The 70253-nt window shown below is 40.0% G+C and overlaps 6 protein-coding genes, 2 long non-coding RNA genes and 1 other non-coding gene across 13 annotated transcripts in view; 5 read left to right on the forward strand and 4 right to left on the reverse strand.

Moving 5' to 3' along the window:
* Positions 1-6697: 6697 nt before the first annotated feature.
* Positions 6698-11460, forward strand: LOC115751471 (low affinity sulfate transporter 3-like). 3 transcript variants are annotated; one of them, XM_030689394.2, is made up of 13 exons: positions 6698-6823; positions 7119-7452; positions 7547-7595; positions 7694-7901; positions 7978-8152; positions 8326-8391; positions 8481-8711; positions 8815-8941; positions 9257-9543; positions 10048-10241; positions 10353-10435; positions 10545-10621; positions 10727-10963. In XM_030689394.2, the coding sequence occupies exons 2-13, from the start codon at positions 7150-7152 to the stop codon at positions 10880-10882; spliced, it is 1956 nt and encodes a 651-aa protein (XP_030545254.1). In that variant the 5' UTR covers positions 6698-6823; positions 7119-7149; the 3' UTR covers positions 10883-10963. The 3 variants fall into 3 exon arrangements, with proteins under 3 accessions (XP_030545254.1, XP_030545253.1, XP_030545252.1); XM_030689393.2 differs by lacking the exon at positions 6698-6823 and adding an exon at positions 11354-11460 and having other exon boundaries at positions 6992-7452; positions 10727-10844; XM_030689392.2 differs by lacking the exon at positions 6698-6823 and having other exon boundaries at positions 6993-7452.
* Positions 11461-19180: 7720 nt separating this feature from the next.
* On the reverse strand, positions 19181-33811 carry LOC115751463. Its single transcript, XR_004016631.1, has 3 exons — positions 33652-33811; positions 33459-33503; positions 19181-19492 (listed from the first exon to the last, which is right to left on the reverse strand). It is a non-coding gene; the product is annotated as an uncharacterized LOC115751463 (long non-coding RNA).
* Positions 24418-25220, reverse strand: LOC125313861. Its single transcript, XR_007197541.1, has 3 exons — positions 25088-25220; positions 24581-24625; positions 24418-24474 (listed from the first exon to the last, which is right to left on the reverse strand). It is a non-coding gene; the product is annotated as an uncharacterized LOC125313861 (long non-coding RNA).
* Positions 33812-43780: 9969 nt separating the features above from the next.
* Positions 43781-45873, forward strand: LOC115751424 (probable glycerol-3-phosphate acyltransferase 2). The gene is made up of 2 exons (XM_030689333.2): positions 43781-44452; positions 44958-45873. The coding sequence occupies exons 1-2, from the start codon at positions 43790-43792 to the stop codon at positions 45843-45845; spliced, it is 1551 nt and encodes a 516-aa protein (XP_030545193.1). The 5' UTR covers positions 43781-43789; the 3' UTR covers positions 45846-45873.
* Positions 45874-48388: 2515 nt separating this feature from the next.
* LOC115751472 lies at positions 48389-53651 on the reverse strand. Of its 2 annotated transcripts, XM_048275377.1 has the most exons (8): positions 53324-53651; positions 52050-52299; positions 50551-51794; positions 50385-50440; positions 50056-50289; positions 49674-49965; positions 48846-49042; positions 48389-48543 (listed from the first exon to the last, which is right to left on the reverse strand). In XM_048275377.1, the coding sequence occupies exons 2-8, from the start codon at positions 52231-52233 to the stop codon at positions 48390-48392; spliced, it is 2361 nt and encodes a 786-aa protein (XP_048131334.1). In that variant the 5' UTR covers positions 52234-52299; positions 53324-53651; the 3' UTR covers position 48389. The 2 variants fall into 2 exon arrangements, with proteins under 2 accessions (XP_048131334.1, XP_030545255.1); XM_030689395.2 differs by having other exon boundaries at positions 50551-52299; positions 53324-53650.
* Positions 53652-56948: 3297 nt separating this feature from the next.
* On the forward strand, positions 56949-60441 carry LOC115751456 (RHOMBOID-like protein 8). The gene is made up of 6 exons (XM_030689372.2): positions 56949-57387; positions 58469-58629; positions 58737-58900; positions 59011-59276; positions 59370-59496; positions 59886-60441. Exons 1-6 carry the CDS (start codon positions 57071-57073, stop codon positions 60015-60017), a joined length of 1167 nt encoding a protein of 388 aa, XP_030545232.1. The 5' UTR covers positions 56949-57070; the 3' UTR covers positions 60018-60441.
* A 207-nt stretch (positions 60442-60648) lies between these two features.
* On the forward strand, positions 60649-60721 carry TRNAR-UCU. Its single transcript has one exon. It is a non-coding gene; the product is annotated as a tRNA-Arg (tRNA).
* Positions 60722-65959: 5238 nt separating this feature from the next.
* LOC115751410 lies at positions 65960-67761 on the forward strand. Its single transcript, XM_030689319.2, has 2 exons — positions 65960-66754; positions 66889-67761. The coding sequence occupies exons 1-2, from the start codon at positions 66395-66397 to the stop codon at positions 67513-67515; spliced, it is 987 nt and encodes a 328-aa protein (XP_030545179.1). The 5' UTR covers positions 65960-66394; the 3' UTR covers positions 67516-67761.
* A 2362-nt stretch (positions 67762-70123) lies between these two features.
* LOC115751411 (protein GrpE) overlaps positions 70124-70253 on the reverse strand; it is a 5322-nt gene continuing 5192 nt past the window's right edge. For both annotated transcript variants that reach the window (XM_048275379.1, XM_030689321.2), the window contains one exon: positions 70124-70253. This exon is cut by the window's right edge and continues 505 nt beyond it. The gene's annotated coding sequence lies outside the window, so the exon portion shown is untranslated.

Below are 70253 nucleotides of genomic sequence, written 5' to 3' on the forward strand. Positions count from 1 at the left end.
TCGAAAATGGGACAAATAATGTTTGGAACGTGAGAGTTGTGTTAAAAAAGTTTCACATCAAAAACTTTGTGTGGTTTGCGGTAGTTAATATATCCTAGTTGATCAATAACTTATTAATTTAAGTTTTTGAGTAAATGTGGATCTAACTAGATATGTCAACCGGTTCAGATTTTGGGTTCCCTTTTGATGATCTTTTCGGGAGAATGTATTAAACCTTTATTACACGATCCCAATAAAAGTTATCGGAGTTGGTGGTAGATTGGTGGGCTCCCAATTTGTTCTAGTGTTCGGTGAATATCTCAATGAAGTTTTTGGGCGGTGGCGTTGTGGTGTTTGGTGAATATCACAATAAAGCTTTCGGACGGTGGGCATTATGCTGTAGCAATATGGGTCCGATGACACACTTTATGATTGGGTCTGGAGAAAGAGACCAAGGATGATTAGTATGGTCTCAACAAACAGTTGGGCTCATCACATTATGGATATTGTAATTCAACCAAACCCTGCGGGGGAGCAATGTAAGGCATTTTGATCCGACGAAACTGATCGAGAATTCAGCCATTAACATGACTGCAAGAAGGCGGCCGACTCAAAAAGAGAACGGACCACCTAACTTGATCGACTCACAACGCAGGAACTCTAGACATTTACACATGGAAACTTGACAGTGTACTCATCATGAGTTGCTCAAAGCCTACTCGACACGAGGACTGTCACTGAAAACCGACTTATGAGGATAGTACCAATTTTTTTGTCGAAATGCCTTGGCCTTCATTTCATTCAAGTAAAAGTGGCCGAGTACAGCCCACTAACATCAGAACACGGAATGTTCCAAAGTCGTAGAGGAGGATAGGAAGCCCAAACACAAGGAAGAGAATTCGTCCGTTGGGCCCGGTTCACTGAATATTTTGAGCCATTCCCCTTCCACAATGATCCCTCTATGATCTTCGAACAACACCGAGAAAAGATCCATCCATGTTGATTCTCAGAGCACCAATGGAAGGAGGAACATCCCATGCAGAATCTATTTGCTTCTCTCCTTTCATCTTCAAGCTGAGAAGATTTCTTGGAAGGAGAAAGCTGCATCAACAAGCCCCTTCCGATCAGCTTTGTGACCTCGAAATACCTGGGTTATTTTTCGATCGGCCACTCCTCGATCCTACTATGATGGATTTAGCAGGACAGGAGCTTCGAATTCTAGGGGAATTGAGTAGTTAAGGTTCATATCGAAGATAACATCGTGCATATCTCTCTGCGACTGCACTCAGCACCCGTGCCGGTTAATTCATCAATTCGTGTTAAGCATGCTTTCACTCGAAGCATGTGAACACCAGATTGATTCTCTGGGTCGAAGGGCCATGGTGATGCGGCAAGCGTTGATTCCGAGGGGAATGGATGAGGGCCTCTGCTTTTTTCTGACTTTGTCGCTGACTTCTCATTTGTCCTGTTCATTTCCCTCGTTCAAAGTGCGCCATATCTTGGAGCTTTAGGATCTTAGCACTCGATTGCGACCCGGTTCATGAGGGCATCAATTCAAGTCCCACTTCTCCATATATGTGACCTCTTTTTCAACAATACAACTATGTCCGAGCCACGATTTTTAATCAGTCCTCAAGATGCATGCAAGTCACCATGTCCAAATTCATCGAGCAGGGCGATTCTAGCCTCGAAGTGGCCAGCAGACCAAAGAACTAGTTCGAGTTAAAAACATTGTGAATCGAGAGACGTAACGAATAGAAGAGAATGTTATTGTGGCGCAAATGCGGGAAAAGCGAATGTTTTTGTTGTCATGGCGCAAAACACACACGGTCCTCCGCCCATTAACAGTGGACTTGAGCAACGGGTAGATCGAGTCTAGTTAAACAAACTAATATACTTGTCTCGGTGAATCGTGTCTAAGAAGAGAATTGCTTGCTCGAATGCATGGACCATACGAGAAATTCAAACCAAAAATACCCTTGGGATTGTGCTATTACCAGTTAGAACTTAGCACCTGAATGATCAACAATGGTGCCCGACTCATATCTTCAAGTGATACTCAAGAGGGCTCCCACGGCACTTGTGGTGAGCACAAAAGAAGGGCCAGATTGCAAAAGCAAACAACTAGTCTCTGTGACCTTTTGACGTGGGGACATTCGGTTGAAAAAATTGACAGGCTTCTGAAAACAACCTGACAAGATAGGGAAGAATTGCTGGGGTCCTGTGCGCATCTTCTCCTTTGGATACAAGCTTCAGCCTCTGTGTTTTCCTTTCCTGTGATCTTATCCTAGACTCCTCTGGTCAAGACCCCCTCTCCACTGGCCTAAGCGAACGATGCTTCTGGTGATCTTTGTGTACCCCAATCCACTACGGAAGTTCCAGATGGATTCATATTTTGGAATGGGTCTGCACTTCGTGAAAGCTTCACGATTTCTCCAGTGGCATCTTGGTAATGGCTATCTGGTTTTCGAGAAGAGATTTTCCCAGGAGTCTGATCAACGAGCGGGACTGCACAAGCACATACAAGACAAGGGTCACGCTCAAAAAGAGAATTCTACCTTGTGATGATATCGTTACTTCTTGAGCTTTTATTTTATTAAAAGTGCGACGCTATCATTCGTTAACTTTCTATTGGTCCAGTTGAATCCTCAAATTTTCGTGTGATGTACAAAATTCCCCATGCGGTGAAGCCGGTCGTTAGGTCTCTAAATACTATAGTGTCATTTATCGTTGCATAAAAGAAAAGCCTCCAAAAGGAAACATTCAGTTGCTCAATATGAACAATGTCATCCTCTTTCAGTCTTTCTTAAGCTTTCAATCGTGATCATGATTAATAAATAATGAAGGGGTTAAGAATAGCAAGAGTGCCATAACTTTCATACGAGACTCATTTAAGTGCCATAATTTTTTTCGCTCACTTAAGTGCCATATCGTAGCAAAACCGATCATTTGAGTGCTATTTTCGGCAAATTGTCTTACCCGATTTTTTCACTTAATTTTCCATTCCAACATGGAATTTAAAGAAAAAACAAGCATAAAATAAAAAATCACAAAAATCACCCACGTCGGTGTCGGCAGTGTCACATTGGATAATCCAACGTCGGATTTTTCGGAGAGGCAAATCGCCGATGACACTTAAGTGGGCAAAAAAAAAAAAAAAAGAAGTTAAGCGGAGGTATTGGTTTATGATTTTTTGCTATCTAAAAATTAGCTTTAGGTAAATGTGGTACTGGTACACCTATTTGGGATAAAGCATTAGTATATTAGTTCGGGAGTTTTTGTGACCCCAAAATTTATTGGGGGTAAATGTGACATGTTAACAGCCATTGACTAGCTCAAAATTTAAAAATTTTGTCCATGTCAACACTGGTGGTGTTATATAGGACGATTGGCATCCACATTGGATTTTCCGGCAAGACAAATTGTCGACGACACTTAAATGATTGGTTTTTCAAATTTGTGGCACTTAAGTGAGTGGAAAAAAATATTATGGCACTTAATTAAGCGTCATATGAAAGTTATGGCATTTATGTTGTTCTTATTCCAATAATGAAGAGATGAAACTAAGTTCTCCGCACCTATACTAGAAAAGATTTGAATGCTGCTTTCCTTGTTCTTGTATTTGTACAACTTTATGTGGGATAAGTATATCTAAAGTTGCTATAGAAGAAGGTGCACATGTAAATTAGTAGCGCTTATTATTTTTGCATTTTCAAGGGAAAATTCATATGTATGAAATCCACGTGTAAGATGCTCTCCATCGTACTTTAATTTTTACGAATCGTTACCAATGTTCGTGAGTTTCACTAATGCTAATTGATAAGATAATGTCATTAAAATATCTTCAAATAATTCAGGGATCTCATCAAACCATAATAAATTTAGGGAAGACATTGCACAATGAATAGAAAATAGGAAACCGGGTTAAACCAATTGAAACTTCAAAACTTCGGATATGACATTACACAATGGACAAAAGCTCAACGACCACTTATGTCATTTTCCTATAAAAAGTCTTGTCTAGAACAAAACATTAAGTTCGTCATGTAAATCTAACTAGATCTATGCGGGCATAACTGGCCAGGCTAGACCCAATAAAGAAGCCGCCCATTTTGCCTTTTGGGCCAACCGGGTCCACTAGACGGGCCCAAGTGGGCTGGCAAGCCATGGTCACTTGTATCGAATACTTAGGGAGAGACAAACGATCTCTAAACTTTGGTCTAATATGCAATGACATCCATATATTTTTAATTTGTTTGATATGGTTCCTAAACTATAGGTAAATGTTCAATCTAGTCCTTCAATTTGCTCAATCGATAAATCAAACATTATTTGATGATATTGATTATTATATTTTGAGTTGGTTTTTTTAAAAATGATGAGTTAACATATCTATCATGTCTCCATCTACTTTACAAAAAGGGAAAAAAAAAAAATTATGGAAGTCAAATATCCCATGTGGAAAATTATTTTCCTAATTTGAGATGAATATCTCACGTGGACGATTCGCGTGTAACTTTTTTTTAATCCAATATTCAAACTTAATGGATTGAAAGTCACATCAGCAAATTCCATTTACTTTGCATTAAAAAAAAAAAGACAGCATTGAACATTTTTATACAGTTTAAGAACTCGATTGAACAATTACCAATAATTGAGCGGCCATATTGAGCAAATTGAAAATTTTGAGATAATACTACACGTTAGACAAAAGTTCGGGGACCATCCGCATCAATTTTTCGAATAATTAAGAATCTTAGCCGAAAGTAGGGCGATGGGAATTGGAGGGAAGAAGTGGGCTGACCTTAAAAACGTGGGGTCGATGGAGATAGGGATGGTAGTGGCAATACTCATGAGAAGCTTCATAGTGGAGAAATTTGATGGAACCCTTTGGGGACCAGAACCCCATTTCCTGTACCCACGCCAAACTTGTGCCACTGGTTTATGATCTGTCAAGTCGTGCTAGTGGACATCAATGCCACTGTGACCCGCCCTTCCTCGGCTTCTCATCAGAATTAGAAGTTCCATCTCCTTGAAAGTTGGGATCCATGTTCCTCAGCCACAAGAGGAATCAAACATGATTGTCTTGGATAAACGGGAGCTTCCTCATACGTGGGTGGGAATGATCTGATCTTAACAGTGAGTCCTCACGGTCACAAAGGAGCCGTGTAAGTTACAAGAGAACGTTCGAGAGAGTTTCGTGAATGTCGATGGTTGGACAGCCATTGACCAGCTCGAACGAGATCTCTCTAGGGAATGGAGTCGATGCAACATGGCAATCTAAGTTCAGGGCAGTAAATGGTTTCGTTAGAAAGTGCTGAGCGAAGCCTCAGGTTTCTGAATTGCTGCAAACGTGATTCTAGAGCTGATCCAAGGCCAAACGACAAAATGAAAGGCAACTTTCCTAGCAGTCATGTTCACGTTATCTTATGAAACCAGATAAAGCACAAGCGCATGGAACGGAAACTAAGAGTCTGTTTGGTAACGTTTCTGTTCCAAAAAAGTGATTCTGATTAGAATCAATTTTTTTGATTCTATTCCCGGATGGGTTTTAGAGAATCAGATTCTATTCCCGGATGGGTTTTAGAGAATCAGAACGCGTTTGGTAATCGCATAAAATTTCTATTCCCGAAACAAAAATGCGTTACTACACTTTTCTTGAAAATAATTTCTCTTCCCAATTTGTTATTTAAATCAAATACTTACATAATCACATTTGATGACTTTCTTCGGACCCCACAGTTGTGATCCTCTTGCACCATGACATCTTTTTGGCCAAAATAGAAAGGCTTCAAGTTTATTCCTTGAAAGGATAATATGCTAAAATTGTTATTTTCTCATGCTTCTCTTGAGGCTATGCATATGCCAAGGATGAAAGAGGTGACCCTAATTATCTTTCATTTCTCAAAAAGAATAAATTCCATCTCTGTCATATAGGTGGCTCAGGTTTACCATTGGATACCATACGGATGGTCACTAATGTAGCATGGTACTCCAGCAACAAATTAGATAGGGCTTAGGAAAAATCGAAAGGCAAATTCACCAAAAACAGGATTGGCTAGTTGAATGTACCCATTTCTTACTTTTTTGGGAATTTTCGAGATTTTTCTAAACGAATTGCCCATGAGGGGCAAAATCGTCATTTGGGAGAAATCGGAAGGAAAAATCATCAAAAATAAGATTGGCCAGTTAAAATGACACATCTCCTAATTTTTGAGATTTTTTTTTTGAAATTTTTGGAATTTTTTTTCTTATTTTTTCCTTTTTTTAGAATTCTTATGAATTTTCCATTTTTCTATTTTTTAATCATTTTTTTAATTTTTTTATTAATTTCTTAAATTTTTATTAAAAAAATTATCCAGATTAGGTTGGGTTGACCAGGACCACACCTCACGGGCGCTCGATAAAAGTGAGAAAGACTATCGTTGTCTTTTTGATTCTCAAAAGTGTTTTTTTTTTTTAGAAAAGACTTTTTTTTGCTTCTTATTTTTTGTCAGAATCATTTGCATTACCAAACATGTTTCTGATTCTTTTTTATTTTCGGAGAACAGAATCAGAGGAACAGCAAGTTATTAAACAGGCCCTAAGTCAGCCAAACCGTAACATTACTCGTTGTGGTTGGATTACCTATTTGTTGGACCGAGTCATGCCATTGCAGTATCTGTTCACGGCGAGATCATGCAAACTGTGCCGTCTTATGTACCCTGAACACTGTTATGTCCCCAGAAGAAATGGGCATTGATAGGCCAAGATGTTTGTTTTCTGCGACATATTCTGCTCCGATTTGGTACGACGTCTTAGAATGAGCCAACCAAAGACTAGCCCAAAGAGATGCTTCATGGAGGTTCCACTTGTTTTGGCCTCGCTGTATTTATTCTGTCAAACCCAGATCAAGATTTGATCAATGGGGGAGTTGCAATCTACTTATCTCATAAGCGAGTATTGCCGAATGCTAGGCCGGAAATAATCTTCCCTCGCGGTGAACAAAAATAACAACCCTTTTCGACTTACAGCGTAAATACTCAAGCGCCCGCGCTAAGCCAGATTGGTATAAAAGCTATTGTAGACGCACAAATAGCTATCCAAGTTTGTCCCAAAAATCTTCACACAACCATGGCTTCACTGCCCGATACAGAGAGCTTGAAATCTGAAGCAGAGCCGCCTCCGGAAATGAGCATTGAGAACGCTAGTCATCATCAGGCTGAGAGAGCTGAATGGGTGCTCGGTTCACCTGACCCTCCTAGCCTCTGGCATGATCTGCTTGTCTCAATAAGAGAGACACTACTTCCTAACAACAGCAATGATGATACGAAAAGATCTCCAATGGCACAAAAGCAAGCTCTATGCAGGGGAGCTGCTTCACTCTTTCAAGGTCTCTTCCCAACCCTCTGCTGGGGCAAAAGTTACTGTGTCTCGAAGTTCAAAAGCGACCTGATGGCCGGTTTGACGCTCGCGAGCCTCTGCATTCCTCAGGTAAAAAGAAGTACTGAACCAGACAACAGTGTTTTGTGAATGTGACAGTGGGTAGTCTCTTCAGTTCTAAGAGCATGGTTTCGGTTTCTCGCAGAGCATTGGGTATGCTAACTTGGCGAAACTGGATCCACAGTATGGCCTATGTAAGTTTTCGAATTATGATTTACTCGCAGTTTCCTTAATTCTTGGCTTTCGAGCATAATTTGAACATAAAAGTACATGTTTTGAGCGATGGATTCAGACACAAGCGTAGTCCCGCCTCTTGTCTATGCCTTGATGGGGAGTTCCAGGGAGATTGCCATTGGACCTGTAGCTGTCGTATCACTCTTGCTTTCCTCCATGATTCAAAATGTACAGGATCCTTTGACCGAACCTGGTGCTTACAGAAGGCTCGTTTTCACGGCAACTTTCTTTGCTGGAACATTCCAGGCTTTATTCGGATTGCTCAGGTACTTTTTTCCTTGGAAATACTTCTTCAACCTGTTACTATGTTCTACGAGTTATGAAGACATTTGAGTCTTATAGGTTGGGATTTCTGGTCGATTTTCTTTCGCATGCTGCGATCGTTGGGTTCATGGCAGGCGCGGCCATCATTATCGGTCTTCAACAACTCAAAGGGCTACTTGGGATTAGCCACTTCACAACAAAAACAGACGCGGTGTCCGTTCTAGAATCGGCATTTAGATCGATTCACCATCAAGTATGTCCTCTTTCAGTGTTTTCTTTAGTATCTCTAAGAAAGATATGTGGATCAGAGTTGATCAAATCATACCGGGCAATGTTCTCTAGTTTTGCCATTTAAGATGGCCTCAGATGATGTTTTAACTTCTGCTGTAAGGCTGACAATTGTTTTTTAATGTGCACATGTGACAGTGGTACCCTCTCAATTTTGTCCTTGGATGCTCATTCCTGATTTTCCTCCTCATCGCGAGGTTCATCGTAAGGAAATTTTACGTCCCCTGCATTTCCTATTTATCTCACGAAAATTTCCTACATTACCAAACAACAAAAACTGCTCGTGTTCTCAGGGACGAAGAAAAAAGAAACTCTTCTGGTTCCCAGCTATCGCTCCTCTAGTGTCGGTAGTCCTGTCCACCTTAATAGTCTTTCTGACGAATGCTGATAAGCATGGTGTGAAGGTAGTGAAGCACATCAAAGGAGGATTAAATCCAAGTTCAGCACATGAGTTGCAGTTCGGAGGTCCACATGTAGGACAGTCTGCTAAAATTGGTCTAATCTGCGCTGTTGTGGCTCTCGCCGTATGCCTCCATGCCCAAAATCTTTTGATCTGTTCAAAATTTTTCTTTTTTCTTTTTCCCCATGAAGTTTCTCTTAATTGGTTTTCGAAACTTCTGTCTTCAGGAAGCGATAGCTGTTGGCCGGTCTTTTGCTTCGATCAAAGGCTACCAGATTGATGGGAACAAGGAAATGGTAGCAATGGGATTCATGAACATTGCTGGATCTCTCACCTCATGCTATGTAGCAACTGGTAAAGCTCCCCCGAAAGTTGGAGGAAACTTACGGTGCACCCTCAGTATTAATTACAAACTTTTCGCCAAATCAAAAGATAAAACCTCTCCGTCACTCAATTTCTCCAAAGCGATTCAGTCGGCAAATTGTAATCAACGGAGCTATTGAGTAAGATTAATTGTGGCAGTACATTCAAGATTGAAGTTCACATTATCCTATAACCCAAATGGTTTTATCCACTGTATTATATTGGTCGACGCTGTGTTTTCCCTGTCTGTTAACTTGTCCGAATTCTTGGAATCCTAATATAGCTTCTTCTTCATGCAAAAAACAGGTTCTTTTTCAAGGACTGCGGTGAATTTTAGTGCAGGATGCCAGACCGTCGTGTCGAACATAGTGATGGCCATGGCGGTGCTACTATCACTGCTGCTCTTCACCAAGCTCTTGTACTACACTCCCATCGCGATCCTTGCTTCGATCATCTTGTCGGCTCTTCCCGGTCTGATCGACGTGAATGAGGCTCTCCGGATCTGGAGAGTCGACAAGCTTGACTTCCTAGCGTGCATCGGCGCCTTCTTGGGGGTCCTGTTCGGGACGGTGGAGATCGGCCTTCTAGCCGCGGTAGTTTTCATTCCCAACTTCTCTAACATGACAAAAGAATTGAATTTCTGAAAGAAATTTTATATTATCATGTCTGCCAATCTTTCTAACATTATCATGCATGAACCTTGAAGAGCCTAACAATTACCAGTCCCGTGACTTGTGGGTCCCATATCATAATTGAGTTCCATCATTCAGCCACAAACTCCTTGGCTGGTGCTGGAGCTTATCCTGAATATCCATTCAAGTGAGAGCTCATTCAGGTCTACCATTTTGGCACGTATCGGCCAAAGAAATCATACACTGTTACAAGCCATCTGCGCCAAACGCACATTAATTTATTTCTAGACGGGATAAATTTTCGTGAATTAGTGTCTTAATGATTGTCAACAGCAGATCAGAAATTCTGTGCTATAGTAAAGATATTTCGACGGTCATGTGTCTCTTGATATGAAAGTTCAGTCTTAACGTCATCACCCTAGACAAAGAAGGTAAAGATTTTTGAATTTTGTGAACCAATTGCAGGTTGCTATCTCGTTTGGAAAGATTATATTTCTATCCATTCGACCTGGCACAGAACTGCTAGGAAGGCTTCCGAGGACGGATATATTTGGCGACATCAGACAGTACCCAATGGCCATCGAAACTCCCGGTGTCTTCTTGATCCGCATCAATTCCGGCTTGATGTGCTTTGCCAATGCCAATTACATCAGAGAAAGGTGGCCATCTATTAGTCAATCTCATCGAATCAAGGCATATGGTGCTAAAGGACATATAGATATATTCGGCACTTGGTTGGATATTACATCTTTGGTCCTGTTCTGTTTTAGGATAATGAGGTCAGTCACCGAAGAGGATGACGCTAAACGAACCGAGAGGAGAAAGATCCAAGTGGTGGTCCTTGACATGTCCAGTAAGTCCTGATTAACTCAAATCAATACCGGATTAGAGTGCTAAAATGGCTTCACTAATCAGCAATGTCCTTGTTTATTTCTATTTTCCCCTCTGTCGTCTCGTGGCAGATGTGATGAACATCGACACATCGGGGATCACCGCCCTTGAAGAACTGCACAAGAAGCTGGTTTCAATCGGCTTAGAAGTGAGTAGTACCCAACAAACCGCATGGATTTCAATCTCTCGCGATCCTTTGTCATCGAACCTCTTGCGGAAATTAACAGTTCATGAGCCTCTTTTTTTTTCGCAGGTGGGTATAGCCAACATCAGATGGCCAGTGATCCACAAGCTGAAGTTGGCCAACTTCCTGGACAGGATTGGGAGAGAGAGGGTCTTCCTTAGTGTTGGGGAGGCTGTGGAATATTCATGCCTCTCTTCTAAGTTCACTGGTCTTGATAGCTGTTGATCAAACGTGGGTTGCTAGGAACATCACTGAGGTAATTGGCAATAATATTTCATCCCGTGAGCCGGAGAAAGTGGTTACGAGTCAAATAGGACATTTATGTTTGTGAGAACATAAATCTCCACGGCTCTAACCTCGTTCTCATTGTAAGCAAAATCGAGAAAAAGTGATTACGTAATACTTGAGCATGTGCCATCTCCTTTCTTACAGGAGATGACGGAAAAGAAATAATTTATGAGAAGAGATATAACAAAAGGTCATGTTAACGAGTGCTTCTACATATATATTTTTTTTAAATTAACCACTCTAAATTCTTATTTACCGCATACTTTTATTTTCAAATTATTTATTTCTTGCCGTACGAGAAAAAGATAAGGCATCGAATTTTTTAGTTTTCTTACTTACCTAACTAGTGGTCAAGCATATTAATTTGCCAAATTACATATGATAAGCGAAGGTGGGACAGATTTATAGGGGGCCTCAGCCACTCCTCACTAGAATCAAATTAACATTTGGGGGGAAAAGCCCATTTCACGGCCAGAATAGTCGTCTGATTTTATAATCAAAGTCTAGGCGCGCCTTAATGATTTTATATCCCAAACAAGGAATAGTCCATTCACGTTCACTGCTGTTGAGCTTAGTTTGAGTCCTTCGGCCAGTGGCAAATCCTTCTCAGATGCAAATTGCAATTACACTGTGCCCGGAGTGATTGTCGTCTAAAAATGATATGGTGCCGCTGTTCATCTTACCCGAATTTCGTCGAGGGCCAGCAATATCCGATGGATCTCAAGAAATGTCCCATCCGTTCCGTGCCTCCACGTTCATAGTCAATTGTAGATCTCTCTTTAAATCATTAAAGTTGTGTCAATCGCAACTATAACCGATCTATCGGTAAAGTCTAAAGTTGGACTTTATATACATGCTTTGGATGTTAAAAAAAAAAAAAAAAGGACTGGCTCTTTGGACTAGTTTACAAGATACAGTTAAAACCTTTTCCTTAACATAGTACTGCTAATAAAAAAATGACAGCATATGCAATATCTCAAGTAAGACTAGATTTCTGATTAGATTCTGGCATTCTAGACCGCTAGTGTAATAAACAGTAAATGGAAGCAACTTCACTCAGCAATAAAGTAATAGATGTGACTGCATGGTTCTGTGAATGCATAGGCGGGTGGGTAAAGACTACCTTCAATTTTAGTCAAGGGCGATGTTTCAAGGAGACTGATTGACAGATCCACAGCACTATATGCACAGCTTCAGAAACAGCACGGGCAGACACCGAACCTACAGGTTGGCCTCTCATCGCTTCTCCCGATTTTTGCATGCTCGCAGGAGAGACAATCTTGGCGGCTGCAGGGAGTAGTAGATGATTGCTTCTCAATGCCATGAGAGAAAATATGAGTTGCTTGCCCCAAGTACTTCTAGCTGTGCCATCATAGAAGACATAAATCCCGCATGAAAAAACATAATCTTCCGGAGCAAAGTTCCCGGGACTACAGCATTCTCACTGAAGGAACTAGCTCGATTTGTCACAGAATGCACAAAACACTGTAGTCAGATGCAAGATGCAAATCGCATAATGGAACGCTAAAGCCCCTCATGGACAGCCACTCGCAAAGAACTTCTTGAGCAGTGCGCAGGACGTTGAGAAAACCTACTCCGTCTAAAAAGTGATAAGCCACTGAAAGAGATTGTCATCAGCATCTCGAAGCCAAGCAGATCCTTCTGAAAGGACAATTCCGACGAGACGAAAACCAATCAAATCCCGAAGGCAAGAGCATGTGGTCTAATTGCGGCTCCCTTGATATTGAAGGATAGTGTTTGCTTAACCGCTTCAATACCCAACAACTTAAAATGTTGTGTTCTAATGAGTCGCTTCCTCCGGCAATTGTGAAGGTACCTTTAGTCTGAAGATGGAATCTGGACTGGGAAGCAATTATTCCAGATGCTCTTGCCTTTAAGATTTGACTAGCTTTCGTCTTCAAATGACGTAGGAATCAGCAATGGTGGAATCTGTCTTTTTAGAAGGATCTTGGCTTCGAGATGATGATAATTGCGGCTCCTTGATGTTGTGTTCTTTCCAAACTCTCGTTGGTTGACCCACCTTGAGTTTGGGGGATGTTAGATATATTGTATATATTATGCTAGAGTTTTTCCTTTAGTATATGTTTTTACATTTATACCCTTCTTTATATGTATACTTATATCGGGCTTGTGCCTAATTGTAAATCAAACATTCCATTATTCACTTCTCTAAATTTATCACCGCGCAATATTCACGATGCTTTCACTTCCATTGTTGTATATGGTTAAGGTCTTATTAGTTGTCATTTTTTTTTTTTGTGGCACAAAACAAACTGTTATTCTTACATCCACCCAAAACTATTACATAATCAATTCTTCTTTCACATTTACACCGGAAACTAAGCTATTATATTGGTAGTGTGAAAATTGAGAATCTCTGATAGCTCGGGGTTGTTCGCTCGAAGGAAATTGAGAATGCTAGATTATCTTTCAATACCATTGTCCTTGATGAGATTGGTCGAGCATACGGGTGCTCTCTTCTTTCTCCCCTTTTTTTTTTTTTTCGGGGGCCAAACCATTGTCGGAATATATCACAGTTACCAGATACTAAGCTGCTGATATTTCAGATTAGATGTGCTTCCAATACTCAGCGGCTTGATCGATATCATGCATCCCCAAGATGATAAACTTCATTGCAGTGCAAAAATGATGTTAGGTTGGAAACTTCATGATCTGCGTTAAAAATTGCGCAAGACCCTCCGGTTGATGCGTTTTCACTTCTCAAGGAGTTGGTCTCAAGTCTCCTGGTTAATGAAAACTCATCACATCCTTCATATATCAAAGACATACGATGACACCCTCTTGGAGATGCACCTAAATTTTGCCAGTTTTGTCATATCCAAATGCCATCAATCTTAGGAAATAATTAGTCTTTTTAAGTTTAGGACGTTGTCCTTCCTCTAGTTCGGACGGGTCTAAGTAATTATTCTGAATATGCTATTGTTGAATATAACCTGAAACGCTGCTGGTTCAGAATACATATGGCAGGATGGCTAGGTTTCCTCTCTCTTTTTTCATTATTATCGGTTGTCATGAGAGGCTGAGAGCAACCATTCTTCAGATTCACATCCTGTCCATGTCTTTACATTCATAATCAATTGCGAATCTCTCTCCAAATCCTAGGAACCATGTCCATCGATAGTTTTACCGATCTATCGATTCAGTCTAATGCTGTGATGAACAAGAGCTTAGAAGACCGATAATAGGGAAAGATCTCTGAATCGGGAACAAGAGTTGCTTGAATCATGGAAACGTTGGACCTCTTATTTTAGCTGCAATCCTTGCTGTTCTAATGGACCGTAATAAGATCATTACACATCGATGATCCATCAAATTAATCGTGCAGTACTTTTAACCTAAAAATATAAAAGCTTACAACGAATTAATCACACTTCCACTTATCTTCTGTGGCAAGATGCGTGGAGTCGACCCCATTTTATTATGTGAGTAAGTGCCTCCTGCAACACCGATGAAGAGTTTGTATCAGTAGCGATTTTTCCTCAGAATATGTCAATATAAGCAAGAAGGGTACTGCCGTTTGACTTCGGATTCCGCTAAAATCTCATATGATAGGGTGTGTAAACTGAAATGCAAGCACACATACATACGCATCCAGGGGAAGGCTTCGGGATGCTAGGATCTGATCCACCACCTGCATGCGAAGCGCAAACCCTGAAAAACCAAAGCAAGAATGGAACGTCCGCTAGTGTAAAACACAGAAAATGCATGAGAAACAATGACTGCTATGAAAAATTAAAGAGATTATTCAAAAGCGGATCGTCACCCGGGCATTTGGGGCGTGCCGAGACGATCATGAGCTGAAGGACCAGAACCATGAACATGCACAAACGTTGTGCGATCGAAGGAGACGGAGCAATAGCCTTGGGTGCCATTTCTTCCCTCTTCTTTCTCTACTTTTTCACGCAGCCTCTTCTTCTTTTTCTTAAGATGTGCAGGAAGCTTGGTTTCTCAAGAGCTCGATTGCTGGTTACATAAGGAAATGATATGGGATTGATTGGTCCGTGGACCTTTGCTTGATTAACGTGTAAGAGCAGGACGTAGAAATTAGATGTTTATGCCCAGTTTTTTGGGGTTTTGGGTTTTTCCTTCTGACAATGATATGCTGCCGTGTGTGACTACAATTCATGAATTCACCAGAAGTTGCTGTCCGACGCGTATGGCATTGGCATCTTACAATTAATTTTACTCGCAGGTTACTATCAACTTAGATGTTTACTCTAAATTTGACCGGCATCCCATCCTGGCGACCCAACAATAATAATTTACTAGGTTAATTGTCCAAAAAGTATTAAACATGTTATACTGCGGCTAATTCAGTCATAAACTATCAATTTGATCTTAAGTCTTTCGACGATTTGCCAATTTAGTCGTAAACTTTTTCATTGTGCCAATTCAATCCTAAACGTTTTGAAATTTTGCCAATTTAGTCCAAAACTTATTATCTGGATAATTGGCGTAAAGGACGACACCGACAAATTGTCAAAAGGTTTAGGAATAAATTGGCAAAACTTTAAAAGGTTTAGAACTGAATTTGTCACTGTATAATACGTTTAGGACTGTTTGGACAATTTTCCCCATTGTTACTTTACAAATTCTTTCTGATTTTCCTCATCAATGGATATAACAAGGCTATGTGAAAATTATTCACAAAAGATTTGGACACGTGACCTTATATTTCGATATCATTAGAGATTTTGCGAAACTATTATCAAATGTTCTAAAAACTTAAATAAACGATATTTAGACATTCCGACATGTAAAGCAATAATTTGGGGAAGCAAGGGAAAAATTACCTACAATGTCCTAAGCCTATTGCAATAGTGTGAATTCAGTGCTAAACCTATGTCTATGCCAATTCAGTCATAAACCTTTTACATTTGTACCAATTCGGTCCTTTCAACCAACTTTGGCTGGTCGACGCTAATATTTTGATATATTTTTTTTCAATTTTTTTTCCGTTTTTTCCTTCTCCTTCCTCCTTTAACCAGTCACCGAGTGACCGGCTAGAGCCTCGGCCTCACTGTCGCCGGGCGAGGTCGCCCTTGCTTCCGGCCAATCGCCAATTCAGCAATCGGGTGAAGGAAGGAGGAGAAGAAAAAATAAACAAATAAATTGATAAGTTATTAAAGTATCATTAGAAGTAATCATGTCAGCGCCACCTAGCCAAAGTTAGCCTTATATGAATCTATTCATAGATAAAAAAAATCAAGATCCTCGAGCCAATAATGACTGAGAAGATTGACTCAAGAACAAATTTCATGAGGGGCTCCATTGTAGAATTCAAACCTAACCATTAATTGTGGAGCGACGGGAATAGATGGAACCTATGAATATGTAAGATTCTATTAAAAAATGAATCCTAATAATTCGTTAGGTGGGATGGAGGAACGAACTAGGGACTATTTCATTTATTCCGAGAATTCATGAGCTAACCCTACAACTAAAATAGATATTCAAAGAGTAAATACTCATCCGCGAAAGTTTACATTAGATTACTCAATCTTCTTTTACATTATTCAATCTTAGATGGATAGACTTAATTGGCATAAATACAAAATGTTTAGGATTGAATGGGCACAATCGCAATAGGTTTAAGATTTTTTTGGTAATTTCCTTGGGAATCAAGAGATACGGGCAATCGCACGCATTTGGAAACCTTCATTACAGAACCTCGTCCATGATCGATTCGAAAGCACGGCCGTTCCTACGCTCTCCAGCTGCCATACGGGACCATATCCCGTGCTCGACGGGACCTCGACGTATAATCCCGATCCTTCTTGTAGCCTCCATTTTCGCCTCCGTCTCGAGGTGAGATTTTTAGGTTTTCGAGTTGTTTTCTTCCGTATGGCTGCCCAATGTGAACATGCTAACGATCTGTTGACATTTTGTCGGAGGGCTTGAACGTCAAAATGTCTGCTGAATCCTAACGAGATCGTGGAAAAGATAACGTCGTCCAACCAACCTTTGTCTCCGATTGGTTGACTTCAATTTACTTATGGGAAATGATTATCCTATCTTTGTGTATTTCCTTCGAATCTACTATTCATCGTGTGACTTTTAGGCGGCGGCGGCGGCGGCCATCATCCAGTCGGATTAAAGCTCAAGATGTTCGAATGGGGCTGTTCGATCCCTGTGCTTTCATGGGAGGACATGAACTAATCCGCTTTGGGAGCACTAGCTTGTGCTTTCTCCTTTATTTTTTACTTTGCCGCACTGGAAAATTATTTTTCTGCAAGTCTCGGACAACCAAATGCTAGTACAATCTAAGCACACAATGGGAAGGTCCGACATTGAAATCATCCCCTCTCCGAACAGCGTTCTGTCCGGATGGTAGGGCAAACTAGATTAAAAGTGTGAATGATAATCATTATGTTTCCAAAAGTTATTTCTGGTGAGAAACATATTTTTCTATTTCAATCCCGTTGATGAGTTTTTGAGCAAAGAAACGCTTTTGATAACGACACAAAATATCTATTTCAAGAACAAAAATTCATTTGATAACAGCAAAAAATTTCTACGGTTGTCGGTCGCCGGGCCTTGAACAGCGAACGGCGAAAGGTGGCCATCGAACAGCAAACGGCGGACGGCGGACCATGTCCGTGGATCTATGGATGGTGGTCGGGACTAGCAGTTGGCGATAGGAACGCGAGAGAGAGGAAGACTACATGCGAGAGAGAGGGAATGAACGATGAGAAGAGTTCTTGTTTCTGTTTTTTTTTTTTTTTTTTTTTTGGTAAGTTGAGTTCTTGTTTCTGTTTCTGTTCAAAAAATACAAAAGTAGAAATTTTTCATTTTTCATTTCAGTTCCAAACTTATTTCTGAATTAAAAATAAAAAATTACGTTACCAAATAAATTTATGTCCCAAACCTGTTCTCGAGAACAGAAAAATGGAAAAATAGATAAACAAAATGGTTACATACACGCCCAACGAGCCTTGATTACGTAGAGAGTAAGATGGAAAAGCTTGTGTGTCGATTGCATGTTTGAGTGCATGTTGGTCTGATCACTTTTGGAGCCCAAAAACATCCACGTCTTTTTCTTTTCCAGTAAAAGTGAATTAGTCTCGACCAGGATTTACCTCGCCACTAAGCGCACTAGACTCCTATGTTGTAATACAACACGTAGAAACTAAACAGAATCTTACAAATTAAATCAATACGAAAAACTAAAAAAAAAAAAGATGAATGATAAAGAACACTAAAGAATATGTGATTCGATCTGAATATCGATATATTCATCCATAGAGAGAATCAATAAGAACAATACACTATAATCGAAAAATAGGAGTAACAATCGGTAAATACGCTCGTATTTTCCGCACCTAGATTATATCCAAATTCTTAAGTATTTACAAATAAACAACTCTTAATTGGATATAAAAAAACACTGAACTCACGGAGAACAAATCGTGTATTGGGAATCCTCTAGTACGGCCAAAAAAGAACATCGTAGTTCGTCCTTTTTCTTTCCTTCGCGGCGCGATACCATGTGCCGAAAACAACCCACGATTTCTCCACCATGCGCGGCTCGTCTTCCTTTTTCTTCGTCTTCTTTGTGCGATGAGAAGCGCGAAGAAACCACTGGCGGGTACAGTGCACTCTTAGAAACCCCTTGCCTTATTGGGTCGACGACTGTTCTTCTTGTTTTTGACCTGGGCCCACCACGAGAACTAATGTATATCTATTAAATCATGAGAGGCTGTTCTTTTGTCTTTTAGTGCCAAGGAAATCTGCGGCAGTTTTCCGTGCACGCTTAGGTCCCAATTCTTGATCCGTTAAAGATTTTCTTTTCTCAAATCAATTTAACAAACCAATATACATCCATAAACGACTTAAACTCGAGATATAAATTTGACAACCTTTGTGGTTCAGAACCCGCCGTCTTCTTAGCCTAAGTTTTGAAAAAATCAAAACTGCTGAGATGCAGAAAAGTTTGAAAGCTTGACATCAATCTTGCTCATTCACAGTTTTTAGTTGAATGATATTCATATCTGACACAGCGGTGCATGTCTGTGAAGCAAAGATACAAGAATTTGACCACTTCACAAGAACCCAGATCGTCATCCCGATGGGGGTATAAAATGAGTATTGAAGCTCACGAGGGCAAGTCGCCCGTGATTTCACCAGATTCATGAGTTCATTTGGATCCATTTCGATGCTTCGCAGCCCTAGAAGAGTAGGCGGCAATGTAAATTTTTCACGAGTCCTTTCATATGGACGACTTTGCATTCATGATCAATCGCAAATCACTCTCCAAATCACAAAAGCCGTGTCGATTGAAAACATAACCGATTTGCCGATCGAATTTATCGCCGTAGTCATTGCAAGCTTCATAGACCAATAATGAAGAAAGATATGCCGACTTGTTCTTTTGGCACTGAAAATCTTATTTCGACCTACCAACCGAACCTGGACCAAGAGTTGCTTGAATCTACTTTAACACATTTTTGTCATCCCTTCCCACGAGAAGTATAGAGTTCCAATCTTTTTTAATGTAAGTACCTCCTGCAACACCAACGAAGAGTTCATATTAGCACGGATTTTTACTGAGAACATGTCAATATAAGCAAGATGGATATAGCCGTTCGAATAAGAATTCCGTTAGAGTCTCCCATTATTGGGTGTATGAACTGAAACGTGAGTACATACATTTACATCCAGGGGAATGCTTCGGGTGGCTTGGATCAGATTGACCTGCATGCAAAGGGCAAACCATGAAGAGCTGAAAGATTTTTTCATTCTTTTTCCCTCGATGTTAAACAGTGGCGAACGGAACGTCCGCCAGTTTAAGTCGCAAAAAATGAATCAGAAGAAAATAAAGAAATGAAAACGCCGTCACCCACCTGGGCATTCGGCTGCCGAGACGATTATGACCAGAAGGACCAGAACCATGAACGTGCACAAAAGTCGCGCGATCGAAGGAGAGGAAGCGATAGCCTTGGGTGCCATTTCTTTCCCCTTCTTCTTCTTCTTCTTCTCCTTTTTTTCCTCTTATCTTCCCTTCTTTTTCTCTTGAGATGTGGAACGAACGTGGTTTCTCCAGAGCCCCATCGCCACTACTTATATAAAGCAAATGATACGTGCTTGGTGCATGCACTTTGCTTGATTGACGAGTGAAAGTTGGGCGTGGAAAGTAGGGGTTTATGCCAATAAGTCCTTTGCCTATTGAATATGCTCTTTGAATTTCCAGAGTTTCTCAGCTGCCGTCCGTGTCTGCAAATTCAAGAGTTCGTGGGAAGTTGCTGTCCGACGTCTAGTCTTTCCGAGAGTTTTCATGGACTCAAACTTGGAACTCATTGTGTGGCCTCTATCCGATCACGGGCATTTTCGTCCTTAAACTTGGGTATACGCATAGATTCTTGTACATCTATTTGTAATATATATATTTTTTTGGTCAAAATCTATTTGTAATATTTCTTTACCACATAATATGATGTGTACAGTAGAGTCAAATCAATTCATATCTATGACTATTAATATTTTGTAATTATCAAAGAATGTATTATATATTATGTTGGAAAATATGATTGAATGAGATGAACAAAGAATCAGACTTTAAGACGTGATTGTATGAACCAAAAGGGATGAGGAAGTTTGGAGGATTTAATATGAGAGAGACTTGAGTAAGCAAATATGAGAGTAGTATTCAAAATGCCTTCGCTAAGGCTTTACGCAAATTAAACACAAGCTTAATTATAAGCTTTTTACTACAAACTTACAACTCTATCTCTCTCATATGCTAGGGCTTCTATAGCTTACTCTAAAAAAAAAAAAAAATACTACCATGCCACACATATTTATAGACATTTCAAGTTCCTACATCCACCACCCAGTTTCAATATGTAAGAAGCAAATTTGAACTTTTGTTCTTAACCGACTTTAACTAGTAAAAAAGAAACCATGTTCAGCCTACAAGTTTCGGTCAAGGAAGCAACTAATAATCAAGTCCAACTTGTCTTTCTCCTTTGACCACTTCATGCTCTGCACTTCACCGCCTCCTCAACTCAAGCATTGGCACCTTCAGCGTGAAAAAGGGCAGCTGCCGCAATTGTTTTTCACCCCAAAGTCCAAGTTCATTTGAACTTTGCTTTCTTTTTCACTTTTCTTCCAAAATAAATTTTATTATTTCCAACAGTAATAATACTCTCTTTAAGAAAGTACTTGCCCCACGACGTTGCTAATGGTTTCAGCAAATATCCTCTAGGATATAACAAAGTCTCAATGAGAATAACATATAACAATTTTGATATTTTTCCAGAATCTCTCAAGGAAAACAATTGGAAATAATAGTTGTGTATCTTTTGAGAAAAACGAAAATTAAAAGTTAAGATTCTAAAAATGAACAGAGTCACTCAATATGTAATACTTGAAAGAAGACAACTTTTCACATCTCAAAAGGGCCATTCAATCACAATTATTCGTGGCCAAAGAGCAGTTAATTTCGGACACACTACTTCGTGTCAGAAGAGCAGTTAATTTGGACACAGCTTTTCGTTGTCCGAAAAATAATTTATTCAGACACAACTCTTCATTGTCCGAAAAAATACCTTGTCCGAAAGATTGCAACTCTTGGACATAAATAGTTAATTATAATTCAAAAAATAAATTTAATAAAATAACTGCATCTCCTACGTGTATAGTGGCACTGTTTCGTTGGGAGTTAACCATTTATTTTAATTATAATTTTGAAAAATAAAAAATAGATTGATCATTGATTAGTGCCAATGATTATTGGCGCCAAGTGCTAAGAGCACCAAAATCGCGCAGTCACACGCAGGTATAGCCTAGCCTACTCACCCATTTCTCTTTTTTTAGAATACCATAATCGCATTCTAATTTATAAATTGACTTGCACTATCCCATCTCTCCTATATGGGACACAACAAAGGCACTTATGTTTGTTTTTTCAAACAAACTTCAGCTTATTAGACTCACACGGAATTTATATTAGAGATTTATCAAGTATTGGACGACATTAGATGTAAGGTCTACAATCGAGGTCATACAATGGCTCACTCGTTAGGCTGGCAACAACTTTAGCTGCTTCGACTGAAGTCGGTTCTGTTTTGAGAGAGAGAGAGAGAGAGAGAGAGAGAGAGAGAGAGAGAGAGAGAGAGAGTGTTTATGTTTAAAGTTGGGTAATCTAAGTGTATCATATTTGGAAGGTTCAGTAAAGATAAATTTTATTTACTGGAAATGCAGAAAAATATAGTTTAAACAATCCAATTTATGGTTAAAGTCGAGTTTGTTTCACGGAAAACTCAAAATTTGAAAAATATCTTCCGAACAATAATAGCTTATATCGCTTGAAAATGAATTAATGCAAAAATATTTTCATCACCTATAAAAATGCTTCTTCATAAATTGTTATCCATAATGAAAACATTTTCTGTTGACTACTTGTAAAAAAGATATAACAAATCACTTTTCAAAAAATATTTTCCAAATCTTAAATTTTCCGTGAAACAAAACGACCCTAATTGTAACTCCTAAACCCCATCCACCCTCTCCTTTGTCCTTTCTCTACGTCAGACAGTGATCCTGGAGTCAGGGTCTTCATTGAGAAGGTGGCCATGGAGTCATCTTTGGACTAATTTTTTCCTTCCAACCACAGATCTTGGAGGTGGTATCCACGTCAGACTGATGCAACCAATCTCCGAGGTTATTACATTAGTTGCTTGTTACCTTTGGTTCAAAGGACACTTTCTAACTAATCCATCAAAGCAGACTTTGCATTTGACAATGCGTTGTTTGTTGTCAAGTTATACATGTCTTGAATCACTTGGACGTTGAATTATTCTAAAAATTGAATTTAATACACTTAACAACCGTGTTGGACACTCATCAAGATAGCCCTTTTACATTAGAAACCATTTTGTGTTGACTCTCAAGACATGCGTCTTCCAAGGCAGTTAAAGTATATATTAAATTAAAGAAGTGTATGGGGGACTAACCCTAGAAGTGTTGAAGATGGGTCCACGAAATGGTATAGTAAATCAAGGGAAAAATTATCAAAAAAATATTAAACCTGTTACAATTGTGTCAGTTTAGTCTTAAATTTTTTTTTAACAATTGAGTTTTAAACATTTTACAATTATGTCAATTCAGTTCATTTGGTTGATCGGCATTGACGTGGCAAATTTGTAATAATATTTTAATATTTTTTGAAATTTATTAATTATTTTTTTTATTTTTTAATAATTTTTTGTGTCTTTTTTGGCCTTTTCTTTTTTTAGGGTTTGGGCCGATAGCCCTACCGGCCACCGACGACCTCCGCCGACCCCTAGGCAAGGGCTTGCGAGTCTTCATTAGCTGCTGGCGAGGGCTTGCAAAAGAAAAAAAAAAGATAGAAAAAAGCTATTAAACAAAATTAAAAAGTTTGAAAAATACTAAAATATTATTAAAAATTAGCCTCATGAACACCGGTTGATCTCCCTCCATGTGGAAAGGAAGCACATGGTCGTTTTCTGAGGACACAGCCATCGAATGTCGAGGAGATTTACGGATGCTACGGTTGAGTTTCCTTTCTTCACAAGAGGCGTTGAATTGTCTAGAGAGATTCGACACTACCTCCATCTGCGATTGTTTCGATTGCTCTTAATTTATCCACAATCCACGCAGGCAATTGAATTAATGGAGCGATTCAATACTACCTCCATCGGCTGCATCCAACATCGTTTTTTTTTTTTTTTAATCATAGGATAGCTGTTAAGTTTTAATTTAATAGCTTAAGCCTATATCGAGAATGAGAGAGGTTGGGGGCGAGTAGGGGTGGCGAGATAAGGGCAAAATGGGAAATAGACAAATGAGGCAAAAAAAGGAGAAAGAAAAAATGGGGGGGGGCGGAAGGCTCAATCGATCGGGGCCGTCCATTTAGTCATCGATCGATGAATCCAAATCTTAGGAGGTCAACCCAAAAAAAAAAAATGCGGAGGATCTCTATTCACCAATCATATTTTATATATTTTAATACGTCCCCTCAATGAAGCCTTGTTTGATAACTTTTTAGTTTACTTCGCGTAATGATGGAAGATCAATGAGTGGGTTAAATTGGCGATGTACGGAATCGAACTCGAGGCCTTCGACTCTAAAGCCGGTCTAAAATGTCCGCGCGCGAGCGCAACTATTTATTCCCAAAATTAAGACCGATTCGGACTCTTCACGAAAGGCAATAACTAAAGTTGATAAGGGATCGATCGACTTCTTCCATCGGGCGAGGAAATAGACCCATTTCTCCTGATCAACAAAATCCAACAACAGGAAGAAAACGTATCGACTTTCGTAATTGCGGGCGGATTACCATTTTACTTAATGGTTTCTTTTATTTTCGATACAAAATATTGAGTAGGACAACGTTCATAAAAGGAAAGAAAAACACGTCAGTCTTCGATCAATCATGACCGAAGCAACCAGCTACTAATTATACTGATCCAAGAACGACTTAACACCTGACGCCGATCCCTCCATTGTTTGAGTACAAGTACCTCCTGCAGTGACAGTAAACAGCTTACTAATTATACTGAACAGTCATTTTGAATCAGAGGCATGTCAATATCTCATCCGGAATATGGAGGATATGTTAGTAAAACATACATGTACATCCAGGGGACGGGTTTGGGTGGTCTGGATCTGCTCCACCTGCAAACCATTGCAAACAAAGGATCAAATCGTTGGATCGGTGTGCCTCGTCAAAACGGCAAGGCAAACGCTTGCGGATTCCCAGCGAAAGTTGCTCACACATGACCTGTCCGGGGGTGCAAGCAAAGTAGAGAATTATAGTACAGATCGAGTGGGATTTGGGACATTCGGGGAAATGATTTTGGTATTTGTCTGAATCTAACACATCTTCGGAATCCATGGAACGTGCTGAGGGATAAGACGACGACTACATCGATCGTTTCGAATTTCCATTTTTGCTCGATACTTGGTAGCATACCCGACGATGTGAAATTTTCGTAGAGAAATTGGTACAAGAAGATGGTTTCGCTCGTGTCGGCGGAGCAGAATGTGAGATGTGTTGGCGAAAAATTGCACGAGCCACGTAGTTGAGATTAATCCATATGATAATACACGGAGAAGTAAAGAGAATGAGAAGCTCACCTGCGCCACAATGGCCTGTTGCAGAGACGATGATCGAATGAAGGATGACCACCATGAGAAAGCACAGAAACTTCACACTCCAATCAGATGAACTCAAATCCTTGGACGCCATTTCTTCACCTTCTTCTCCTTCCTGATTTTTTATGGTGGTGAGATGGCTTGAGCTCGTGAAGAGCTCCACGGCTACTTATATAAGCAGTCGAGACAGCAATCTTCTTTGTTCGTCGATACGACCCGATCAAACGTGTACGCAAATCAGTCGACCCGATGCCGTCGCCTACAGACTGTTCGTTCATTGGATAATACCCATTGCAAGTCAAACTTGCTGAATTTTGTTGAGCAATTGACAATGACGTTTCTTTTTTCCTAGAAAGTTTTGCCAATGACGGGGATAGGCACAGCAATGCTATGTGTTGTTCCAGCTTACTGGGCCATGGAAGCAGGTTTAGAATTAGGATGCCAAGTCCTGTGTATTTTAGAGATTTGTAAGGATTGAGGATGCGTGAAGCGTGGAATGTAATTAAGTATTTAAATATTAAATCACACATTGATCTAATAGGTTGAATTTTTAGAACAGTTTGACAGTGATCTCATAAAATTTCGCATAGTATCATAGAACAAAATATATTAAGTTCAAATCTCATTTGCCTCTATGATTAAATATTTTCGATATTAAAATACTAAAGTGCCAATCTTGTGAAGGGTCTGGTGGATGGGAATGACCGCAACCAGGAAAATCAAAGGGAGCTGAAGAACGTACTCAGAGAAGATACCCCCATTAAAAATTTTGAGTTGAATCTGCCGTCCTTAGACGACTGTGGATGACATGATCGGTTCACCATTCACGTTGTCAAGTCAAGAAGTAGACGTCGGGATATATCTCTATGCCTTTTATATCTAATATGCTTAATACTTTTATTTTTATAGAAATAGAATTCGTGGCAAAGATAGACTGATACGAGAATCATGACGAAATATATTTTGATCTTTAATTTATCCTCATTGTTTAATCAATCTTATTCTCTCACTTAGTTTAGAATATTTAATTTCCCCACTAACGATTAATTATCTGGTTAAGATTACGTAGTTAAATTGATTGACTAATCAACCTCAAAGATATTCTTGAGACTTTCCATACAAGGAGTCATGATTGATCGGCAATCACCCCTTAGACAATTATCTTGTTGGATACTTAGTTTAAAAATTCTAGAATTTAATTGTATGGGCAAAAAGATCCTCTCAAAATTCTGATCGTTCTCACCTCAATGGCTTGTGATTTTTATTCATGAATCAACCAACGGGTAGTTTTTAGAGATGGATCCTCGGAGTGGTTCTATCCAGTGGAAAGCGTGGAAAACGAGGAGTATAAAGAGCACCAAGTTCGACTAGTGAGATAGATCAAGGGTTCATCATCCTCATTTCAAGAGAGCTTTATTTGATAAAATTGTCTGCTTGAGCGTTTACTTGAAATCTTGTGAGAGGTGTAATACAGAGTCAAGTGTATAGAGTGAGATAGCCTTGATAGAGGCACAACTCGCTTCTGTTGAAAGTGTTTGTGGTCAAGCAATCACATCTTTTTGTAATATTTTATTTAATTACTTAGAGGAATCCAGCCACTAAGTTGTTAGTGTGGGAGAGTAGATCTAGGCTTATCAAAAATCGAACCACTATAATCTATCATGCATTGTCTTCTACTCTTTACTTGCCTCTATTTACTATTTAATAGAAGCATTGCATGATTCTGCTGATTACCTTTGCTCTCATTAAACTTGATTATTTTAATTCTACATTATTTATATGAGTTAAGTTAAAAACACGTATTCCCTCCCTCTAAGTGTTAGGCTTAGCCAAAACAACACGAAGTAGTTGCAAGTATCTAGCAAACGAATACAAGCCCCGTTCCAATAACTAAGAATATAATTTAGTATTAACTAAGAATATGGACACAGAGGACACGGCAAACACTAGTAAACTTGTGAACGTAGATTCAATATGCACACGTAGAAAGTGTAAAGAGAGAAATCTCTCGATTCTTCGGATTTTGAGATTGGAAATAGTTGCAAAAGCTACGAGTGTTCTATCGTCAGCGACGAGAATTCTTGCCCCAGAGCCCACTCATTGAAATTTTTCTTGTCCGAACAGTCCAAAAAGTCTTCAACAATTGCTTCCACGTCAATTCGCTTCACTTGATTGAAATTACGAAAGTTACCTATTCGATCTTAAAGTTATTATATGGATGTCAATTCTAATCCTAAACTTTTTAATTTTATCAATTTAGCCATAAATATTAATGCGAAATTTCAATGTAACCATTCCGATAAAAATTTCGCCAGAAAATGCTAACGGTTCAGTCATTGTCAATAGTCCTACATGGTGCACCGCAATACCAGCAATTTTATAGCGACCATTATGCCGACCCAAACAAACTGGTTCTCGTTCACGTCTATTGTCCATGAACGGGACGACGGACATAATTTTCTGTCGCGGTATTTCTTATGCATTATAAATTTCTCACGTCATGCTGACGTGGTCTTCCACTTTGATCGAGGGAACGTAACCTTATCGGACCAACCAGCTTCGCAATTTTATGGACGTCAATACGATCTCCAGCGAATTTTTTTGGTTGATTGGCACTACATATTGGACGACAAGAATGCCTTTACTCGTGCGGCGGCTTGTAAAACAATGGCCAGCCAAACATCCCCCTCCAACCGGGCCTAAAAACCTTAATTGATGACCCAGAAGAATAAGAAGAGTCACCACCCCATACTTGCATTATCCATGCGTGCAATATATCTTTCACCACTATCCTTGACCATAATAACGCCATCATCATCATCATCATCATCTTCTTCTTCTTCTTCTTCTTCTTCTTCCTCATCTTTGAAAACCCTTCTGTCGGTGCCTAATTCTGCACCGCACTCGGAGCGGTCCTTACTTATTAGGGATGACTTCATAGGAGCCGAAGGCGGCGTACTTTACTTGGTAATGAATGGGTTCGAGCTGACGAAGGAAAGTGAATTTGGCGGGATGACAAAGAATACGAGACTTATCACAAGAAGGGTCCAATGGTGATAGTGGTTTCTATATCTATATGCTAAGATTGGAAGTACAGAGCATCCGGACTCTAGAGAGAGATGATTAGAGAAGATGTCCCGGCCACGGACAAGGGAGGGTATCCGGCATCTTCTGCGAAACCAATTTACACGATCGGGAGCTAGGTTCGGTTCCTTATCCTCTCTCCTCTCTATCCGACCCATCACGGCCATGTCGTGACTTCCACCAATTGATCTAGCTGACATGAAGACCGATTCGAAAGAACGTTCAATTGCCATTGAGCAGTTCTATGAACATTCACCGTATCCCCTGCTTTTGGGAGGAATAGTATATACATATATAGAGTGTGGATATCCGGTGTGTGACTATAAGCATTCACAGTTCTATGAACGTTCAATTTTCCTTCTGACAATGATATGCTGCCTTGTGTGACTACAATTCATGAATTCACCAGAAGTTGCTGTCCGACGCATATGGCATTGGCATCTTACAATTAATTTTGCTCACATGTTACTATCAACTTAGATGTTTACTCTAAATTTGACCGACATCCCATCCTGGCGACCCAACAATAATAATTTACTAGGTTAATTGTCCAAAAAGTATTGAACATATTATACTGCGGCTAATTCAGTCATAAACCGTCAATTTGATCTTAAGTCTTTCGACGATTTGCCAATTTAGTTGTAAACTTTTTTATTGTCCCAATTCAATCCTAAAAGTTTTGAAATTTTGCCAATTTAGTCCAAAACTTATTATCTGGATAATTGGCAGAAAGGGAGACATTGACAAATTGTCAAAAGGTTTAGGAATAAATTGGCAAAACATTAAAAGGTTTAGAACTGAATTTGTCATTGTATAATACGTTTAGGACTGTTTGGATAATTTTCCCGTTGTTACTTTACAAATTCCTTCTGATTTTCCTCGTGAATGCATACAACAAGGCTACGTGAAAATTATTCACGAAAGATTTGGACACGTGACCTTATATTCTGATATCATTAGAGATTTTGCATAACTATTATCAAATGTTCTAAAAGCTTAATAGAAACGATATTTAGACATTCCAACATGTAAAGCAACAATATGGGGAAGCAAGGGAAAAATTGCCTACAATATCATAAGCCTATTGCAATTGTGTGAATTCAGTGCTAAACCTATGTTTATGTCAATTTAGTCATAAACTTTTTACATTTGTACCAATTCGGTCCTTTCAGCCAACTTTGGCTGCTCGATGCTAACGTAGCAATTTTCAATAATATTTTAATATATTTTTTCCAATTTTTTTCCTTTTTTTTCTTCTCCTTCCTCCCTCGACCATTCACCGAGTGACCAGCTGGAGCTTCAGCCTCACTGTCGCTAGGCGAGGTCGCCCCCTTGCCTCTAGCCGGTCGCCAATTTCGCAATCGGCTGAAGGAAGGAGGAGAAGATAAAATAAATAAATTGTTAATTTATTAAAGTATATTAGAAGTTATCATGCCAGCGCCACCCGGCCAAAGTTAGCCCTATATGAATCTATTCATAGAAAAAAAAATCAAGATCCTCGAGCCAATAATGACCGAGAAGATTGACTCAAGAACAAATTTCATAAGGGGCTCCGTTGTAGAATTCAAATCTAACCATTAATTGCGAAGCGACGGGACAGATGGAACCTATGAATATGTAAGATTCTATTAAAAAATGAATCCTAATAATTCGTTAGGTGGGATGGAGGAACGAATCGGGGACCATTTCATTTATTCTGAAAATTCATGAGCTAACCCTACAACTAAAATAGATATTCAAAGCGTAAATATTCACCCGCAAAATTTTACATTAGATTACTCAATCTTCTTTTGCATTAATCAATATTGGCCAAATTGACTTAATTAGCATAAATACAAAAGGTTTATGACCGAATGGGCACAATCGCAATAGGTTTAAGATTTTTTTGGTAATTTCTCCAGGAATCAAGCGATATGGGCAATCGCACGCATTTGGAAACCTTCATTACGGAACCTCGTCCATGATCGATTCGAAAGCACGGCCGTTCCTACGCTCTCTAGCTGCCATACGGGACCATATCTCGTGCTCAACGGGACCTCTCGACGTATAATCCCGATCCTTCTTGTAGCCTCCATTTTTGGCCTCCGTCTCGAGGTGAGATTTGTAGGTTTTCGAGTTGTTTTCTTCTGTATGGCTGCCTGATGTGAACATGCTAACGATCTGTTGACATTTTGTCTGACGGTTTGAACGTCAAAATGTCTCCTGAATCCAACCGAGATTGTGGAAAAGATAACGTCGTCCAACCAACCTTTGTCTCCGATTAGTTGACTTCAGTTTACTTATGGGAAATGATTATCCTATCTTTGTGTATTTCCTTTGAATCTGTTATTCATCGTGTGACTTTTAGACGGCGCCGGCCATCATCCAGTTGGAGTAAAGCTCAAGATCCACGAATGGGGCTGTTCGATCCCTGTTCGATATTTTAACAATATCGGAAAAGGCGTTACTTTACGACGGCTTTGCAACGTTTGATCTAATTTGTTTCATTATTAATCCTCTCATTCATTTGTCATTAAAGTGAATATTCAAATCACGATGAAAACATACCAAAAATAATAAATTCTCTCTTTTCTTTCCATTTATTTGTCGTGTTTAAATACGACGTTATTGTTCATATTCCCTCTATCTATTCTGTGCGGAGTAAAGGGAAAGATTTGTGTAGCCTGTCGCACCGAAATATCGTACTCCGAGAGGAGTCAGACATTTCGATTTATTTTTTATATTTTTTCTTTGGCAACATTAGGTCATGTCAAGTTCTGCTTAACTCCGCTCATTTCATGGGAGGACATGAACTAATCCGCTTTTGTAGCACTAGCTTGTGCTTTCTCCTTTATTTTTTACTTTGCCGCACTTGAAAATTATTTTTCTGCTAGTCTCGGACAACCAAATGCTAGTACAATCTAGGCACACAATGGGAAGGTCCGACATTGAAATCATCCCCACTCCGAACAGCGTTCTGTCCGGATGGTATGGCAAACTAGATTGAGAGTGCGAATGATAATCATTCTGTTTTCAAAAACTATTTTTGACTAGAAATATATTTTTCTATTTCAATTCTCTGGATGAGTTTTTGAGCAAAGAAACGCATCTGATAACGACACAAAATTTCTATTTCGGGAATAGAAATTCGTTTGATAACTATATATAATTTTTACGGTTGTCGGCCTTCGGACCTCAAATGGCGAACGGCGAAAGGTGGCCATCGAACGGCAAACGGCGGACGGTGGACCAGCGAACAGTGGACGGCAGATGGCACACCGCGTATGTGGACCAGCGAATGGTGGTCGGGACTAGCAGCTAGCGATAGGGACACGAGAGAGAGGAAGATTGCATGCGAGAGAGAGGGAGTGAGCGATGGAAAAAGTTCTTATTTCTGTTTATGTTCAAAAAATATAAAAGTACAAAATTTTCATTTTTCATTTCAGTTCCAAACCTATTTCTGGATTAAAAATAAAAAATTACGTTACCAAATGGATTTATGTTCCAAACTTGTTCTTGAGAATAGAAAAATAGAAAAACAGAGAAACAAAATGGTTACATGCGCGCCCAACGAACCTTGATCATGTAGAGAGTGACATGGAGAAGCTCGTACGGCGATTACATGTTTGAGTCCATGCTGGTCTGATCACTTTTGGAGCCCAAAAACATCCACGTCTTTTTCTTTTCCAGTAAAAGTGAATGTGTCTCGACCAGGATTTACCCCGCCACCAAGCTCGCTGGACCCTTCTATTGTAATATAACTCACGAAAACTAATCGGGACATTACAAATTAAGCCAATACGAAAAGCCCAAAAAAATAACAAGAAATGATAAAATGCACTAGAAATTATGTGATTTGGTCTGAATATTGATACTTACATCCACAGAGAGAGCCGACAAGAATAATCCACTATAATCGGAGAATCGAAGTTACAATCGCTAAATAGGCTCGTATTTCCCACCCCTAAATTATATTCAAATCCCTAAGTGTTTACAAATAAGTAACTCTTAATTGGATATAAAAAAACACTAAACTCACGAAGAACAAATCGTGTATTCGAAATCCTCTAGTACGGCCAAAAAAGAACATCGTAGTTCGTCCTTGTTCTTTCCTTCGCGGCGCGATACTATGTGCCGAAGAAAACCCAAGATTTCTCCACCGTGCGCGGCTCGTCTTCCTTTTTCTTCGTCTTCTTTGTGCGATGAGAAGCGCGAAGAAACCACTGGCGGCTACAGTGCACTCTTAGACCTTCTGTTTTATAGGGTCAACAACTTTTCTTCTTGTTTTTGACCTGGCCCACCAGAACAACTAATGTACATATATTAAATAATGAGAGTCTGTTCTTTTGTCTTTAAGTGCCAAGGAAATCGGCGGAAGTTTTCCGTGCACGCGTTAACTCCCGATTCTTGATCCGTCAAAGATTTTCTTTTCCCAAATCAATTTAACAAACCAATATACATTCATAAATGATTTAAATTCGAGACACAAATTTAACACCTTTGGTGGTTCGGAACCCATCGTCTTCTTAGCCTAAGTTTTGAAAAAATCAAAACTGCTGAGATGCAGAAAAGTTTGAAAGCTTGACATCAATCTTGCTCATTCATAGTTTTTAGTTGAACGATATTCATATCTGACATAGCGGCGCATATCTATGAAGTAAAAGATACAAGAATCCGACCACTTCACAAGAAGCAAGATCGTCATCTCGATGGGGGTGTGAAATGAGTCTTGAAGCTCACGAGGGCAAGTCGCCCATGATTTCAACAGATTCATGAGTTCATTTGGATCCATTTCGATGCTTCGCAACCCCAGAAGAGTAGGCGGAAATGTAAATTTGTCACAAGTCCTTTCATATGGACGACTTTGCATTCATGATCAATCGCAAATCACTCTCCAAATCATAAAAGCCATGTCGATTGAAAACATAACCGATTTGCCGATCGAATTTATCGCCATAGTCATTGCAAGCTTCATAGACCAATAATGAAGAAGGATATGCTGACTTGTTCTTCCGGCACTGAAAATCTTATTTCGACCTACCAACCGAACCTGGACCAAGAGTTGCTTGAATCTACTTTAACACATTTTTGTCATCCCTTCCCACGGAAAGTAGAGAGTTCCAATCTTTTTTTATGCAAGTACCTCCTGCAACACCAACGAAGAGTTCATATTAGCACGGACTTTGCCTGAGAACATGTCAATATAAGCAAGATGGATATAGCCGTTCGAATAAGAATTCCGTTATAGTCTCCCATTATTGGGTGTATGAACTGAAACGTGAGTACATACATTTACATCCAGGGGAATGCTTCGGGTGGCTTGGATCAGATTGACCTGCATGCAAAGTGCAAACCATGAAGAGCTGAAAGATTTTTTCATTCTTTTCCCTCGATGTTAAACAATGGCGCACAGAACGCCCGCCAGTTTCAGTGGCAAAGAATGAATCAGAAGAAAATAAAGAAATGAAAACGCGGTCACCCACCCGGGCATTCGGCTGCCGAGACGATTATGACATGAAGGACCAGAACCATGAACATACACAAAAGTTGCGCGATCGAAGGAGAGGAAGCGATAGCCTTAGGTGCCATTTCTTTCCCCTTCTTCTTCTTCTTCTCCTCTTTTTCCTCTTATCTTCCCTTCTTTTTCTCTTGAGATGTGGAACGAACGTGGTTTCTCCAGAGCCCCATCGCCACTACTTATATAAAGCAAATGATACGTGCTTGGTGCATGCACTTTGCTTGATTGACGAATGAAAGTTGGGCGTGGAAAGTAGGGGTTTATGCCAATAAGTCTTTTGCCTATTAACAGAGTTTCTCAGCCGCCGTCCGTGTCTGCAAATTCAAGAGTTCGTGGGAAGTTGCCGTCCGATGTCTAGTCTTTCCGAGAGTTTTCATTGGACTCAAACTTGGAACTCATTGTGTGGCCTCTATCCAATCACGCGCATTGTTGTGGGAAAATTGTCCGAAAAGTGCCACGCACATTTTCGTCCTTAAACTTGGGTATACACATAGATTCTTGTACATCTATTTGTAATATATATTTTTTTGGTCGAAATCTATTTGTAATATTTCTTTACCACATAATATGATGTGTATAGTAGAGTCAAATCAATTCATATCTATGAATATTAATATTTTGTAATTATCAAAGAATATATTATATATTATGTTGGAAAATATAATCGAATGAGATAAACAAAGAATCAGACTTTGAGGTGTGATTGTAAGAACTAAAAGGGATGCGGAAGTTTGGAGGATTTAATGTGAGAGAGAATTTTTTTTTTTTTTTTTTTTGGTCCAAATGTGAGAGAGAAGTTGAGTAAGCAAATATGAGAGTAGTATTCAAAATGCATTTGCTAAGGCTTTACACAAAGTAAACACAAGTTTAACTATAAGCTTTTTAGTACAAACTTACAACTCTCTCTCATATGCAAGGGCTTCTATAGCTTACTCTGAAAAAAAAAAAAAACTACTATGCCACACATATTTATAGACATTTCAAGCGCCTACATCCACTGCCTAGCTTCAATATGTAAGAAGCAAATTTGAACTTTTGTTCTTAACCGACTTTAACTAGTCAAAAAGAAATCATGTTCAGCCTACAAGTTTCGGTCAAGGAAGCAACTAATAATCAAGTCCAACTTGTCTTTCTCCTTTGACCACTTCATGCTCTGCACTTCACTGCCTCAACTCAAGCATTGGGCTTCAGCGTGAAAAAAAGGAAGCAGCCGCAATTGTTTTTCACCCCAAAGTCCAAGTTCGCTTTCTTTGTTCCTTTTCTTCCAAAATAACTTTTATTATTTCCAATAGTGATAATACTATCTTTAAGAAATTATTTGTCCCACGACATTATTAATGGTTTCGGCAAATATCCTCCAAGAATAACAAAGTCTCAATGAGAATAACATATAGCAATTCTGATATTTTTTCAGAATCTCTCAAGGGAAACAATTGGAAATAATGGCTGTGTATCTTTTCAGAAAAAAGAAAATTAAAAGTTAATATTCTAAAAATAAACAGAGTTACTCAATATGTAATACTTGAGAGAAGACAACTTTTCATGCCTCAAAAGTGTCATTCGATCACAATTATTCGCGGCCAAAGAGCAGTTAATTTCGGACACACTACTTCGTGTCCGAAGAGCATTTAATTTGGACACAGCTCTTTGTTGTCCGAAAAATAATTTATTTAGACACAACTCTTCATTGTCTGAAAAACTGCCTTGTCTGAAAGATTGCAACTCTTGGACATAAACAGTTAATTATAATTCGAAAAATAAATTTAATAAAATAACTGCAACTCCTACGTGTACAGTCTCACCATTTCGTTGGGAATCAACCATTTATTTTAATTATAATTTTGAAAAATAAAAAACAAATTGATCATCGATTAGTGCCAATGATTATTGGTGCCAAGTGCTAAGAGTGCTAAAATCGTGCAATCACACACTGGTATAGCCTAGCCTACTCACCCATTTCTCTTTTTTTAGAATACCATAATAGCATTCTAATTTATAAATTGACTTGCACTCTCTCATCTCTCCTGTGTGGGACACAACAAAGGCACTTATGTTTGTTTTTTCAAACAAACTTCAACATATTAGACTCGCGCAGAATGTATATTAGAGATTTATCAAGTATTGGACGACTTTAGATGTAAGGTCTACAATCGAGGTCATACGATGGCTCACTCGTTAGGCTGGCAACAACTTTAGCTGCTTCGACTGAAGTCGGTTCTATTTTGAGAGAGAGAGAGAGAGAGAGAGAGAGAGAGAGAGAGAGAGAGAGAGAGAGAGAGAGAGAGAGATTGAGTTTATGTTTAAAGTTGGGTAATCCAAGTGCATCATATTTGGAAGGTTCAGTAAAGATAAATTTTATTTACTGGAAATGCAGAAAAATATAGTTTAAACAATCCAATTTACGTTTAAAGTCGTGTTTGTTTCATAAAAAACTCAAAATTTGAAAAATATCTTCCGAACAATCATTTCTTATATCGCTTGAAAATGAATTAATGCACAAATATTTTTATCACTGACGAAAATGCTTATTCATAAATTGTTATCCATAACGAACACATTTGCCGTTCACTACTTGTAAAAAAGATATAACTAATCACTTTTCGAAAAATATTTTTTAAATCTTAATTTTTTCACAAAACAAAGGCACCCTATTCTAACTCCTGAACCCCACCTACCCTCCCCTGTGTCCTTTCTCTACGTCAGAGAGTGATCCTGGAATCAGGGTCTTCGCTGAGAAGGCGGCCATGGAGTCATCTTTGGACTAATTTTTTCCTTCCAACCACAGATCTTGAGGTGGTATCCACGTCAGACTGATGCAACCAATCTCCGAGGTTATTATATTAGTTGCTCGTTACCTTTGGTTCAAAGGACACTTTCTAGAATCCATCAAAGCAAACTTTGCATTTGACTATGCGTTGTTTGTTGTCAAGTTATACATGCCTTGAATGACTTGGACGTTGAATTATTCTAAAAATTGAATTTAACAACCGTGTTGGACACTCGTCAAGGTAGCCAGTCCTTCTACATTAGAAACCATATTGTGTTGACTCTCAAGACATGCAAACGTTTTCCAAGGCAGTTAAAGTATATATTAAATTAAAGAAGCGTATGGGGGACAAACCCTAAAAGTGTTGACGATGGGTCCACGAAGTCTTTAAAATTAAATGGTATAATAAATCAAGGGAAAAATTATCAAAAAAAATATTAAACCTGTTACAATCGTGTCAATTTAATCTTAATTTTTTTTATCAATTGAGTTTTAAAAATTTTGCAATTGTGTCAATTCAGTTCATTTGACCGATCGGCGTTGACGTGAAAATTTTTTAATAATATTTTAATATTTTTTGAAATTATTTATTTATTTTTTAATAATTTTTTGTACCTTTTTGGCCTTTTCTTTTTTTGGGGTTTGGGCCAGCAGCCCTACCGGCCACCGACGACCTCTGCCGACCCTTGGGTGAGGGCCTGCGAGTCCTCACCTACCACTGGCGAGGGCTTGCAAAAGTTATATATATATAAGCTATTAAACAAAATTAAAAAGTTTAAAAAATATTAAAATAATATTAAAAATTAGTCTCATGAACACCCGTTGATCTCCCTCCATGTGGAAAGGAAGCACATGGTCGTTTTCCAAGGACACGGCCATTGGATGTCGAGGAGATTTACAGATGCTACAGTTGCGTTTCCTTTCTCCACAAGACGCGCCGAATTCTCCAAAAAGATTCAACACTACCTCCATCTGCGATTGTTTCGATTGCTCTTACTTTGTCCACAGTCCACGCAGACAATTGAATTAATGGAGCGATTCAATACTACCTCTATCGGCTGCATCCAGCATTTTTTTTTTTTTTGGATCATAGGATAGCTGTTAAGTTTTAATTTAATAGCTTAAGCTTATATCGAGAATGAGAGAGGTTGGGGGCGAGTAGGGGTGGCTGAGACAAAGGCAAAATGGGAAATATACAAATGAGGCAAAATAGGAGAAAGAAAAAATGGTGCGGAGGGGTGGGGGGGAGGGAGGGCGGAAGGCTCAATCGATCTTGGCCGTCCATTTAGTCATCAGTCGATAAATCCAAATCTTAGGAGGTCAACAAAAAAAAAAAAAATGCAGAGGATCTCTATTCACCAATCATACTTTATATATTTTAATACGTCCCCTCAATGAAGCCTCGTTTGATAACTTTTTAGTTTACTTCGCGTAATGATGGAAGATCAATGAGTGGGTTAAATTGGTGATGTACGGAATCGAACTCGAGGCCTTCGACTCCGAAGCCGGTCTAAAATGTCCGCGCAAGCGCAACTATTTATTCCAAAAATTAAGACCGATTCGGACCACCCTTCACGAAAGGCAATAACTAAAGTTGATAAGGGATCGATCGACTTCTTCCATCGGGCGAGGAAAGAGACCCATTTCTCCCAATCAACAGGAAGAAAACGTATCGACTTTGGTAATTGCGGGCGGATTACCATTTTACTTAATGGTTTCTTTTATTTTCGATACAAAATATTGAGTAGGACATCGTTCATAAAAGAAAAAGAAAAACACGTCAATCTTCGATCAATCATGACCAAAGTAACCAGCTACTAATTATACTGATCCGAGAATGACTCAACACCTGAAGCCGATCCCTCCATTGTTTGAGTACAAGTACCTCCTGCAGTGACAGTAAACAGCTTACTAATTATACTGAACAGTCATTTTGAATCAGAGGCATGTCAATATCTCATCCGGAATGTGAAGGATATGTTAGTAAAACATACATGTACATCCGGGGGACTGGTTTGGGTCTCTTGGATCTGCTGTACTTCCACTTCCACCTGCTAACCAATGCAAACGAAGGATCAAATGGTTGGATCGGTGTGCCTGGTCAAACGGCGAGGCAAACGCTTGCGGATTCCCAGCGAAAGGTGCTCACGCATGACCCGTCCGGGGGTGCAAGCAAAGTAGAGAATTATAGTACAGATCGAGTGGGATTTGGGACATTCTGGGAAATGATTTTGGTATTTGTCTGACTCAAACATATCTTCGGAATCCATGGAATGTGCTTAGGGATAAGATGACGACTACATCGATCGTTACGAATTTCCATTTTTGCCCGGTATTTGGTAGCATACCCAACGGTGCAAAATTTTCATAGACAAATCAGTATAAGAAGATGGTTTCGCTCGTGTCGACGGTGCAGAATGTGAGATGTGTCAGCGAAAAATTGGCCACGTAGTTGAGATTAATCCATATGATAATAATACACGGAGAAGTAAAGAGAATGAGAAGCTCACTTTCGCCACAATCGCCTCCTGGGCCTATTGCGGAGACGATGATCGAATGAAGGATGACCACCATAAGAAAGCACAGAAACTTCACACCCCAATCAGATGAACTCAAATCCTTGGACGCCATTTCTTCACCTTCTTCTCCTTCCTGATTTTTTATAGTGGTGAGATGGCTTGAGCTCGTGAAGAGCTCCATGGCTACTTATATAAGCAGTCGAGACAGCAATCTTCTTTGTTCGTCAATACGACCCGATCAAACGTGTACGCAAATCTGTCGACCCGATGCCGTCGCCTACAGACTGTTCGTTCATTGGATAATACCCATTGAAAGTCAAACTTGCTGAATTTTGTTGAGCAATTGAGAATGACGTTTCTTTTTTCCTAGAAAGTTTTGCCAATGACGGGGATAGGCACAGCAATGCTGTGTGTTGTTCCAGCTTACTGGGCCATGGAAGTAGGTTTAGAATTAGATTGCCAAGTCCCGTGTATTTTAGAGATTTGTAAGGATTGAGGATGCGTGAAGCGTAGGATGTGATAAAGTATTTAAATATTAAATCACATATTGATTTAATAGTTTGAGTTTTTAGAACAGTTGGGAGTGATCCCATAAAATCTCACATAGTATCATATAGCAAGATATCTTAAGTTCAAATCTCATTTGCCTCTCTGATTAAATATTTTCGATATTAAAATACTAAAGTGCCAATCTTGTGAAGGGTCTGGTGGATGGGAATGACCGCAACCAGGAAAATCAAAGGGAGGTGAAGAACGTACTCAGAGAAGAGACCCCATTAAAAATTTTGAGTTGAATCTGCCATCCTTAGACTACTGTGGATGACATGATTGTCGGTACACCATTCACGTTGTCAAGTCAAGAAGAAGACTTAGGAATATATCTCTATGCCTTTCATATTTAATATGCTTAATACTTTTATTTTTATAGAAGCGGGATTCATGGTAGAGATAGATTGATATGAGAATTATGGTGAAATATATTTTGATCTTTAATTTATCCTCATTGTTTAATCAATCGTATTCTCTTGTTTAGTTTAGCATATTTAATTTCTCCACTAACAGTCAATTATCTGGTTAGAATTACGTAGTTAAATTGATTGACTAATCAATCTCAAAAATATTCTTGAGACTTTCCATATAATGAGTCATGATTGATTGGCAATCACCCCTTCGACAATTATCTTGTTAGATACTTAATTTAAGAATTCTAGAATTTGATTGTATGGGCGAACAAATCCTCTCAAAATTCTGATCGTTCTCACCTCATCAACCAACAGCTATTTTTTAGAGATGGATCCTCATAGTGGTTCTGTCCAGCGGAAAGCGTGGAAGACGATGAGTATAAAGAGCACCACGTTGGACTAGTGAGACAAATCAAGAGTTCATCATCCCTATTCCAAGAGAGCTTTATTTGATAAAATTGTCTACTTGAGCATTTACTTGACGTCTTGTGGGAGGTGTATTACATAGTCAAGTATATAGAGTGAGATAGCCTTGATAGAGGCACAGCTCGCTTCTATTGATAGTGTTTGTGGTCAAACAATCACATCTTTCCGTAATCTCTCGTTTGATTACTTAATGGAATCCAGCCAATAAGCTTTTAGTGTGGGAGAGTGGATGTAGGCTTACCAAAGCCGAACCACTATGATCTATTGTGCATTGTCTTCTACTCTCTACTCACCTCTATTTACTATTTAGTAGAAGCATTGTATGATTCTGTTAATTACATTTGCTCTCATTAAACTCAATTATTTTAATTCTGCATAATTTATCCGAGTTAAATTAAAAACACTTATTCACTCTCTCCAGGTGTTAGGCTTAGCCAAAACAATACGAAGTAGTTGCAAGTATCTAGCAAAAGAATACAAGCCCCTTCCAATAATTAAGAATATAATTTAATATTACCTAAGAATATGGACACAGAGGACACGGCAAACACTAGTAAACTTGTGAATGTAGATTCAATATGCACACATAAAAAGTGTATAGAGAGAAATCTCTCGATTCTTCGGATTTTGAGAATTGAAACAGCTGCAAAAGCTACGAATATTCTATCGTCAGCGACGAGAATTCTTGCCCCCACAACCCACTCATTGAAATCTTGCTTGTCCAAACAGTCCAAAAAGTCTTTAACAATTGCTTCCACATCAATTCCCTTCACTTGACTGAAATTACGAAAGTTACTTATTCAATCTTAAACTTATTATATAGATGTCAATTCCAATCCTAAACTTTTCAATTCTATCAATTTAGCCACAAATATTCGCGTGAAATTTCAATGTAATCATTCTGCTTAAAATTTCGCTGGAAGATCTTGACGGATTCGGTCATTGTCAATCGTCCTACGTGGTGCACCGCAATACCAGCAATTTTATAGCGAACATTATGCCCAACCAAACAAACTGGTTCTAGTTCACGTCTATTGTCCATGAACGGGAGGACGGACATAATTTTCTGTCGCGGTATTTCTTATGCATTATAAATTTCTCACTTCATGCTGACGTGGTCTTCCACTTTGATCGAGGGAACGTTATCGGACCAACCAGCTTCGCAATTTTATGGACGTCCATACGATCTCCAGCGAATTTTTTTGGTTGATTGGCACTACATATTGGACGACAAGAATGCCTTTACTCATGCGGCGGCTTTTAAAACAATGGCCTGCCAAACATCCCCCTCCAACCGAGCCTAAAAACCTTAATTGATGACCCAGAAGAATAAGAAGAGTCACCACCCCACACTAGCATTTTCCATGCCTGCAATATATCTTTCACCACTATCCTTGACCATAATAACGCCATCATCATCATCATCATCTTCTTCTTCTTCTTCTTCATCTTTGAAAACCCGTCTGTCGGCGCCTAATTTGCACTACACTCGGAGCGGTCCTTACTTATTAGGGATGACTTCATAGGTGCCGAAGGCGGCGTACTTTACTTGGTAATGAATGGGTTCGAGCTGACGAAGGAAAGTGAATTTGGCGGGATAACAAAGAATATGAGACTTATCACAACAAGGGTCCAATGGTGACAGTGGTTTCTATATCTATATGCTAAGATTGGATACAGAGCATCCGGACTTTAGAGGGTATCCGGCATCTTCTGCGAAACCAATTTAGATGATCGGGAGCCAGGTTCGGTTCCTTATCCTCTCTCCTCTCTATCCGACCCATCACGACCATGTCGTGACTTCCACCAATTGATCTAGCCGACGTGAAGTCCAATTCGAAAGAACGTTCAATTGCCATTGAGCAGTTCTATGAGCATTCACCGTATCCCCTGCTTGTGGGAGGAATAGTATATACATATATAGAGCGTGGATATCCGGCCATACGTGCGGTGAATTCCAATATTTTCACATGTACACATGATCAGATGTTTCGGTCCGAGGACTCCTCCCTTCTTCCGCTTCAATCTCCGGTTTGTTTTGGGCCGTGCTTGGTCTTATTTTATTTAGGCCAGCCCACGAGCCCAACTTACGGCCTTTTTTCCTGGTCCAAAATTGTGGAACGACTAGCCCAAATTCCATCAATAATAAAGGGGAATCCATTAGCCAGCAAAGAGACTGAGATCAATGCTTCGTATCGACCAACAACATGAAAATGACGGACTCATTCAGTATGATACACGCGTCGAATCCCTCTGATTCCAATGAATTATAACTGAACCAACATGTGTCAGCACACCCTCGTCTGTACCTGGGAATAGAAGTGTCAAATGGTTGAGTCGAGTCAGGTTTAGATCGAATCGAATATGGTCCAGCTAAAATTAACCCGTTTAATCCGTTTTGACACATTTATGTGTTGTGCAAATTTCTCGAACCTTACGCGACTTGTACCCGACCTGACCCATGTTACTTAAACATTTATATATTAATCTAATTTAAGAAAACTTACTTCTTATAAATTGTGAACAATTTTTATAATTTAAAAAAATATGCGATTTTTAATTTTTTATATTTTTTAAATATGAATATTTTATTTTATTTATTTAAAAAGATGTTGGCGAGGGTTAGTGCGGCAACTCACAGGATTTCATAAAAAAACAAAACAAAAAATCAAAAAATCTTTTATGACTCGCCAAAAATAGTCAGATAATCCATTTATAATCCATCTAAAACTTATTTAAGATCCATTAAGTCATTAAATGACCCATTTATGACTCGTTTGAATTTACTAAGCAACCTATTTATGATCCGCACTCTTAAATGTGGATTAAAATACGGGTTCTTGATCCATTTTGTTACCTCTACGTGTGATTCCAAAGAATTATAACTCAAACCACATGTGTGAGCACACCCTCGTCCATACGTTAATTAGGGTGTCTCCATCCGTCTCTTATTTTACTTCAGTCGTAATCATAGGCTCATCATTCGCTTTAAGAATCGACGAGTCAAAACAGATTCAACCCCGCATCATTTCAAGAAGAGTTAACAATATTTCCATAGATTGACGCGATACGTATGCATAATTTCTACGTCCTAGTCGAAGGTGGATACCAATGAGTAAAGAATGATTGAGACTCATAACAACATATGAAATTGACTGGGCAACTGATTCGTCCAAAATAAAAGGACGGGAAATGAGCAACGTGACGGACACTCGATGCCTTTTTTTTTTTCCTTTTTTACATGTCTACGTATCTTAATTGGAGCAAGTCTAGCCAAGCATCGGTCTATTTCTCGTTTTTTTTTAATCATTATTTCTTGGTTAACAAAGACTTGCCCGTGTCGAAAAAATTAGAAACATTGGACGTGCCATATAAAAAGGGCCACATGCTTCCGAAACCACACAACCCGAGAAAAAAAATAAAAAGAAGATGGCCGGAAAATCGATCGCAAAGTCCCTATTCTCCTTCCTCACCGGAGTCCTATTGGCAAGAACCAAAACAACCACCAGCATCCATGCAAAATCGACCCAGAAGCTCGCCAAATATGCCAAAACATCCCTCGAGGACCTCTCTTCAGGAACTCTCGTCTTCGACTTCGAGGGCACGCTCCTCCAGTCATCTTCCCTCCTCCCTTACTTCATGCTCGTGGCCTTCGAAGCCGGCGGCTTCTTGAGAGCTCTCGTGCTGCTTCTCGCGTACCCTTTCGCACGCATGCTCGGTCGGGAAACGGCTCTCGCCGTGATGGTGTTCATGTGCTTTGTCGGGATGAAAAGAGAAGGGTTTAGGCTCGGGAGCACGGTTTTGCCCAAGTTCTTCTTGGAGGACATGGGCCACGAGGCGTTCGATGGCGTGATGGGTTTCGGGCGGAGGGTGGCGGTCACGAGGTTGCCGAGGGTCATGGTCGAGGAGTTCCTGAAGGAGTGGCTGGGAGTCGACGCGGTGGTGGGAAGAGAAGTGGCGGTGTTCCGAGGGCGGTTCGTGGGCTTGATGGAGAAGAACGAGGGGAGGCAAGAGCTGATTCGGCTTCTTGGCGAGGGATGCTTCAGCAAGCCATGGCCTTTTGAACATCACCAGCTTCTTGCTCACTGTGAGGTAATGAAGAATGTTTCAAGTTGATCTCAGCCACCAAAGGATAATTAAAAGAAGCTCAGATTGTGTTAATATATTAGACAGCTCTGCGTTAACATGAGTATTATCATCTGATATTGAACTAAACAATCGTCTTCAAGACCACAGCTACATGTCCAATTCATGCCTTTCGATGAATTGATCTTTGTCTGAACTTTACCTATTTATCGGACTTTGTCTACCTCAATCTGATCGAAAGAAATAATATCGATCTTTCTTTGACTGATTTGCCATGTTTATTTGTTGATGTACCTTTTGCAAGGACCGAAGATACCGTTACAGTCAAGTTCATTTTTCAATACATGTTAGCCCATACATCTCTCTTGATGTATACTGTGCAAAATACGAGCATTGGAAGATTGTTTTTTGTGTGTGTGGTTAACCATGCGTCTCGATATATAATTTGCGTGATCTAGTAGAAAATGACTGAATAGAAATTGACAGAACTTTCCTATTACTGTTTGAACAGGAAGCGTACATGGTGAGCCAAGCAGAGAAGAGGAATTGGCAGCTCCTCCCGAGAGAGAAATACCCAAAGCCCTTGATCTTCCACGACGGCAAATTGGCCTTCAGACCAACGCCGCTCGCCACCCTCGCCATGTTCATGTGGATTCCCCTTGGCCTCCCGCTCTCCATCCTCAGAATCACCCTCGGCATCCTCTTGCCTTACTCGATCTCGGGCCCTGTGTTGGCCATGACAGGACTGAAGACCACCGTCTCGAAACCCCGAAACCCTAATCTCGACCCCAATCCGCTTGCCGATGGCGCAAAGGGCACTCTGTATGCATGCAACCACAAGACCCTCTTGGACCCAATCTACGTCTCCTTTGCCCTCAACAAGCCCCTCGCCGCGGCCACCTACAGCCTGAGCCCGCTCAACGAGGCCATCTCCCCAATCCGGACTGTCCGCCTGGCCAGGGACCGTGAGCAGGACACGAAGCTCATGCGGCAGGCCCTGGCCGGCGGAGACCTCGTGGTGTGCCCCGAGGGGACCACGTGCAGGGAGCCCTACCTGCTGAGGTTCAGCCCGCTGTTCGCACGAGTGAGCGAGGACATAGTCCCCGTGGCTATCGCCGTCGGGGTTAGCATGTTCTACGGGTCCACGGCCCGCGGACCCAAGTGCTGGGACCCGGTGTTCCTCTTCATGAACCCAAACCCGAGCTATACTCTTCAGATCCTTGAGAAAGTGCCGGCCTCTTGCACGTGTGAGGGCGGGGGCAAGTCCGGGGTTGAAGTTGCAAACTATGTGCAGAGCCAGATTGCAGGGGCTCTAGGGTTTGAGTGCACGCTCCTCACAAGAAAGGACAAGTACATGGTCCTGGCTGGGAATGATGGGAGGATCCAAACCAAGAATTGAATTTACGAACTTGGAAGATGTAGCAGATTGTGAGATGGCTAGTATCTCATCAAAAGGACTGCAATTGTGTTGTTACCTTTAGATGGGTGAAAAGAATTCCTAGGAAGAGAAATGGGATTTTGGCACTAGGTAGAGACACACATACAAATAGATGCGGAGCATCTATCTCTTATTGTGTCTCTATACTTGGTCACATTTGAACAGAATCACGACACCTATCACTAAGTTTATTGGTACGTATCGAGATCGTATGCATGTGACACAAATTGAGACATGATAAACAAAAAAGAAGTTTTGTATGCCTTTAATCCAAAAGTATGGACAATATTGTCTGTTTGCCGGTTGAAATACGAAATCCAATCTTAAAACGAGTATCGCCATCTCTACTATTTTTTATTACACAAGTTGACATCTTCCACTACACATGCCTTCATCACCCCTTTGAGGATCCAACGGATCTATCTAGGCCTTGAAGAGTACAATGTGGCAATTCAACCTTCGAGTTTTTTAAGTAGTAACAAGCTTATGGCACCTTTATAAATGTTTGATGTGATGGAATGAACTCTTGAAAAGGTAAGCTGAACTTAATTCATCTACCTAATTGATGAGAAGATTCAAATATTTGTGTCCTCAATGATATGATAGGGATGGAAATGGTAGGCATAGTTTAAGGGAAATGCTTTACCGATAATACTATCAAAGACGGTACAATCTCAATCGTAAATCCACACACTATCATCGCGTGTTTTGCATAAAGCACTCATTGATTGGTAGATCAAGTGGTCAGAAATAATTGTCGATCTTGTCAAACTTTCGGGCTAGCGACTTTCGTAGTTTAATTACGTATCGGGATTGTGGAATGGATAACTCTTTAAATAATTGGGGTCACTTATGTATTTTGTAAATTGCAAAATACAAAATAAAATGGATTATATTCAAACAAATTTTCCACTAACTTCAAGTTTTGTTTCGCGACTTTGGAGACTTCCTAATTGGAGACGTGCAATACAAAACGAACTTTGAATTAATTGTTGGGGTTGCAAACGTCAAGTGGTCTAGATATATGTTTGGTGCGAGATGAACCAAATGGTTTCTTCAAAACTACTTTGGGATTTTGATGGATTAAGCGTACCTAACTACTCTAGGAAGAGCTAGTGAGATTGTTTGCAAACAATCGGAAAAAATTACCCCACAAGAAAAACCTTCAACATAATGCACTTGTGCAGTTAATCATAAACCTTTTAATTTGACCAATTTAGTCCATTTACTAATGTAGTCGTTCTAGCCAATTTTAGCCGGAAATCACTTATGTGTGGACCACTTTTTTGCAATTTTACAATAGATTTTCCAATTTTTTTCCCTTATGTTTCTGTCTTTCCCTTTTTTTTTTTTTTTTACTTTTCTCTAATTTCACTTCGCTAGTCCACGGCCTCGACGGTGGCCAACGGAGGTTGTCAGCCATAGGTGAAGGTCAAGACGCCCTCGCCTCGCCCGGATCTGGCAAGGGCGTCGTGACCCTCACTCAAGGGCTTGCCAACCCTCACCCGTGACCGGCAAGGGTCACCGGCCTCATTTGAATAATAAAACGAAAAAAGAAAAGAAAAAATAGAAAGGGAAAAAAAATCGGAAAAACTATTTTAAAAATGATAAAAATTATTCACGTCGGCGATTTCCGTCCAAAATTGGCTGGATAGACTATATTGGCAAATTTTCAAAAGGTTTATGACTAAATTAGGGCAAGTACAATACATTCAGGATATTTTGGTAATTATTCCAAAAAAAAATCCCTAAGTAGTTGCTTGAACTTTCTGGCAAACCTATGAACCGAACTAATCCAATAATGCAGTCCTTGGCACCTCCCATAAGTTTTTCATGCAAAAAGCATGTAAGACAACAATTTTTTTCTTAATGATCGACACCGACGCATATCGACACGAACAATCGAGAATTAATCCTCCTTTGTGGTCCGGAACGATATGAGCCATAAATAATAAATAAAAAGTAATAAATAACCATACTTCAAGGATGAACTTTACATTCAATGCAAACTTAGCTGTGCTAACACGTCCTCAATCTTTAGCTACAGTCCGCTCATGTGTGGGCAGGAAGATTACTAATAAGTCTCTTTTGCTCAGATTTCACTTTCAGCAGCTTCATGTCAACTCCTTAGCTATGTGGTGTGTTCGACCAAACAGGTGTCCCGGACGTGGAAAGTGGCATTGATCACGAGTAGTTCTGGGGCCTAAAGGTTACTTTGGCGGGTTTGTACATGATTTGAATTTGAACTTCCATTGTCCTAAAGCCGACGATGTTTTTGAGCAGCGAAACTCACAAGACATGATTCTATTACTACCTCGGCGAAAACCGAAAACATTAGCTCTTCGATGCCGCAATTTATAAGCAGGGGAAGCTATGTATGACACCACAAAAGGGGAAGGAGAAAAAAAGAAAGATGAAGAGAAAAGTTCTTCCACTCTGCTGAGTTCTCATGACAGGGGAAGCTGTGTGTATGTATTAAGACGAAAAGAACTCAAGAAATGAAGCTTAGCAATTCGCTCCCCAGTCATATGGCTGGTATGTCACCTTCAATTGATTGCTCGAAAGCATCTCCAGCAGGGCCTCGGAGTCCTGCGAGGCTAGATAGTTTGATGCATGCTTAAGCACTTCCACCTCGTTTTTCCCGAAATCTACACGGAACCTGTCGTCACACGATCAGTTACGAAAATGTCATGAGCTTCTTCAACTAGGAAAATAGAAAGAGATGTCGGACAAAGCAAAACTTCACACGCTTTATATATGTCGTGACAAGAAAACAAAGGCACTGCACAATAAATTGTTTAAAAGTGTCTCCGGCTTTGAGTTGCGAAAGATTCGTCAAGTTCATCGACACGAGGGCACGCAAGAAAATACAGAATGACATGCTGTAGCCAATCCATCAACATGGAAATATGGGCCAATTTAAAGCCCGTGCTGCATTTGAAGGCATCTACAATAACTTACCACTTTAGGATCTTGCTGACAGAGGCAACCTTGGTATTCGGATCGTAATAAAATCCCCCACTTCTTAAGAAAAGGCAAGCTGCCTCCGTCAACTCTTTGTCAATATTCCCAGGTGAATAGCATTGAAGAGCTGGTCCAGACCGAGTGCCACATACAAGTGCAAAGTGAATAAGAGGCTCTGGATATGGAAGAGCCACCTATTTCCAAATGAATGAAAATTTCTTCAGGGGAGTAGAATACAACTTTCCTCCACAAAAAATAAGATGTTGAGAGAGAAAATGCACCCTAATATATGAAGCATCCAAGACTGGTAAGTCTGGAGTCTCTTGTCATTCTTGCAACACGACGATATGCGTTAAACAAACCACTCTCCCCAGTCAATGACTGGAAAAGAAAATACTTACACATATATGTATCGAACCGTATAGTAGAAAAACAGAAAAAGACATAAAACAACCCAAGTCAATCTATGGTAAAAATCTAAAGAGTTAGCTCCTCTATTTTTCTGCTTACATAGAGCACCATGCTAGGAGAAAAAAGACTTCATGTGGCAACTTTACAACTTTTGGGCTATAGGAAGAGGAAAAGGAAACAAAAACCTGAAACTAAGCGAGTTTCTGTACTTGACATAATGTCCAGCATATAGTCCTGTTAAGATGCAGATATGTTTGCAATCTCGTTCTTATATTTTGGACAAGAAAGAGCTAAAGAATGGCTGACACACAAGCAGAAAACTTATTCCAGTTTATCATAATACTCTACTCGACAAATAGGCAAAGCAGATTGGGGAAACAAAAAAGGTAAATAACAATAGTATCAGCACCCTACCTTGGATCGTTTATCTTTGGCACCAAACGGTTTCATGAGGTTGTAAGGCGGTCGCTGATTGCCCCGAAGAATACCATTTTGGATGGCAGAAAGTGAATAGGTGCATCCACCAACAACATACTTGAAATCTCCAAATAACTTCTTACGTTCCAGTGCTCCAGCCGGATGACCCCACACCAGTATAGCATGGATTGCCATCATGTTGTAGAGGTTAATAAAAAAGGCAAGCTTCTCCTCCCTAGGCATGCCCTGCAATTCTACCCTTTGGAGTTCCTCTACAGTTCTCAAATACCTAAATGAATAAGACCTTACTGAATACTTGTGCATACAACAGATAGAGTTCAAAGAATCGACATCATCAACCTATTGAAAGAAAGCTCACCTTGCAAACTCCTCACTTCCATGAATACTTCTATAGTCCACATGCTTTCCATCTTCTGAGGTGTAAGCATCAAAGATTGCATAGGATAGAAATCTCAATCGCGATGCTATTTCAATTATGGGCTTTGGCTTCACATCTATAATACCTCTAGGAATGTTGTAACACTGTGTTGATACAATCGGGTCGTGGTCCAGAAATCGATACAAGTGATTACCGTCCTCAAATTCATTCTCACTAGAATCACAAAGGGCATTAAGAAAAGTCAACTATATATTTAATGCATGGAACGAGATGATTGTAACATAGCAAGAGAACAAGAAAATACTCACTCAAGAACATGATAAAAGAAGAGTTTGCTGGCGAGCTTTCTACCAAATTGAATAGCCTGGCCCATGAGGAAAAAGGATTATTAGTGCAACTGAACACAAATAATCAAGCCAAATTACATGATATGGACACATTAACCAATAACAAAAAAAGATTTTACAAACTGACCTCTTCCCTTTCCAGGTATTGGTCCTCTGATATGAAATTTACAGCTTCTGAACCAAGAAAACAGCTAGTGAACCTGCGCATTTTACTGAATCGATCCTTGACAGGAACTGATTCTTTCATCTTCCGAACAACAATGGCCAGCTCATCAATAGCCCCACTATTAGACGCGTCGTCTTCGCCAGAAAGAGGCGGTAAAGGAGCTTCAGGCGATGGTGCCTCAGCAATTAGATAATCTATCTTGTCCTTGAGCTTGCCAGTCTCATCCAAGTTTTTCATCTCACTCAAACCTCCAATAAGTATCTCATTGAATAAGACCTTTGGAACAGCTGAAGAACCACTAATCTTTTCCAGCTCCAGCTTTCTACTTGGATAAACGTCGACATTAATTTCAACATACCTAAGCCGCTTTCTGTACAAGAACAGCCTAGCCTCTTTGCATTCCTGGCAACCTAGTCTTGTATAAAGAATGATTCTTCCTTTTGCTACGATAGGTTGCAGCAAGTCATTTACAACCTCCTGCTGCTCAGCTTTGTTTTCTTCATCAGCATCTCTAGTAAACTTGAAATAGCTAAGAGGGTTCCATGTGGATTTTTCTGATGCTTTTTGAGAAGCTTCTTCAGCTTTAACTTCTTGGCAGGACTCTCCATCCTCTTTATTTTCCTGAGTAGCGACTTCCTCATCATCACCTTTTTTTCCAGAAAGGCGACGCAAGACGGTGGAGACTGCATCTGCACTCTTGTCCATGACAAAGTTCTTAATGGCAGCTGCCTTCTCAGGCCAATTGCTTCCCTGAGTTTCTGGATCAAGATCCAAAGAGCGGAGAGATGTAGACCTAATACTTTCCATTCCTGGAACTTCCGTTCCATCAAAAACGGGCTCAGCTTCCTTTTCCTCGCTGATATTGTCAGTTTCCTTCATAGATTGGCTTACTTCTTCCTTAGCCCTGTGCTCCAAGTTCCCATCGTCACTTTTTTCATCACCAGCATCATATTGTTTATGGGTATTATCTGATTTTTCCGCTTGAGCTTTAGATTCTGCATCTATTTGCCCATTCAACTTGTCAGACAAGTCTTTTCCACTGTCATTTTCTGGCTTGGCACTGGTCTTGACATCATTCAGAGCTTCTACGTTTTTTGATGGTTCATCTTGATCATCTTGCTTTGCACTGGCCTTGACATCATTCGGAGCTTCTATGCTTTCAGATGGTTCATCTTGAACCGTCTTGTCAACATTATCAACTCCACCTTCTTCTACCTTCTCGGTTTCTGAGGAGCTATTTTCTTCCCTATTAGTGTCTTCTTTGTGCATGACTTCTTCAGACAAGTCTTTTCCGCTGTCATTTTCTGGCTTGGCACAGGTCTTGACATCACTCAGAGCTTCTAGGTTTTTTGACGGTTCATCTTGGTCATCTTGCTTTGCACTGGCCTTGACATCATTCGGAGATTCTATGTTTTCTGATGGTTCATCTTGAACCGTCTTGTCAACGTTATCAACTCCACCTTGCTCTACCTTCTCAGTTTCTGAGGAGCTATTTTCTTCCCTATTAGTGTCTTCCTTGTGCATGACTGCTTCGTCCTCTAATCTTTTATCTTGATCATTATTACTGGGAGCACCAGTTGCATTTTCCCTTACCTTCTCAGCTTGTGGAGAGTTAGCATCTTGACTAGAATGTTCCTTGTCCATGACCCAGCACGATCAAACTAACTGAATAGTAACTAATTCAAACCAAGTTTTCAGAATTTCATTTTCCTGCACCATATAATCAATATAAAAAGTCTAATTCAAACACAAGCCTAATATTTTGAATGAAGGTTTCCTGCAGAAACTAGTGAAAGTGCATTTACTTATGACTATAAAGGACGAGGTTATGTAGCCAGCCAGTAAAACCAAAGCAGCTTTATCACCAAGTAGAAGGCAATGCATGTTAAAGAATTACATAGTCCACATCCAGATAGACGATAAACTGATAAAAAAAGCAAGGTGCTTTTTAAGGCTCCAAGGACATTGAGGGACATTAAGCCATGATTCCACGAGCTTGAGAAATAAGTAAGAATGAACAAAAAATTCCATCCTATTTCTGCATTGGCATAGCAGACAACAAACCTAATAAAAAACCGTGCGCCAACTTTAAAATCATACCAAATCCACAGTTAACGTAAGAGGAACACGTAGTTGGGCCTTACCAAAGTGACCATCGGAAACATTACTTTTGAAGAGCAGGTACCGTTGTTAAAGGGTCATAATCAACAAACCCTTTTACATCAACAAGCACGCTTCTAAGATTAACAACAGCCTGAACAAAGAACTAACCTAAGCAGAGGAAGTTATCAAGAATTCAACTCGGTCTATCTGCAGATTCAATCCTCCATATAAAGAACTAAAACCTCAACAAAAGGCCTGTACAAACCATTAAATCTCCATTCTCGTCTCATCCATGTCAGGAAAAGCGGTAAGGTCAAAATCCGGCACCACTATCTGCCAAAATTTGCAAATCATCTCTGATTCATTAAACTAAGGCGAACGCAAATATCCCCAAAATCGTCTTCCTCAACTTCCAAACAAACAGCACGATCGAAATGGAAATACCCAATGAGTAAAAAAAAGCCCAAAGCAGACAGCAATCACACGGTAAGCAAGTCCAGTCGCAACGGGTGCATATCCAAAGAGCAACAGAGAAACAGCACTCTCGTGGCTTAAATCAGAACAACAGCACGAAATAACCCAAGGGATTCATCAACCATTTGCGAGCAAATGGGGATGGAAGAAATCTTACCGATCCGAGAGAAGAAGATCGACGCTTCAGATTGAAGAGGGTCGTGAAGAAAAACAGGGGAAGGTGAAGAAGATTCAAAGGAGGAGGAGGAGGAGGAAACGGGAGAGAAGGGGTTTGAAAATGGGGAGAAACGGTGGACTTTTCTTGGTTCTTGGGGGAGTTGCACCAAATAAAACTGAAAATGGGGGAACAAAAAGGATCGAAATTCGAGAACTTGAAAACCATAGAAATGGAGGGAGGAGAGGATGAGCGAGCGTGAGAAGCGGGAACAACTCCGTGGGCTTTAAAGACACACTCTTGTTTTTTATCCCTTGTTGTTTTCCCTTTCCGGACGTCATTTTCCTTTTGCCTATCTTTGGATTCAGAACCTTCGGAAGTACTTGAAAAGGCCGAAGACGATCGGATCTCGGTCCTTGGATCGACGGCTGTTCAAAGTATCCTGCTCGCTTGCGCGAATAGGAGAACCGGCCCGGTTGGCTCGGCCGAACGTAAACTTTTTCGGGCCAGATCGGAGGCCGGTTGAGTTTTGGATAAGTACGGGTCGCGAGCTTTAAACCCGAAAAGCCCAAGGAGCCCGATTCGGCTATGTCAAAACATTCGATGGCTAGACACCCAAATTTTTGCACGCGGGACAGATCCCACCATTTGTTAGCAGCTCATTGTACGGGCGTTGATAAAATGTCGGACGGGTCACGGAACGTTGCATATTAGGGGGCGCCAACATGTATGGTAGAGGACATTAGCCGCCCCCCCCCCAAAAAAAATGACATCATTGTGAAGTTTGATTCCACAATTTTTTCGATTTCCGGTAAAAAATGAGCGGAAAGACTATATTGAAATTTAGCGTAAAGATTTAGGATTAAGTTGACAAATTGAAAAATTTAAGACGAATTGCCGTCTGTACTATAATCTTAAGACCGGTTGCTAACAATTTACCCACCAAAAATGGCACCGAGAATAAGAAAGAACGGTAATACCATGTGATGAAGAGTCTTTTCAAGTAACTGAAATGGGGGGACAATTCTAATGGAGATGAAGAACATAGGAGGGGTACAACTGATCGTAGCATGACGAAAGGGGGAGGATTCAACAAAGTTTTTGAGCGGAACAAGTTCTAATGGAGATGAAGAACGGAGGAGAGGAGCTATTCAACCGAAGAATAGAGCCGTGAATGTTGAAAATATGTATCGAGCTTGAGCCCGAAGCGAAAATTTGAATATTCCAAACTGAATATTTTTCTATTTTGTCTTGATATCAAATTAGAATTGTCCAAGCAAGATAGAGAAGGAAAATATTGACGGGGCTAATATTCGGATTGTTACGATCTTTGCACTAATATTGAAAATTCAAGTGACTTGAATCGGAAGATTATTCGATCAACTTGGGTTTTTTGCCGACCAATATATGCTGACCATCTTGACCAAATATAGAGTCCTCGAGCGGTGATATGAATAATTAGAAATCGCTAGCCCGATAGTATTGTCGGTTATTTCTAACCATTTCTCAACAAATAAGTGTTTTATGCAAAATACATGATGGTATGTGGATATATGATTAAAATTGTATTATCTCTAACAATACTGTCAAAAAAACATTTCCATAAATAATTTAAGAGTATCTTTTGTGGCGAGTCGAGCCTCGTCGGTCGACGCATGTGGCCTGTCATCGGCTAGTGCCCGGGAATGGCGACCAACTAAGGGAAAAGAAAAGAATAAAAAGAAAAGAAAATTATAATTAATTATTAAAATATTAAAATAAAATAAAATATTAAAAAGTCGAGAGGAGAAATTCCGAAAAATATTTTCACCTCTTCAAATTGGAAAATTCACTTTTCTAATTCCATGCATGAATATTTTCGTTGATCGAAAAGTATTTTCGGTTGACCTGTCAATTTTAACAAGCCAAACGGATGAAAGTTTGGAAAATGAATTTTCGAAAAACACTTTCATCCAAACAAACCCGCCATAGTGACCATTGCCGCAAATTACGCTTTGCACTGAGTTGTTTGCTGCGAGGAATTACATGAATGCACAAACTTTAATTATCACCGAGCACGATGAGCGCGTTGAAACGAAGAAGGTGTTATGACATATGTTGATATATCCTTTCAAAGTTACTCTTTCTATATATATTCTAATATGGACTAAAAAAAATGGAATTTAGTCTCACATCGTGCACCCTTTGAATAGAGGATATAGCAATTTATCTTGGATTTTATCGATCTAAGTAGGAGACAATATACTGGGGGAAGAGGAGTGGTGATGTGGGCTTCTTCCACTAGACTCGAACGTTATTTCTGTTTACTATTACCTAAAAATAATCAAGTTATTAATAACCGGTGGGGTTGGTTTGGTGTTCAGTGTATATTAGTAAAGAAGGCTTCATATCCGAATAAAGAAAGAATAAAGTAAAGGTGCATAATAAGTCATCTCAAATCAATGAATTTATTGTAAAATTCCTCTCATGATATGATGTATTTTTATTACAATTTTTTTTTTTTACTGATAAAGGGATCAAATGCAAAGAATGAAACAAAAAACAGACAAAAGTGTCAAAGTCTGTCGATTGAAAGTGTTCTCGTTCTCATCCTCGATACATCTAACCTCTACTGGATGTGATTCCAAAAGTTGAAAAGAGGACTCCCCATGATTGAGAACTCACAATCGATAGAGGGGCATTCGAGATTAGCTAAAGGCGAAAGGTCTCGCCTATATCTGCAGGAGCTACACATGCATCGTCACTCATTCGGATCTTTTCTATCAATATGAACCTAGAGCAATCGCATGATGAACCAAGAAGTCGCCAGGACCAATAGTTAAGAATAGTGAATTACTATTCTTATCAATAGCATTTAACCAATCGGGCAAATGCTAGGCTATTCCTTAAAGATAAAAGTTCATCGAACCCATATGAAGTTTTACCATGAGTGGATTATATTCATTGGGTAAATATAGGCTCGATTAGGATTTATTTCTCCGAATTACCAAAAGCAAGCATGACATCACTATGAATATAAAGCCCCAAAGTGCGGAACCCTAGAAAAAGGCTTGCCCAACTTAAATGGCACATGGTAGCTTCATTATGGTCTAACATTCTTGCTAGGCTGATTATGAACTGGAAGGAGGCACAGGGTATACAAGTTTAGCATCTGCGACTCTTGCTTGGCTTGGCGGATGTGACAAAGGAGGACAAAGGAGGACGAAACTCAGGTTTGGTTTATTGCTTTTTTTTTGTGCCTATTTCTCCTGAGGTGGTTAGGTCATAGCGACGGCTAACCTTAACTCAATAGGGGATTCGATCCAGCCGCAAAGGGGGTTTCGATTTTTCCCATAGAGAAGCAGATTTTTCTGCCTTTATATATATTTTTTGTATATTTGTTTTATCATATATATGATGGAAGCAATGATAAATTCATGATAATTTTTTTTTTTTTTTTTGCAATTATGCATGATATATTTGTCAATTTATAATTTTATATAAATGATCTGTATAATAGATTTATTTATTTTTATTGGTAAAAGGGAGGGAAGCCCGAGGGGCGCGAAGGGAATTCCACATGCGTAATATAAATGCAGTTAAGCAAGTTGGGAGCGATGACTGATGAGAGTCTTATGACCGTTTTGCTACGATACGAAGCAGTTGAAACGATTTCCCTAACGGCCTAACCTCCTCTCCGTCTAGAGAGGGGGCGAGAGAGAGCGAGCGAGCGAGCTCGAGCTCGAGCTCGAGCTTTGCTTGCGGAATCGAATGGCCGCTTCCGCCAAGATCGGCGCAGAGCTCGAGCTCAAGCCCCGCCACCATCCGAGGCGGTCGTTCGATTTCGGCGACCATCCCTGGGGCGGCGACGAGGACAGGTTGCCTTTCTTCAGATCGGCCTCTCGCCGGCGAGGCGACACGTGGATCGTCTCCCTCTTCGTGCTCCTCCACGTCTTCGCCTTCGTCGCCACCATGGCCGTCAACAACTGCGGTGAGAACTCCCACGGCGATTGCGCGCTCGAGGCCCTCGGCAGGTTCTCGTTCCAGCCGCTCCCCGAAAACCCCCTGCTCGGACCTTCTGCTTCGACGTGAGATTCTTCGTTTCTTCTCGCAGTACTCGTGGTTTTTCGTTTTCATTGTGGTGATGTTCGACATTTTGAGCTCCTCTCGCTGGAGTAGGTGCCAGTGCTTCTAGTTGCTCTCCCCATGGTTCCCAAAGATTGCTTCTAGAACTGTACCATCAAAATTGGAGTGTGTGGTTGGATCTCATCTTATGGAGACGAAGAGTCATCCAGATCAAATAGGATCGCAAATTCTAGTGCCCTAAGCTTCTTCCTTTTTTAAGTGATATTCTAGTAGGTTTAGAAGTCAGGGATAACGGCAATGGCGGCTGTGGGGGCGAAGTGGCAGAGGTGGTGGGATGATGCTGGTGTAGGAAGGAAGTTTTGGTGAAAACATTTTGGCAAATTGGCCATGATGGTGATGGAGTAGTGGCGAATGGAGGTGAGGGAACAACCAGAGAGTGATTGTCTATTGTAGAGGATAAAAAAGCTAAGATAATGGTGGAGTCACGGTAGTTAGAGGCAGCAATGACTCAGTTCCATGGCCCTGGCGGCGAGAACAAGAGTGATAGGGGTGGAGGTGGGGTTGGCAACAAGATTGCTTGAGACATGAGAATGGCAAGATCCCCTACAGAGTAGGAAAGTTGAGGCTACACCCTCTGTTCATGTAGCCTCGTAATTTTTATCTCTGAAATGACTTGAATCCAATAATTTAGAGGAATGTTAAATCTCTGCTGTTCTGTGCCTTCTAGCCAGACTACATACACACAGGTGCAGGGTGGTCAGAAGCAGAAAAAATGGGTGTTAGAATTCTGATAGAATGTTCCCGGAAGCAGCAGGTGTCGAACCACTAACACTCTCACGATATACACATGCGATCCTCTTTTATGTCTAGTACTTTGGTGGCATCTACCATATCTGCTGGTTTTTTTTTTTTTTTTCAAGTCTTGTGAAAAGGGATGCTTGACGATGCTGTTTTGTTTCGTGAGGTTGGTTTTTTCCTCTCGTAATAGCGATGCATATGTGAACATGGAATATAGCAATGCTTTTTTGGTCTTGCAAGTCTCAACAAAAGAGAGAAAGATCACTTATTATTGTGTTTTATCAGGCTGGATGCAGTGGGGGCTGTCCGACGAACATTGCTGACTGAGCACCAGAGTTGGCGACTCCTCACTGCACCATGGTTGCATGCTGGGATTTTCCACCTATTGATCAATCTGGTCAGTGTCATGTACTTGGGGATTCATCTAGAGCAGGAGTTTGGACCATGTAGGTATTTTGGCTTCATGATAACCTTTGAAGTTTAATAAATATTAAGTTATGTTAGACTAATCTTTCATTCTATTATCCATCTCATTATTTTACTTGCTTTGCAGTAAGATCAGGGATGATCTATGCACTCTCTGCCTTGGTTGGTAGCTTCGTTTCTGCACTTTTTGTCCAAGACAGTCCACAAGTCGGTGCATCTGCTGCTCTTTTTGGACTATTGGGAGCTATGCTTGCTGTTTTAATACGCTATTGGAGACATTTCAATGATAAGGTTGATACTGCATGTATTTACGTGTTCTAACCATTATTTCACTGTGTTAATCTATTCTACCTTTCTGGATTTCTCGATCACCATATAAGTCTCTCCTTTACGTGTTGCAGTTTGCTGCTCTGCTTATCATTTTCTCAATCTTCTCAATCAATTTTGCTGTTGGCCTGTTGCCCTATATTGATAACTTTTCAAGCATTGGAGGCTTCATATCGGGATTTCTACTTGGTGTCGTGGCTCTATATAAACCTCAACGTAGAGAACTTCCTCCCAGTAAGGTTGGTCTCTTTGACTATGGTGTTCAGAGTTCCCTCAAGTTGAAGCAGAAGCTGGATAAACCAGTGCTGAGGATTGTGGCTCTTGTTCTCTTTGGTCTCGTGTGAGTTGGAGTTTTTATTTTCTTTGTGGCAATTGTCTTCCCTCACTCTGTTGGTGAATTAGATCTCATAAATTGATATTCTTTGTTGTGCAGATTCTCTGGCTGTCTTGTCGCTGCACTATGGAGAATCGACTTAAACCAGTACTGCAGTTGGTGCTATTTTCTCAATTGCATCGCTTCCAAAAGATGGAGCTGCAACGACATGACGACTTCTTGCGAGGTACCGAGATTATTTTGAATTTGTAGTCCTATGACATAGACTTATTACAGTTAACTAGCGTGTTCTTTCGCAATGGAGCATATAATTTCGACATTGGGTTTGGTTCGACAAATGTGTACCTTGCTTGTCGGAAGCTGAAGCTGTTCCTTTTCTTTCTTTTTCCCTCACAAATTTGGAGCCCAACCAGTGTTGCTACAGCTTGCCAAGTCCCCCGGTCCTTTCTTTATGCTTTTGATACCACCATCTTTTTCTCAGTTTCTTTCAGGAAACATTAAGTTGAATTCACATAGTAGATCTTGGCATAGTATTTCGACATCATACTAGAGACTCGATATCCTCAATGACACATTTACCATTTGTGATTTTGCAATTTCCTGTGCTTCTAACAGATTTTGCAGTCAGTGGAGCGCAATGCCGAGTTAACTTTGACCTGCATGGCTAATGGAAAATTCAGGGTGTTTTCTTTCACCAACATTTCACCAGCCAGAATGGGGGATCTGTGCACTCTGATATGCTCGTAGATCTTCTCTCTCGGACAGATTAGTAGCTTTGCATTCCCTTGACGGTCTCAAGCACGGTTTATGATACGTACACCAGTCTTCCGGTGAATTTTGTATTCTTTTGTAGAGACTAAACCGACTAAGTTCTCCACTCTATTCCAGTCTTTGAAATGCAATGGCTCGATGTTCTTTCCGATTTTGATATGCTGTGCTGACACGTTCTCCAAACTGCTCCAATGCCATGGATTGGTTTCTTTTCTTGACTCAAGAGTATTCAAATCTTTGCTGCTAGAATTGGATCAAATACACATGAATACGTGATGCACGTACGAAATTGTAACTTTTCACGGGGAAGCATAAACGTTAGAGGCAGTATTACCCTAAATCTCAGTCATCATTGTATTGGTCTGAGTTCAAGCAAATTTCCAGTACTGTTGTTGCTATTGCCGTTCACTCGACAAGCCCTCACGACGATTTTCGAGTGGAAAACATAATCTAAAGCTCTCGTGGACTGAATGCCAATTCATGAAGTTCAATGAAGGAAGAAGCACCGCCGCAAAATGTATTTTCAGGTCGGCGGCGGGGGCCGGATGTGGAAGGGGCCAAGTTCTAGCATTCAAAATTATTTACTAATCCGACATGTCACATGGAGGCGCCCATGGCCTAATGGATAAGGCGCTTGACTTCTAATCAAGCGATTGTGGGTTCGAGTCCCACTGGGCGTGCCTTTTAACTTTTCCTTTTATTTTTCTTTTTTCATGTTTTTTTTTTTGGCTGCCTTTTCAAGATCCCCAAAATATTAACCCGGTGTCACCGCAAAACCAAAAAACTTAGCAATCTCAATATAATCAATCTTATTACTATGCTAAGCATTTAATTTAGCACTCCTTATAAATCTCAATTTATCTAATTATTTTTTCAAAATAAAGTATTTACACGGTTTTGTTCACGTATATCAAATAGTTAAAGACCCTTCTATCAACCAACGAGATGTAACTAAATTTTCTCTATATGTTGAATTTAGAGTTGCGAGACTTATTGAAAAGATTGATCCTATGGTCATCAATGTTTTGTCACAAAGCTGAATTTGATGTATCATAAATAATTTGGGTTTTTTTTTTTTATAGATTCTTACGTATTGGATAAAAAAATAAGGAATATGCTTATGTGACAATTTTTTTTTTATAATCTATTTGGAGATTGACAACTTGTTGTGAACTACAAAAAATGAATAACAAATAACTAAAAATTATAGCGGGGTCCACTCTTTTAAGAATTTGTGGTCCAAAAACATGTTGTTATTCTCATAGTCATTCAAAAAATATCATGCTAGTAAAGTCCAAAAAACAATTCTTGAATGAGGTATTCAACTCTAGGGATTGATTGAAAAAGGAATCTTTGTTGGTTCTACCTCCTCTTTTTTATGAAGAAGAAAAAAATCATTTTATCGAAGGATAAAAAAAATATACCAAAAATTGTGGTAAATAGAAAACATGTTAGGAGCGTCTCTCTTTAACAATCTATTCTTATTTATTTTAACTATCAAAATGACACAAATAATTCTTGAACTTTGATCCAAACTGTAGTCCTTGAACTTGTAATTTGACCAATATGGTCCTTAAATTTTAACTCAACGTGTAATGTGATTCCTGAATTTTTAAGTCGATCAATATGGTCTACGAACTTTTGAAATATGTTCAACTTAATTCACAACATATATGAAGATGTTCAATGTAGTCCTTTCATTGATTCTTGTTCAGGAATTAAGTTGAACACGTTCCAAAAGTTTAAGGTCCATATTGGTCAATTTAAAAATTCAAGGACCACATTGCACGTTAAATTAAAATTTAAGGATCATATTGATCAAATTACAAGTTTAGGGACTACATTGCACATTAGATCAAAGTTCATGAATCATTTGTATCATTATCCCATTTTAATTTTAATGAACAATGAAAGGTGTAGTAGGAAAAATTACGAAAAATATAATTATCGCACTACGACTGTAAACTCTCTTTTCATCCATCATTTTTCCTAATAGTCAATTTTTTTTAGTCTATCCATTATTGGAACTTCCCTCCATCGATTTTTGAAGTTCGAACTCAACTATTGTCAAGTGTTGGATCACACAGCAATAACTATAAAACTTGTCATGCTACGTGGCAAGTACAAAGGCAAAGTGAAATACGACGTCGTAAGCACATGAGCGAACATCCTTTCAATTTCGACAGATAACTGTCTGTAATAGACCTTGAATGAAATCGAGCCAATTGAATTTACACGGCTTTTTTTCAAAGTTTTTAGGATAAATGTTGGATGGTTGGCACTAAAACTCATCCTAATCCTTGCATATCATCCTTAAAAAGATATAATGATTCAAATGGTTCTTGAACTTTAACTCAATACACAATGTTATCCTTAAACTTTAATTTTTTTTTAATATAGTCCTTGAACTTTAGCATAATATGCAATGTCGTCCATAAACTTTTAACTTATTCAATATGGTCTCCGAACTGTTGATAAATATTTAAGCTATTCCATGGATTATATGCAAATATCTAATGTTATTATCTTCCATTGATTCAAGTTCGGGGACAATATTGAATATTTTCCTACAGTCCATGAATTAAATTGAACATACATCAAATGTTCGGGGACCGTATTGAGCAAGTTAGAAGCTCAAGGACGATATTACACACTAGGTTAAAGTTGAGAGATCACATTAAGTAAATTAAAAATTAAAAAATCACATTACACGTTAAATCAAAGTTCATGGATCATTCGAATTACTTTCCCTCTTTAAAAAAAGCCTAGAGCGCCAGGACTGGCTATACATGACTTCCTCACAACCTGAAAAAACTCGTCCAATTTCACTTTAGGTTGGGCTAAAGCTTGGAAGCTACTTCGATGGAGCATCCTTCTTTCTTTCTTTCTTTTTTTTCTCTCTCTATAGGGGGGAAGGCTGGGGGCTCAAATTGAATTCATCCTTTTGGTAAAGGGGAATATTCGAAACTTGGGTGTGTCTGCTATTGAATCCACAAAGCAATCGAAGCATCTTGCCAATCTCATCATCCATTCTATTGATTCTAGGGGCATTAAGGACTGTCGAGCATGGCCTACGCTATGATCAATAAGGCTGCGTCTTATCACCCCCATCATCCTCATTCCCTTGTTTGCTGATGTGGGAAGACTGCGACATTAACCATGTTAGCTAAATCTAACCGTGCACGTCGAGCGACGAGCGACGAGGCCTAGACCGCAACATCTCGATATTTCATGTCCACGAGACTCGTCTCACTAATTATCTTGACTTTAGTTTTCCATCTATGTTCATAGAATATTCTTAGCTACATATAACGTAATAGATGGCCTAATACTCGGAAAAAACCTGAACTTTAAGTCAAGTCCCAATTCTATCCTAAGTTTTTTTATCTCATAAAAAGCCGTCAATTTTTACTTGAGTTCCAAATCAGCCCATGTTAATCCTCCGTCTTTAATTTCCCTGGACAACCGAGATATGGAAAACTCCCGAGCACGAGCTGTTAGAGTGTCCCAGGTCCAAGTGTCTCAAGCGTGAGTTCTCCGACCACGAGAGATCAAAGATTCTCGAGCATGGGAGATTGAAGACTGAGCCAAAAATGGAATACCCCTGAGTGACATGAAAGGAAGTCCCTCTTAAAAGTAAGAGCAATTGGAGAAAACCAACCCTAATCGCTCGAGTTATTACAAAAAATTGATATCCGACAAGACATCGTTTGAGTTGACATGAAAATTCATCTCCAAAAAAAGATGTCTTTTTGGCTAAGAAATTTGGGAATAAACTAAAGCAAATGACATGGAAATGCCACGTTACTAAGGGCGATTTTGGATAAAGGATCAAGAGAGACATATTTGAGACTCAAGTGCAAGTTGGTGAAATTTTTAAAAGACAAAAAAAGGTTCAAGGTAGAAAATGGACCTAAATAGCGTTTTTTATGATAAAAAAAAAACACGGTAGATTTGAAATTGAACAGAAAGTTGAGATTTTTTATATGAGGCGTAAAAAAAAGTTTAGGGTAAGTAAAATTGAAACTGAAACTAAAGTTTAAATTTTGTAGGGTATTAGGCCCGTAACAAAGATATGTAATGGCTTTATTATCAGAGTACTCGAGGTTCTTTTCTTCTTTCTACACAATAAGATCCACTCTGTTTTTTCATCCGCTTAAGTCCAAACCTAGGCTAGGAAATTTCTGAATTTTTCTCTCTCTTTTTCCCTGCACAGACAGAGACTCGATGACTTCGATAGCTGAAAAGACTCTACACTTTACACCATTGTCTGAAAATCATGGCATGTTTTCATTGACATCAAAAGTGTGTGAAAATGAACGAACAGCATCTCCACTAATGCTTTGCTTGGTTGATCGTGTACAAAGGCCGAATAGGATCTCAATTTATAGTCCCCTTGCCTTTTTCAACGACGACCCCCACTCTCCCTCATCCATCTACGTCTCTATTTATTTAGCTTATGTACTTTTAGATGGACATTTCCGGTTGTTCACTTGCGCGTGGCCATCGGCACGAACATATCTCTGTCGCAATTCAAAAGGATTGCAGAATGTCCCAGGAAAGTGGGAATGTCGCGACAATCGGATAGATTCTTCGATCATCATCTTCGAGAATACCCGTGAAGCGATTAAATGAAAAGAAAAAGAAAAAGGGAATTCCGAATTTCAAAATGCGTATTCCAACATAAGGCCGCGCCACGTGCAATTACCGAATCGGAAATTCAAACTCTTAAAACCTTTGATCAATCATGCTAGTCGCAATGGACCTACGAAATGTGCAATTGAGAATTTGGTGGGTGTATTGCCATTAGCATGACTAGTTGGACTTTGGAGGGCAAACCTAATGGCAAAAGATGGGGGAGGCAATCCACGTTCGTGTGCCCTTTTGGAGATGCGCTCCTCCTCCTCCTCCTCCTCCTCACTTCCCGAGGAAAATCTTAGAAGACCAACATCCTCTCAAGTGTCCCGTTCCCCAAAACCTCACGAGCACTCCATTAATTTAAACTATTATACGGAACCGAAGACACGATTACGAAAATCGGTAATGCACAAGATTTCCCGGTCCCCACCACGCCAATCTGGAAAAGAAATTCACAGCCTTCACATTTAAAATTGAAGGACCAATTTCATCCCCTTGCTCCTTGACGAATGGCACGTATGGAGAGATTTTCAATTTGTTGATAAATGTGTCACACCGATATAAATTTAAAATTTTTTGTGTCGCGACTTCTATCTACTTAAATAATGAAACTTCCGAATGTTCTCATAAAAAGAGAATGGAGCTTTGGCTATGTTAAGTGGAGGGTCAGCGTGACCGGTCAACTCGGGTGCTCGTGCTATGCAAGAAAGCTCTTACATGGAATTTTTTGTGTCGAGATTGTTAGGTGTGGCCATGGGAGCAAAACTTTCATGGTTTTTCCGAGGACAAAGGGAAAAGAGGGTATCGAGAAAAGCCAGATTTGCATGAAAAGGCTTCATTTTTTTTTTCTTTCTTTTTGGCATAGTTGAAGGGGATAGATTCAAAGAACGAAGAAGAAGGCCATGCATGATTTCATTCTTGAAGAAGAGATGGTGTGTCCAAGGAGACACGAGCCGCAGATTTCAATATGAGTGAGGGGATTAGAGGGGGCCAAGTCAGTTGCTCGAGGAAGAAAAGGAGGAAACAAAGCTCCAATCACCAACAGCCTCTTGACTAAGTGGGGTGGGGTTTGAACAATAATCAAAAGACTAAACAAGAGAAATCTGCTGAAAAATGGGTCAATCTCGGTCAAACTTCCCACGCACCCATGACCTCAATCCAACATCATGACATAGCAATCGCCACAGCAAAACATTATAATGCAAATCCCCACTCTCTCTCTCTCTCTCTCTCTCTCTCTCTATTGCTCAAAAGGGTATTTCTCTGTTTTCCTTTTTGGCCAATCTTTATTGTTCTCTGTGAATAATGGTGAATAATTCCTCGTCCTGCAGAATTTTCAAGGGAACAGATGATTTCTTTCTTTCTTTCTTGGCCCATCTTTTTGGTTTCCTCCCCTCTTGTTTTAATCTTTGGGGGTTGCCACTTTTCTTTCTCCCCCTCCCCCTCTTCCCCCATCAGACAATCGAAAAAATGGCAGCTCACAATCATCGTTTCCTCTTTGTAGGAAACAATCATCATTGCTTCCCAGTTCCCACAATTCCTTTCAACCCTAGGAACCTGAGCTTCTCCTTCTTCCTTGACTTTAAATACCCTATGCTTGCTCACCGTCTCTCCTCCTCCAATCTCACCATCTTCCTCTTCTTCTGAGCTTTTCTTTCTTTCTTTCTTTTGTCTTTGTTCTCATTGAGTTTCCAGCAGAGAAGAGCCCAGAAGAGATGGATCCTTCTTCCGCCAACTCTGTCAATGGCTTCTACAGTCTGCTCACTAGAGGGATTGATGATCTCGAGCGCGTCTCTCTGTCTCACAGCTTCATGTCGGTCCAATTCCTCCAGAGGGTACTCTCGGTCCTCAGGTCCTTCCACACCAGTTTGTCCCTGCTTGTCCAGAAACTTCACTTGCCTGTGGGAGACAAGTGGCTGAACGAGTACATGGACGAGAGCTCCAAGCTGTGGGACGCATGCCATGTCCTCAAGTCTGGAGTCTCTGGCTTGGAGAATTGCTGCTCTGCTGGGTTGAATGTGATCTCCTTGTTCGATGCTCACCATCATCACCTGAGCCCACAAGTCTCTAGACAGGTCTGTCGCAACTTCCTTCCTAATAAAAAATTTAGACTTTCTTTTTAGTTCATTTGATTTTTTTATTTCTTCTTTCAATAAGAGAGTTCATTTTTTTTCCCTCTGTTTTGTGCGTGTGTCCTGATTTGAAACAGGTTATTAGGGCGATCAATGGATGCAGGAGAGAAGCCGTGGGGCTGGAGGAGGAGAACAGGGCACTCATGGAGATGAAGTTCAGGCCACTCTCGCTGAGATTCGAGGAGATGGGCGGCGCTTTCGAATCGAAGCTTCACGGGTTCAATGGCTTCAGGGGAGCTCTGTACGCGATGAAGAACGTGAGCTCTCTGCTCATAATGATCCTGCTATTTGGGCTGGTCTATTACTGGCCAGAGGAAACGAATATCCTTGGGAAAGAGTACGAGATGGAAGGGTGCTTGTTCTATGGGTCGTCCTTCATGGTGTCGACGGCGAGGCTGAAGCAGAGGGTGGCCTCTGAGATTGACCAGGTGAGTGGTGGGGGTGGGACTGGGATTCTGGCTCAGGAGTACAGGAGGTCGAGGACGGCCATGGATGAGCTGAGGGGTGAGCTGGAGAAGATTTGCTCAGTGGGAGGGGTGGATTTTGAGTCGCAGGCGAGGATCAGAGAGAGAGTGGAACACTTGAGAGGGTGTTTTGGGGTGTTGAGATCAGGTGCTGAGAATATTGTGGGCCAGCTTGATGATTTCTTTGATGAGATAGTTGAAGGGAGGAAGAAGCTTTTGGACTTTTGCAGCCACAGGTAGTGAAGTTGCAAAACAAAGGCAAAACAGGGATCAGTTAAGGTGGGCTAAAATTAAAAAAAAGAACAGAGTGTGAGAGAGATTCAGGGAAAAACGACATGTAGAGAAATTTCTTGATGTTGGTTGTACCTTTCATCTTATTTTATTACTTTCTCTTCTTAGGTTTCCTTCTGTCCGGAGTCTCTCTTTTGTGGTCATTCTGGTTCCTACAGCTAGTATACTATGACCTTTGGAGAAGCCTCTCCTTGATATTCAAAAATTACCATAAAGAAAACCAGAGCAAAAGCATCACAAATGGGAACAATAAATCAACGGAATCATTGCACATTTTTTTTTTTACAGTTACCGACTGAAATTACACTCGTTGGAGGGGGAAGATAAAAAGGGGTAAAAAGAGAGAGAGAGAGAGAGAGAGAGAAAAGAATGAAAAAGAAAGGAATCAAAAGAGAGAGAGACCCAGGACTAATGATGCACAAGCAGGGCCAGCTCTGTTTCTTGTTTGGTAAACAAAATAATGGCGGGACAATGGTATGGAAGCTTCCCCTTTTGCCTTTCACGGAACGACCTCACTTGATCAGACTCGAGCATTGATTATGCATTCCATTTTATGTGAAAAAAGATTGTGTTTAGGACAAAGGATTGAGATATTTTTCTTCCTTTCCTCTGTTCTGTCCTGTTTTGAGTGCTCATTCTTCCAGTCTGGTGTCATAGTAAAATCACTAATCATCATGGCTTTGAAAAAAAAAAGAAAAAGAATGATAGCAAGGGCTCGCTTAATGAGACTGTAGGTAGGTGAAGGTGGGGTCTGTGAGATTCCTGGGCCTCTCTTTGCACTGTCCTGAAGAGCAGCTTCTTTTCCTCCCCTTAGGAAGCTTTTTTGTCTGATTCACTTCCCACTTTGAAACCTAGTTAGAGCCTTCTCTCCCTCTCTCTCTCCCTCCATATACAGTTACTCTTTTTTTTCTTGTCTGAAGATCTCTGAGACTATTTCAGTTGCTGTCTGTTTCTTTTCTTGACGAATTTCCAGCTGTAATAAAGGCTAAAGTGGAAAAAATATATATTGGAATGCCCACCACTTTCACAGCTTCGATGCTGTTTGTCGCCGCCGGAAATTCATGCCTTACCCTCCATTAAAGTGACTGCTCGAGAAGTCAGAGAGTGAACAAAAAAGGAAGAGGAAAGAAGAAATGCCGAGACAAGGGAGGAACAGCCGAACAGGAGGGAGGCCAAAAGACAAAAAAGAATACATACCGGGCAAAATTATGTGCTCTTCTGTCCAAACCACGACATAAATGATGCATTGTCCGGGGATAAACCCAGAACTTTAGTTGTCAAAACTGTCATATTGTCTTCTCTCGGAAGAAAAGGCAAAAGGATGGAAAAACTTGAATTTTAACTTTGAAAAAGCAGAGGAGGCCACCCCTCCTAAGTTTTCAGGCTAAGATAGCCTGGTACTCCAAGCACAAAACCAGCGTACAAGTCGAGGGTTACTTGAGGCCTTAACCCCCAAAGAAATGGAACTGACGTATGCTCCGAATGTGGCGGGGGTCCTAAACTCTAAGCTGCCCGATGACGGCCTGGGAGGTGTTTCGATGGGGTCATTTTCTTAATGAGTTCAAGAGAAAAGGAACACCACCAACTAGCATCAGCTCTCATGTGCAATCAATGTACTGTTGAGGAATTGTAAAAGTCCAGGGCATTTTCTCTTCCTGTTTTCCTCCGGAAACCCCTCGATTCATGCAAATGTTCCAATAGGAAAAACCTCTCCGGACGTCTAGATATAGGGTCACCCACGTAATATTGCCTCTAGGACATTTATGTGGGATCAGGGGATCAACTGCACAAGGCTACCAAACTTGATGCCTTACAAGCAGAAAATAAGGATGCTAGAAGCAGTGGCCGAAACAAAAGGATGCTAGAGGCAATTTGAAGCAAACCAACCATGTTCTACTTAAGGCACAGATCATTTGAAATGAAAGACATTAGCTTGCAACACGTATATGAAAGATTACCTGTCAAATCTTCTGTTCATTTATTCTTGAGGAGATCTTATAAAAACCTGCCTGCAAATTTACATTTTCCATAGTCACCACCGCCTTAATCCATGCTGCCTATTGAAGATTATCTGCCATTGTCTTAGATGAGCCTCTGAACATACTACCAGGTAATAACGGGGATAACGAGGGAAAAAAGGAACTTTTGTTAGCCAACTGATCCTTCATACTTTGAGTCCTAATTGACAAATAGAATGTGAATGATACCCAAACATGTCTGTATGAAACCAAGAAATGCTACAGCTATTCACAATGAAGAACCAAGAAAAGCACATGTTCCAAAATGGGAAATGATATACACCGATAATCCGGAAAAGAGAGACCGCAAAATTAAAACTTCACATGTATCATAGAGGACAATGCAAATTAACTTTACCTTCACAGTCTTTCCTCTACTGTCGGCAGAAGTATTCTTGACCATCATCTCCTTCATTTCTTGCACCGTTGCCTACGAGAAAGCTTCTCCCTGATCCTCTCAAGGTACTTGCTAAGTTTTCAATGTATGTAGCCAAGTTGGAAGGAATTCAATAAAAGATAGGTTTCTTTGGACACGAATCTTAAGATACAAAATGCATTTAACTATAGCAGCTCTTGAAGTGAAGTAAGAGAGTAACAATCGAGGGCTGAGTACATCAGGAGTCCCCCAGAACATTGAAGTTCACTTCATCCAAGCATGAAACTCAAGTA

Source organism: Rhodamnia argentea, chromosome 2 (genome assembly GCF_020921035.1).
Source record: "Rhodamnia argentea isolate NSW1041297 chromosome 2, ASM2092103v1, whole genome shotgun sequence".
Taxonomy (NCBI): Eukaryota; Viridiplantae; Streptophyta; class Magnoliopsida; order Myrtales; family Myrtaceae; genus Rhodamnia; species Rhodamnia argentea.

Excerpts from the sequence above, each read along its gene's own strand:
- LOC115751472 (XM_030689395.2), bottom strand. The coding sequence starts at position 52,233 with ATGGACAAGGAACATTCTAGTCAAGATGCTAACTCTCCACAAGCTGAG. Across the intron at positions 49,043-49,673 it reads CCAAAGATAAACGATCCAAG|GTGGCTCTTCCATATCCAGA; the intron begins GTAGGGTGCTGA and ends ATTTGGAAATAG. Across the intron at positions 48,544-48,845 it reads GTCAGCAAGATCCTAAAGTG|GTTCCGTGTAGATTTCGGGA; the intron begins GTAAGTTATTGT and ends GTGTGACGACAG.
- LOC115751410 (XM_030689319.2), top strand. The coding sequence starts at position 66,395 with ATGGATCCTTCTTCCGCCAACTCTGTCAATGGCTTCTACAGTCTGCTC. Across the intron at positions 66,755-66,888 it reads GCCCACAAGTCTCTAGACAG|GTTATTAGGGCGATCAATGG; the intron begins GTCTGTCGCAAC and ends GATTTGAAACAG.
- LOC115751456 (XM_030689372.2), top strand. The coding sequence starts at position 57,071 with ATGGCCGCTTCCGCCAAGATCGGCGCAGAGCTCGAGCTCAAGCCCCGC. Across the intron at positions 58,630-58,736 it reads AGAGCAGGAGTTTGGACCAT|TAAGATCAGGGATGATCTAT; the intron begins GTAGGTATTTTG and ends CTTGCTTTGCAG. Across the intron at positions 59,277-59,369 it reads CTTGTTCTCTTTGGTCTCGT|ATTCTCTGGCTGTCTTGTCG; the intron begins GTGAGTTGGAGT and ends TTTGTTGTGCAG.
- LOC115751424 (XM_030689333.2), top strand. The coding sequence starts at position 43,790 with ATGGCCGGAAAATCGATCGCAAAGTCCCTATTCTCCTTCCTCACCGGA. Across the intron at positions 44,453-44,957 it reads AGCTTCTTGCTCACTGTGAG|GAAGCGTACATGGTGAGCCA; the intron begins GTAATGAAGAAT and ends CTGTTTGAACAG.
- LOC115751471 (XM_030689392.2), top strand. The coding sequence starts at position 7,093 with ATGGCTTCACTGCCCGATACAGAGAGCTTGAAATCTGAAGCAGAGCCG. Across the intron at positions 8,392-8,480 it reads TCCTCATCGCGAGGTTCATC|GGACGAAGAAAAAAGAAACT; the intron begins GTAAGGAAATTT and ends TCGTGTTCTCAG. Across the intron at positions 8,712-8,814 it reads GCGCTGTTGTGGCTCTCGCC|GAAGCGATAGCTGTTGGCCG; the intron begins GTATGCCTCCAT and ends TTCTGTCTTCAG.